The 72,089-nt window shown below is 42.9% G+C and overlaps 4 protein-coding genes and 1 pseudogene across 4 annotated transcripts in view; 1 reads left to right on the top strand and 4 right to left on the bottom strand.

Moving 5' to 3' along the window:
* The window catches only part of LOC139464843 (ADP-ribosylation factor 2-like), a 10,184-nt gene extending 3,824 nt beyond the window's left edge, over window positions 1–6,360 (bottom strand). Inside the window, exons 1-2 of the mRNA XM_071246375.1 lie at window positions 6,169–6,360; window positions 4,800–4,956 (exon numbers count right to left, since the gene is read on the bottom strand). Coding sequence (XP_071102476.1) covers window positions 4,800–4,944 — 145 coding nt within the window. The 5' untranslated portion in view covers window positions 4,945–4,956; window positions 6,169–6,360. The remainder of the gene's footprint in view (window positions 1–4,799; window positions 4,957–6,168) is intronic.
* An 8,256-nt stretch (window positions 6,361–14,616) lies between these two features.
* On the top strand, window positions 14,617–26,008 carry LOC139464249 (deoxyribonuclease-1-like). Its single transcript, XM_071245772.1, has 8 exons — window positions 14,617–14,790; window positions 15,833–15,921; window positions 16,938–17,021; window positions 19,395–19,501; window positions 21,545–21,657; window positions 22,849–23,006; window positions 24,335–24,425; window positions 25,653–26,008. Exons 1-8 carry the CDS (start codon window positions 14,644–14,646, stop codon window positions 25,713–25,715), a joined length of 852 nt encoding a protein of 283 aa, XP_071101873.1. The 5' UTR covers window positions 14,617–14,643; the 3' UTR covers window positions 25,716–26,008.
* A 2,056-nt stretch (window positions 26,009–28,064) lies between these two features.
* On the bottom strand, window positions 28,065–40,534 carry LOC139464248 (deoxyribonuclease-1-like; annotated as a pseudogene).
* A 1,428-nt stretch (window positions 40,535–41,962) lies between these two features.
* LOC139464247 (chymotrypsin-like serine proteinase) lies at window positions 41,963–51,622 on the bottom strand. The gene is made up of 6 exons (XM_071245771.1): window positions 51,592–51,622; window positions 50,407–50,584; window positions 49,148–49,238; window positions 46,125–46,296; window positions 44,812–44,963; window positions 41,963–42,171 (listed from the first exon to the last, which is right to left on the bottom strand). The coding sequence occupies exons 1-6, from the start codon at window positions 51,620–51,622 to the stop codon at window positions 42,034–42,036; spliced, it is 762 nt and encodes a 253-aa protein (XP_071101872.1). The 3' UTR covers window positions 41,963–42,033.
* Window positions 51,623–55,081: 3,459 nt separating this feature from the next.
* Window positions 55,082–64,323, bottom strand: LOC139464354 (chymotrypsin-like serine proteinase). Its single transcript, XM_071245883.1, has 6 exons — window positions 64,293–64,323; window positions 59,678–59,855; window positions 58,134–58,224; window positions 57,393–57,564; window positions 56,609–56,760; window positions 55,082–55,219 (listed from the first exon to the last, which is right to left on the bottom strand). Exons 1-6 carry the CDS (start codon window positions 64,321–64,323, stop codon window positions 55,082–55,084), a joined length of 762 nt encoding a protein of 253 aa, XP_071101984.1.
* Window positions 64,324–72,089: the final 7,766 nt, after the last annotated feature.

The following is a 72,089-nucleotide window of genomic DNA, read 5'->3' as shown; positions in this document are numbered from 1 at the left end:
ACATCAGGAATATAGCCATGATCGAATTGAATCCACACCAGCACTGAAACAACATATCCATGAACTTAGAAATTGACACCTAGTCTCCTGCGATGTCAGCACAATATGTTAACTCTTTAACAATGCTAACCATCAGGTCTTGATATAAGGAACTAAATAAGGGTAGCCACTAGGTTTCTCAGCAGGATAAAGCAAACTGATAAAAACGATATCCGTTGGGGTCATATGCGGATAGAGATGCAAATATCAAAGGTCAAGTAGGACTACTTTCACTGTTTATAAACAAACATGGCGTCGTCCTTGTCATTCGGCAATCGAGTCAGAATTAACCATCGGGAATCTGGATAAACCACAGGGATAACTGCTATCATTATCAAAAGAACAGTCTAATATACTGAAAATCAGTGTCTAACTGTGACGTAGCTAAGGCATTTTATAAGTTTTGGCAACTTTGGAGATATAAATGTCAAAATAATTTTGCGAGGGCACGAGGCCTAGCCAAGCAGGATCAGTAGCCATATCTTTGCTTGTAGACCTCTGCGGCTTGAAACCTTCTCCTCAAATTAATATAGTTGGATTTGGCCAAAATATGTTTGAATTGTTACCTTGTTTCGCTCTGTGTACATCTGAGTGTACTTGACGTTATGTCAGGACAGACCGACTGTCAACAACGTCTGAACGTGGCCGTGGCCGCTATTTTCAAGCACAGAATTAAAGAATAACATTATATGATAAAGAGGTTATCACGCTTGTGTGTTTGGGTATGGTAAATATCCTGTATTAGGAATAAACACTATGTATTTAGCTCGCCAAGGCTCGCTAAATACAATGTTTATTCCTAATGCAGGATATTTACCATCCCCAAACACACTCGCGTGATAACCTCTATTGATTTAACTTACAGCTACACCGGTCACATGTTGACATGAAAAGCTAGTTGACCAAATAGAATCAGGTTGCATCCATAAATTTATCGAAGTCTGCTGCCAATGTCACATAAATTGATGATGCTTTGTTTTGTTTCTTTTTTGTTTAACACCTCACTCAGCAATATTCCAGCTATATGAAGAGGTCTGTAAATAAACAAGTCTGGACCAGACAATCCAGTGATTGATATCATGAGCATCAATCCACACAATTGGGATACGATAACATGCATCAACAAAGTCAGTGAGCCTGACCACCTGATCTCATTAGGCGTCTTTTACGGCAAGCATGGGTTGCTGAAGACCTATTCTACCCCAGATCTTCACAGGTCAAATTGATGATGCATTGCTGTAATTTGTAAAACACAATAGGAACAAGTGCACATGATCTTGAAGTACCCACTATTTGATGACGTCAAAACTAACAGTGCAAGACAAATAACATGTGAAGAAGCGACTAGTGCTGTGGTATGGTAAATAAACTTTAGACTTAGAGGTATTGATTGTTTTCAATGATTGTGTGTGGACAAGCAAGGGTTAGACAGACAGAAATTTAAATGGTTTTTTTTACATACACTATGCATGCTATGTGCATGTAGACAATTTTTGCCATAATAGGTTACACATGTGCATGTTTTGTATAGCTAAATCAAGCCCTGGCCATGTTAACCACTGTCAACAGTATAACCATGACAACCGATGTCAAAGCACATACATGGAATGAAGGACCAACAATATCAACATACAACACACAATGAAAAATTGGTTCCTTGTTCACCATGGAAATCCTTCCTTTTTGATCATGTTGACAGTCACTGTTACTAACTCAAATAGTGTTGGCAATATTGATGATCGAACATGCCAAGCATCACATTCATGTATTGACATGGTTTTCAGAAACATATTTGGCCTAGCAGATGATAGCATATTTAATAACATTAATTGTGTAAACTTTGTGCTATTGGGAGCTACACTATAATACCAAGGAAGAAGGTTCTTTCGCTGGTCAGTGTAAAATTGCTGGTCAGTGTACGGAAGTCATATTCTGACTCAATAATTGGAACAACACAAAAATAGACATAATCTTTCATTACGGACTAAACCCATCTTTCTGCCTTCCTTAGTTAACACATTTTTATCACATCAACTGAACTTAGACAATGCAATATGATTAGCTGCCGCTGTAACCATGGTAACTATCATTAAATAATCTTATTTTTGAACTTTCTACTTTTGTACCGAAGTTAAATGAAATCAGGAATACAGTAAACTACGTTTATAACCAACATGCTCATAACAAACTGACCTATATAACGAACTTATTTCTTAGTCCCGGCCATTTGTTGTATATATACATGCTGTATATTTGCTTATAATGAACTACGGTTATTACGAACTAAAATTAGTGGTCCCTTTGACATGTTTGAGTTTGTTTAACCATAGTTTACTGTATTTACAAACCAAACTTGATTATCTACAGAAACTGAAAACTAATCAGAGTCCGAGATAACTGCCTGCCCACCTGCCCCTGGCTAGTAACTTTTCTGGCAGCTGTCAGCATGGTCAGAGTGTCTGGCAGGTGAAGTTAAGACTACCTATGTATTCAGTTTTATCCTCCTTGTAGATTCTCAAGCAATTGTTTACATTATTTCAACTGAATCAAGACGCGTTATGTCTCTTATTTTTTTTGCGATTTTTCAATATTTATGTCTGAATGTGGGCAGGTAACTTTGAAGATTGGCAGGCAACATATATGGTCACCTAGCTACTTAATAAGGTGTAGTTCTACCCAAGTGCAAACTTTCTTTCCAGAAATTGACATGAACATGTGACACAGCTGGTGACTGATCATAGTCCCTAACTTCAGTGCTAATGTATTATATATCACTGACATCAAATATCATGAATATGTGCTGTAAAATTTAGAACAGCAGATTTACAAAAATCATGCATAATGGGCTGAAAAATTCTGATAATCTCCAAAGCCTGATCAGAGAGAACTGTCTGAATAACATGCTGTAAAATTGAGCTTGAAACATTTATACACAACTTATATGTTGATACAACATCTTATCTGTCTCCATCAAAAAAAACCTTTTCCTATCTCCTACCTTGATAAATACCATTAGACTATTAGACTTCTCCACATTCATCTATTACAACATTCAGATATTCTTTCCAACCTCTTCTGCAAACCTACTACTATCAACTAACAGCACACCATCGGCAAATGTCATGGCTGGGGGGGTATTGTTATACACAGACTTCCTTCTAAATACTAACCTACACACTTCAATACCATAAATTCCTTCCAAATTTGAATTCTAAAACAAAAGGATACCTGTTTGTTATGTCGACAGCTACCTGTGTCTGTGGGTCAGCAACTGACAACAAGCTGAAAATGGCTTATACCAGCCTAGTAATGTTTGTCAACTTTGTTGGGAGAGGTGAGATGGGGTTTAGCATCGTGTTCGGGATTATTGCATTGATATGTGTATGCACATGTGTGTTTGTGTGTGGCTGCTTGTACTAGTCAACTAGTCAACTTTGTTTGGCCTTGTCTCTACAACATCCAAGACATTCCAAATATTCTGTCTATTAAGAGCCCGAAGTTCAGTTAGAATGAGTTGGTTGGGTTGTTTTGTCGTTAAACGCTGCACTCATTAATATTCCATATATCACGGCATGTCAGCTTAATGTGGGAGGAAACTCGAAAATGATGCAGGCCACAAACGTTTACCACTTGTGTGAAACCCACGAGCAAAGGGTACAATGTGGACAAACCTAGAAACACAATTGGGGCAAACTTGGTTTTGAACCCATGATTATAGAGTTCTGGTGTGCCCAAGAGACAAACTCTGCAAAGAACTGCAGCGACTTAGATAACTGAGCCACCGGTGCCCCCAGTCATGTCAGAGAGAAGCACCAGCTCAGTGCTGACATACCAGAGATCACAATCAGGGCGAGAAAAGGAGTCAAAGCCACAAAATGGTTACAACAGTACCACAAATATACAAACTAGCAATACAAAGAGCATAACCATGATAACCGGGTAAATCAGTCAAAAAACCAACACAGTCGTGACAAGCCAGTATAGTGAGCTAGTGATTTGGGAATAACATTGCTTGACAGTATTTCACTTTCCAGCCATATCATATTGGAACCCATTGATCATAGGATTCTGGCACACCAAAGTGACACAAACCCGCGACACTAAGATGACTGGGCACATCCATGCCCCCTGACACTATCATGACTGTCAGTCACATCTATGTTGCTAAAATAATCAAGTATGAGTTTTTAGGGTAAAAATATTATCTATACTTATTCTTACTCATTCTTATTGCTTATCTCTACTCATCTTTGAATGTGCTGAATTTGATGTTTGCTATTTGTTGTTTAACGCTACACTTGGCAATGTCCTAGCTGTAAGACAGCAGCCTATAAATAAGAAAAGACAAGACCAGACGATCCACTGATCTATATTTTCTGCCACAAGCCATTTAAACATGTTAAAGTAAACTAGATTCAAGTTTAGAACCGTAAGTTGTGGAGTCCATGTAGTGTTCAATCCTCAACATGATGTACTGCATCCTCCTTGAAACACATCCATACCCAACTCAGACACAGTATACGGACTCCTGCGCGGATGAACCCTTGCTTTATCCCCTTAATGCTGAGTACCAGGCACAACAACGACAAGTATCATCTTTTAACGTATTTTGGTATCACATGGTCTGGGATTGAACCACTGAAGCATAAACAATGCTCCCCTACATCACTGGAAATTGTGAAAATATCCAGGACAGTAACAGCAGGCTATTAGTTGGCTTTTCGACTGTTCATTATAAAAAAAATAGGACCAGTGTTTACCTATTGTTGGGATAGTTGTGACAATTTCTCCTAGTTTCAGCTTGTACAGGATTGTGGTCTTTCCAGCTGCATCAAGACCCACCATCAATATCCTCATCTCCTTCTTGCCAAACAGCTTTTGGAACATGGACTGAAATACACCCATCTTGAAGCTTTTCTGAAACAAAACAATAATGAGTGAGGTGAGATGAGTGAATGGTGAAGGCAATTTTCCAACCATATGATATATACAGCTAGTGCAGTGTTAGAATCTAAAAGTCATAAATCTGGTGAACTTAAAGTCAGAAGATTTACAGTTATCTACATCATGTACATGTTCGAATAATATTACAGCATACAAAAAGAACACATTTCAAATGACGGCGGTCGGTAAATAATCAAGTTGTGACCAGACAATCCAGTGGATGAAATCATGCACATCTATCAGCGCAATTGGGATACGATGACATGCATCAACTAAGTCAGCGAGCCTGACAACCGAATCCTGACAGTCTCCTCTCACGACAAGCGTAGTCGCCTTTTAATGTGACAAGTGACCTCCTTAACCACAAGGCTTCCCCACCACCCCTTATCATAACAGCATGGAGATATTACATATTTAATACACTGTAGAATCGGAATTGATGTTGCTTATTCCATGTTCCACTAAATATGCTAAAATTTGTAGCTTAACATACAAAATATCAACTTTTATTTTTGAAAATGCTTGAGCATGTTGAGGTTGCATCGAGTTTGGAATAAACATGAAATTACGATGTCATGCTAATCAGACCAGCAAAGCAGGGGCAATAGCAGGCACTCACCTACTTTTCAAAGCTACCTGCCCCATTCTTCCTAAAGGTAAAATTTTTCTAATTTTGAACCAGTTTTTTACGTTATCATCTGTATCATTATTTGGATGAGAGCTGAGAGTTGGAAAATTAATTTCTCTTCGGATGGACTTGTAACTGGCAGCAACATGATATATTCGTGTTCATGCATGTTCACTCATAATGCTAACAAGACACGTCTAAACTGTTTCCAAAAAAATGAAAAAGATCCGTGCCCGTAACCCAAATGTCACCGTCTTGTGAATCACTACTTTGGGCGTTGGTTATTTGGTATTGAGGGTGTGAAGCCCCCCCATTCAATTCCGCCATCATGCCACACCCACTTCATGACATACGAAGTTAGCAAGAAATCGTACTAAACAATTCATCACCGCCATTGCTATTAGTCAATTAAAATACACATCCAAGATAATGACAAACACAATGTAAACAGCTTCTGGATTCAAGGAGAAAGAAAAAAAGAACGCAGAAGGCAGAAATATGTGTCACGAATCCGTCTGTTGACTTCTTGTCAAGGATTGAGTTATTCGTTAGCTTACCTGTGGCACCTCGACCAAAGTTTCTCTCAACCCACTTCTGCAGGTAGTGTTTTCTAGCCTCTGTTACTTGCTAACGGTAAGATTGAAGGCTTATTAAAACTATATACTCGGTTAATGGGTCGCCAGCTTATCAATCTCCAGTGAGTTGGTGACATAAAATGGCGGACGTGGAGGAAACCACGTTAACTAGAGTTACCTCTCTTAGTTGGGTTGTACTAAAGGATTATTTTCATTAAAACGGACACGCATTATTTAAAACGGACACGGAACATGTTATTGTGGTGACCATGATGCGTGTTCAGTAATTATACCTCATATTTGAAATTTACTTCAATTATTTATATAAATTCTTATTCGAACCTTCACCTATAGTTACCTAAAAGGAACGGTGAAGATCCGGGTTAGAGTAGGTCTTCAGCAACCCATGCTTCCCGGTAAAAAGCGACCAGAGAGAGAGAGAGAGAGAGAGAGAGAGAGAGAGAGAGAGAGAGAGAGAGAGAGAGAGAGAGAGAGAGAGAGAGAGAGAGAGAGAGAGAGAGAGAGAGAGAGAGAGAGAGAGAGAGAGAGAGAGAGAGAGCAGTGTTAAACAACAAACAAACAAAACACTGGAGTGGACCTCTGTTATTTGGGAAGTTCGGGGTTGGTGCAACCTTTTTCGTTAACGCAGACATAACTACCACTTTTGAAAACCTCGTGACTACGACATTCGGTGATTCTCCCAGCAGTTAAAGTGACTTTGTACCACAAAAAGCTTGACTTCAACCAACACAGATTTTTCAAGCTCCTCTTCATCAATCTATGCGTCTGGTGCAAAGAGCCAATTTGGTACATTCCATCTATTCGTACGTATAATTTGTCCTTTTCCCATACAGCTATCAAAGAAACCGATACGGTAGCCAAACGTACAGGACAGTTAATGCTGTTTAAATCACCAGTGTTTACTTCGATCTACAGTCGCATTTCAAGTAGATTTATGACATTCTGATTGATATTCCCTTTTGCAGATCCCCAGTTTAATCAATAGTTATAATATTACAGGGGTTAAGCTCATTTCCACACCCGCGACCATTTCATCCAAATAATATCAATATATTATAATTAATTTCAATGGATCCTGCCATAATGGACGCCATGTCCTTATATAATCAATAGTTATAATATTAAATAGTACTGGAACTTGCATGACACCTGTGATTTGTAACAAAATGTGTCTTAATTGACTGTAGTTGTCCTATTTTCGTTTAAACTGTGAAAATCGTATAATGAATTGATATAAATAATCATATAAAGATTGTAGAAATTTGTTGTATGAATGCTTTTAGAATATGAAATCTGCTTCATTTAGGAAAGGATATTTTGCAGTTTTTGTTGTAAAATTTATAGTTGACTGAATCAGGGAGATCAGGGCAATCTGTCATTTAAAAAAAATAATATGTTTATCGAAATATCTTTTCCCGTGCAGAATATCTTTCCCTTGTTCGAACATTTACAATATAGTATCTAGGTTCCAGGTTCCCCGAGAGAGCATTTCGGAGGATGTATATTTGTTTCAAAGTTGTTGTTTTTATAAGTGATTTTAGAAATAATTGGAAGCTGTGTTTTATGAAATAGGTCAATGGTAAGGATGTTTTTTTTAATTACAATACGCCCTTTTGGCGATAGTTGCTTATTTTTACCTGTCTGTGCTTTTGCGTTTAAATGTCGGTTTTCGGGTTAAACTTCCTCTTAACAGTCGACCTGACATGTTTAAATTGTCAAATATTTGGTCAAGATCGTCAAATCCTTGAGACTGTACGTTAACCCTTTGGTTTCACATTGTAAGTTTGGAGTGAGTGAGTGAGTTGGGTTTAACGCCGCTTTTAACAGTATTCCAGTTGTATCGCGGCGTGTCAGCTTAATGTGGGAGAAAAGCCCGAAGTGATGCTCCCCGATTATGTTCATTTTCGAAAAACAGAAGTATGATTGGCTTCGCTCGACCATACCAAGAATGAAGCAACTTTGATGCTAATTGGCGGATTAGAAAATCCTAGGATCTTCACACAGAATACAAGATCTGAATGAGTGAGTAAGTGGGTTGAGTTTAACGCCGCTTTTAACAGTATTCCAGTTATATCGCGGCGTGTCAGCTTAATGTGGGAGGAAAGCCCGAAGTGATCCAGGTCTCAGACGTTTACCACTTCGGTGAAACCCACGAGCACGGGTATGGTGCTGACAAACCTAGAAACATAATCGGGGCGAACCGGAATTCGAACCCACAATCATAGGTTTCTGGAGTGCCCAAGGGACGCAACTCCGCATAGCGAATCCCGGCGCCTTAGACGACTGGGCCACCCGTGCCCCTGTAAGTTTGGACCATCTTCTATAGGTATTCTGCAATAAATAACTTTTTCCTGCTGCCTTTTTACCTTTATTTTTCCCGACCGACCATACTTCTCTGGGAAAAGCTTGGAGATGAGAAACACAAAAATATGGCAAGGACGCGCTGAAGGAACTTGTTCGGTTCAAGGTCAAAGGGAGACAACTCAATCAACGGTTTCCTACACCCATCTCTGTGTTTTGTGGTTAGCGAAATTTACGCCGAGTGGACACGGATGAAATTTCATATAGGCTGCGTGCCGACGATTTTCGATTCATTCTGGTCTTCACGCCATATTCCGTTACCTACATACTACATCGAAACGACTCATTGGATTTGAGGACCTCTGCATTTGGTGGTCAAAGGAATGTAACTGAAAATCCTGTTTAACATTTGCTAAACAGATTTAATATAATTTCCTCCCTTTGGACAAGGGACATAATTCTTGAGTTGTTGTCCTCGGTTAGCTCCCTTTGAGGAGCTACAGTCAAGCTCCTCACAGCGATAGTACGTTCCCGGAGCTCTCTATACTATGCTCCTCACAGCGATAGTACGTTCCCGGAGCTCTCTATACTATCGCTGCCACCAGTCAAAACTCCCCACTGTGAATAGGTGGCCACAACCATGCTTGGAGTTGAACTCGCAACCGAATGACCGTTATGTTTACAAACAAGTGACGACTGTCGTGACGCCGAATACACTTATCGCTGCTAAATTACTTTCTTCGTTTGTCAATTTGAATTTCTGTTTCATTAAAACTATCGTGTTATTGATATAGTAAGAATGTAAGGGAGAAGTTGGTTGATTTTCCGTTAGTCTGCAATCTCGAACCAATCCGATTATCAAAACAACAAAGTGAATTCATCTGGAAAACATGGTCAGTCGTAAACCTTTTCAAATTGAAATATGATGGCATTCCCAGAGACATAAACAAAAGTATAAACGTTACTACATATGGGGTTGGAGGGCAAATTTCAAGATTCTTGAAATGGCCGCGCCCACACTGGTGGCAGCGATGTTACCGAGAGTGTAACGAAGGTGTCACGCGCTGGGAAGGAGCTTGTACTGAGTTAAGGCAAGGGAGTTAACTCTTGTACAACACGATAACCTCCCTTTGACCACAAACACAATCACTCTCGACAAATCAAGCTGCTCCCCAGCGCATGACATATTCGTTACACTATCCCCGTCAGGAGCTTACCCGCCCAAAGTCACTTTTGCCCAATCCATTTTTTTTAGGAAGGTGAGGTGAAATGGGGTTTAACGTCGCGTACAAGATTATTGCACTTATATAGCGACGTGCATGCATGTACGTGTGTGTTTGTGTGGCTGCTTGTACTAGTCCGGACTGATGCCGATGTATAGTGCTAGCTCACTGAGGTACCATGCCGCAGTTTAGCATGAATACCCCACTCAGACACATTATACTGACTCTGAGCCTACCAGTCTTGTTTTAGCCCCTTAATGCCGAGCGCCAGACAGGGTAACAACAAGTACCATCTGTTAACGTCTTTTGTATGACCGCGGCCGGGGATCGAACCCCGGACCTTCCCGGGAAGGAAAAACTTTCACATATAACGGAGGAAGGATATTGAAACGCGCACCGGGGGATTTCATCACCTGTCACTAGACGAGAAAGAAATCTGGCTTCATCAGCAGTATAGCAATCCAGGAGGTCGCCGACAACTTTCAGCTCTCTGATGGGCGATCTTCGAGCTCTGAGGTCTCTAGGCACCCCATCTTGCAGATACCTTGAACATACCAAGATGCTCATGAATAATGGTTACAACAGTTCCAACTGATATTTGGAATTCCCTAGAAAGTTCAGGATACTTTCACTCGTCGGCCAGACAAAATTCTTCTTTCTATAGCAGCAATGGTTTTCCGGTTGGGTGGCACCTGAAGGCCTGCCGGACCTTGGTTCATCGTCCATGGACTCCCTAACCCTTTTAAACTGTAGAGACCAACGCCAAACTGTGGAATAGTTAGGAGCATCCTTACCCATCCACTTTACACATAGGATCATGGATTTCTTTTGCTTTGCATTCCTCCTCTGGTAAGGAACTTTATTACAACGCGCTGTTAATGTTTGAGAGATTCCATGATTGTGACCACCCTCGGGTGAATGAAGCCATCACATCTAACTTATTGTTTGTGTCTGGAACTTGTTATGACACGTGGTCAACCTGATTTTATGACTAATGTCACCACCTGCCACAAGTTGACATTGTTTGTGTAAAACCACAAATGCCCAAGTTGCAAAGCTTATTGAACGTCCCCTCGTAGATAAGCTTCAGTTCCTTCGGTGTAAACTGGATATATCGTGAATAAGGCCTAGAAGGGGTCACTTTCACTATCCAAGGTACGATGAAAACGTCTCTAACATAGCGTCAACATGTAGCATTTGTTTCAACCTGAAAGAGCAGATATCTATTTAAAAGATATTACGTTTCAAGATTCCAAGGCCTTGCGTTTCATATCCAATGTAACCACTTCATACCAACATCACATTTACTTTATAATGAAAATGAACTTATTGTACAATACTGGGGTCGAGAGAAGATACCGCTTGAGTTTGGTTGGTTGATCATCTGGGTTCATAAGGGACCGATCCGTGAAGATCCGGGGTAGAATAGGTCTTCAGCAACCCATGCTTGTCGTAAAAGGCGAGTATGCTTGTCGTGAAAGGCGACTAACGGGATCGGGTGGTCAGGTTCGCCGACTTGGTTGATGCATGTCATCGATCCCAAATGCGTGGATCGATGATCATGATATCAATCACTGGATTGTCTGGTCAAGACTCGATTATTTACAGACCGCCGTCATATAGCTGGAATAATTGCTGAGTGCGGCGTTAAATAACAAACAAACAAACAAACAAGATAACAACAAAGGTCAATGGATCAGTGTGCACTCGGTTTTCATTCTCCGACCCCTACAACCCAAGATGCAGGGTAGAATAGGTCTTCAGCAACAGGTCTTCAGCAACAGTAAAAGGCGACTATGCTTTGTCGTAAGAGGCGGCTAACGGGATCCGGTGGGCAGGCTCGCTGACTTGGGTTGATGCATGACATCGTATCCCAATTGCGTGGATCGATGCCCATGATATCAACCAATGGACACGATTATTTACTGACCGACGCCAAAAAGCTGAAATATTGCTGAGTGTGGCGGTTGAACAACAAACAACTAACCGAAATACTCACGCAAGCTCCCCCCCCCCCCCCCATCTCTCTCTCTCTCCTCTCTCTCCTCTCTCTCTCTCTCTCTCCTCCTCTCTCTCTCTCTCTCTCATAAAAAATAACACCAACCCACATGATGTTGGCCTTGAAACATTACGTCTTTCAGACAGTAGCATCTGGCCCATCTGTTTTGTCTATCGACGTGTCTCCACACATGAAGAAATGCATTGTTGTACAAACGTCTTGCAATGGAGAGGTCGCCCATCTGACACAGCTTGCACAGTAGACTAGACAAACTCCCCAGAGCACGCTGACATCGTTGGCTGTTTGGTATTATTGGAATTAAAAGTACATACCACCATTATTCTATACGATTTTTGTAAGAGACGATTTCCCTCAGGTCCTCTGAGATTCAGTAGCCTAGTTTGCTGATGTCAACATGTATTTCGATGGAGGTATTAACTCAGATTGAAGATGAAGAATATGACGAGTCCAAACTAAATAGTCGGTCAAATATAAGCAAATATAAATCATAATAGACGTATGTCGAGTGGACAGGCGAGGAGACAATGACGTTGTCCCGGAAATTAGGACTTATTGAAGTCATTATCAATACAGCCCAGGCGATAATTTATTTAGCCACATATATATGTCTAAATGTTAAGTAATGAAAGACTGTTTTGGACAATGGCACAGTTAACCGCTGTTGTATCACATGGTATCTTCAGTGTGTGTGTATCTGTACCATGCACATGGGTGAAGTCGTCAAGAAGAATATATACACGTTATCCAATCCGAGTGCTATTAACACTATCTACGTCGAAGACACAAATGGACACAATGTGTGAACTACTTCCTTGTGTCCCCGTCAACATCTTGCTGGAATAAAACCCACCTTACTCACTTTCCTACTCATGTACAGAGATTGTTCCTAGATGCTTGGGTCTTTTGTTCTTATTGATCAGGGAAGGCCGGTTTAAAACAACTGCTTCATGCCGTATCTGCGCATCTCCAGACATGTAGAGTGAGTAAGTGAGTTTGGTTTTACGCCGCTTTTAGCAATAACCCAGCAATATCACGGCGGGGGACACCAGAAATGGGCCTTCACACATTGTAGCCATGTCGGGAATCGAACCCGGGTCTTCGGCGTGACGAGCGAACGCTTTAACCACTAGGCTACCCGACCGCCCCCAGACATGTAGACATCGCCTGGGTGTGGGTCATACAGAGAGATGAGGGACAACTAGCATATACTGTCCCACATTCGAAACGTACAACTGAATAATCATCGTTGATGACAATGGTTCTTCTCTAATATTCTAAAACTGATTTCTTTATGTATGGGTTGAGCATTTATAGTGACGGATGCCAGCAGTGTTGCAATGTTGCAGGATATAAATGCTCACCATTTCGTGAAAACCTGGTCTTATCACTATTTGATAACGATTCGTGACCACATGATTAGAATTTGGTCGGAATCTTACAATGGACTCTGCTTTTGTTTAAATCCTTGGGAAAATATTTTCCTTCTCGTTTTACAAACAACTAAAAGGTTCAATGGACATTCAGGATGATCTGAAAACAAACATGTTGTGAGTCCTACAAATGTGTCTGCCTCATCCTTTCATAGAAAATAATTGTAGGTCTTGAAAGGACCGCCTCCGTGGTCTAGTCGTAGAGCGTCCGCCCAGAGATACCAAAGACGTTAAAAGATGGTACTTGTTGTTACCCTGTCTGGCGCTCGGCATAAAGGGACAAAACAAGGACTGGTCGCCTCGGAGTCAGTATACTGGGTCTGAGTGGGGCATTCATGTTAAACTGCGGCATGGTATCTCAGTGAGCTAGCACTATAAATCGGCATACGTCCGGACTAGTACAAGCAGCCACACAAACACACACACGTACATGCACGTCGCTATATAAGTGCAATAATCTTGGACGCGACGTTAAACCCCATTTCACCTCACCTCTTGAAAGGCTGACTAAAAAACAATATTGTGTCTCAAATGGTTTGTTTGTTTGTTTTCTGTTTAACGCCGCGCTAAGCAATATTTCAGCTATATGACGGCGGTTCTTGAATAAACCACATGAACTGTTTGAACCACGACCAGGTATCAGTATCGTGTCTGTTAGTGTTTTTGGGAAGCTGTTGACACAGTTTATGTATAATCTATTGATCCTCCGTCAACCGACCCCTGCTGTATCTGCAGTCTGTTTACCAGTGGCAGCAGGAGGATGCGGCTGTATCTATAGATGGTCACAGTCCTCTGGTCGCTTTGTGAACCTGGTGTAGAATGTGTCTCCACCATCCTATTGCGTGTCTGTCGTAAGAAGCGACTTAATTTTAAACCCGTGGGGTACCTTGTTAGAATTGGCCCCTAGCAACCTATAATGTTCGCTGGAGCGACTTAGTGGATCAGGTCGTCAGGTTCGGTGACTTGGTTCATTGCGTGTCAACGTACACCGACAGTGTGTATTGATGCTCAGTAATACCAATCACTGGAGTCAGACTCGGTTTCCTTCAGTGGCACGTCTGGGAAACGTATAACTGAAACCATTTAGCGTCTACGTCCGTGAAGTAGACACTGATTGGCCTGGTTACCTTAATTTACAAACACAGATGGCCATAGCCCATGGCCGCAATATGAAACATATAGTTCAGCAATCTACATATATTTGCCTTGCTATTTTGGTCATACCGGAATGATCACTTTGTAAAACAGGGCCCAGTCAGACAAGTTCCAGAGGGTTTTATTTGGTCAGCTTTGACATTGATCGTTTTCTATACAGCCCATGACTGCCACGCCCTCGTTTGGCCTGCACGCTACGTTGTATTGACGCAGCTGGTGGCAGAGGATGCAGGCCCTATATAAGTAGACTCAGGTCCCTAGCGTTCACTGCTGTGTCAGCTGAAGACAGGTGCCTAGGACTCTCACGATGTTGGTCACCATCAGTCTGCTGCTGGCATGTGTGCCCCTCATTTCCCCCTCCCCAGTCTCCACCCTCAAAGTAGGGGCGTTCAACATCCAGGTGTTCGGCAAGACGAAGGCAAGCAAACCTGACGTCATGGAAACTATCAGAAAGGTAATGATTTGTTAGTTAATTAACGCCGCACTGTCAATCACTGGGTTGTCTGGTCCCGACTCGATTATTTGTAGATCGCCGTCACAATGCTGCAATATTGCTGAGTGCGGCATCAAACAACAAACAAAGAAAAAACATATTTTGAAGTTATTTCAACACTGTTTCAGTTTTAGTTAAAAGAATTAATCTCAATCTGCTGCGCGGATTTACACAGTAAGCCCTCCATCTCTTATTTTATACCTCCACAACGTCAATTCTCAATTAATTTTCACACATATCTGATTTTGAACCTTCACCACGAGATCTGACTTGGTTGTGGTTCAGGGAAATCTGCAAATCGCAGCATGAATCACATTCTTCAACCTCACCTTCTTCCAATCGTTGACCGCCAGAGGGAGCTGTTTCAACAGGGCAACGCTCCACCGCACACAGCTCGTGCCATGATAGACCACCTTCATAATGCCAACATCAGCGCCCTGCCCTGGCCGAGATCTCCAGATCTCCAGATCTCCACCAAATCGAACAGCTCTTTGCTGAACTCGATCGACGTTTATGTCAACGTCAGAACACGCCGCAGACACTCCCACAACTGGCCAACGCGATACGAACAGAATGGCGAAGATTTCCGCAGGACAGAAGTCATACACTTGTTCAGTCAGTGCCGAGGAGATGCAGAGCCATGATTGCTGCCCGGGGCGGTCAGACGAGATACTGAATTCAGTGCAACCTTGTGGCCTTATATGACATGACAATGAACAGTTTTCAAGGCCTTTGTACAACGACAACATGTGACTATCGAGCTCCAAAATTTCATATTTGTACCTATGGTATTAAATTAAATATTTCGACTTTATTAGGTACAATACATTTACTAAAAAGCTACACGTGCCTTTCTTGCTTTGAAGAGTGCACATAAGGCCATGTTATATATGCTGGTCCGGTTTACACGGTTGCTGGTTTGGAGAGGTATCGGTTGAAGCGTGTCTCATGTACACATGTACATGGCTTTCTACGTAGATTTGGTTATACCTTTCTGTTACAGATAATAGCCTCTTATGACGTCATGCTCGTGCAGGAGATTCGTCAAAAGAGTGGAGACTGTATGGTCCAACTTCTCGACTTGCTCAACAAGTGAGTTCGTGCGAGCGCGTGCGTGCGTGCGTGCGTGCGTGCGTGCGTGCGTGTGTGTGTGTGTGTGTGTGTGTGTGTGTGTGTGTGTGTGTGTGTGTTCGAGTATATTGCGTTGTTGTCAAATATTTCTGGCACCATCGACCTGTTTGTGAAACGTCTTATATAATTGGATTATGGGGCATGTCATGCTTGTCTTATACACCAGTGATTGTGGAATAGCCTCGTGTTTAAGGTGTTTCGTCGCCACAACGAAGAATCGGGTTCAGTTCCCAAAAGCAATATATCAGGTAAAATTTACTAAGCGCAATTTCCGTATTTTTGCCCCAAGATCTGCTGGTCCTGACGGCAGCCACATATAAGTCCATGTTTGTGTTTCTCCTCTCCCGCCAGAACTGAAATACCGCCCACATCTGCTTGATCTGCCGAGGCTATAAGTCAAATATAGATGATTTATTTGCATAATATTTATTGAAATTAGATGTGTAAATCAGATTCGCAATTTTTTCCATAATACATATACCACCATGACTTAAAAGCGAACGTAAAAATTACAATATATGACAAATCAATCAAAGTAATAGTGACCAGGAAAAGTGACACATTTGGCAACAGCAGTCTCCATAGCACAGGTGGTAGCGTGCTGGCCTCCAAATGAAGAGGTTGCAGGTTCGAATCTCACCGAGGTTTAAACCTCTTTGTGTTTGTGTTATTGTTAGTATTTCTCTCATACAGGTTGACAGTGGAAGTATATCTACTTAATGTTGTGAAGTTAGTGACGATACTATTTACTAACTGACTAGTAAAGTGTACTAGCATGTTAGTGTCTGAGTGGACAGTGAAGTTCACTAAGTTTGTAAACTTTACAAACAATTTCTGTCATTGTATCCACTAGCCCACGAAGACGGTCGCATGAAGATGAGAAACTTGCAGCATCATAAGGATGGCCTAACATACTCATCTAACTGTTGTCATATCATAATTGCCAGGTAAAATTTGTTCTGTTTTACATTTTCCAGCAACGCCACTGAACAGTTTGCTTACATCGCCAGCCCCCGGCTCGGGCGCACTTCGTCAAAAGAACAGTATGCGTATTACTACAAGTGAGTAAACAGGGAGAACTACTTTTTCTTTAAATCTTTTGAATATTCAGACAGAATAATTTAGCTGCTAGTTTATATTTCTGCAATTTAGAAATAGGTCAACATCGTGAGTATACTCCCAGTATTGATACAGTATTAATACAGTATTGATGTAGTATTGACATTGACCAGCCAGTTTCCGCTATGACCCTTTCATTCGTCTAGTCTGGGTCACCGATAACACGCAAATACCACTGAAAAGGGCGTCATCCATTTTTCGGCTGTAATAGTATGTCAAACTAGACAGAACAAATAACCTATATAAGTAGACGCCAAGTGCCACTTCGGCCAAAACTTGAACTGTATTACACCCAACTTCATAACAACTTTGACTAGCGAACGCTGCAAGTGTTAGACAAGTATATTGTTGTAAACTGAATGAACGGTGAAAACAAATAGTTTCCACCGGATTAGTGGTTACCTTTGAAGTGACCCGTGTACTACACAGCCCTTCCTTTGAGGGGCGGTGGGGTAGCCTAGTGGTTAACACGTTCGCTCGTAAACGTAAACCCGGGTTCGATTCTCCACATGGATACAATGTGTAAAGCCCATTTCTGGTGTCCCCCGCCGTGGGGGAATATTGCTGGAATATTGCTAAAAGCGGCGTAAAACCAAACTCACTCACTCACCCTTCCTTTGATATTGGACTACGATTATTTTCTTAACAGGAGCGTAAACCAGTGACACTTTTTTTTATAAATAGGAACTCCAATTCTTAACTATCCATTATTTCTAATCTTAACAAGTGTGTTTGTTTGTTTGTTGTTGTTTAATCCCACATTCAGCACTATCCCAGCTGTATGACGAAAGAATGCGACCCGTGAAGGCCCGGGGTAGAATAGGTCCTCAGCAACCCGGGCTTACCGTAAAAGCCGACTATGTTTGTCGTGAGAGGCGACTAACGGGATCAGACTTTTTGACTTGGTTGATGCAAGTATCCCCATTGAGCGGATCGATGCTGATGATGTCAATCACTGGATTGTCTGGTCCAGACTCGAATATTTACAGATCGCCGCCACATAGCTTGAATATTGCTGAGTGCGGCGCTAAAGAACAAACACTACGAAAGAATGTAAATATTCCAGCCTGGCGATTAATATTATGAGCAACTATCCGTGCCCTATTACGTTCTTATGTTCACAAGTGAGCGTGAAAACGCCTTTGTTTGTCTGGACCAGACAAACTGGTGATTGATATTGTGACAACGTTCCATGCCGACGGCGTGCGATGACACGCAATTGATCAAGTCACCGATCCTGACCATCCAATCCATTTAGTGACTTCGAAGACAAATATGGGTTGATAAGCTGTTCTAACCCTCACTCCCTCCTAGGTTGTATGAGAGTGACCGAGTCAGTCTGTCAGTCTGTCAGTCAATTATTTGGGTTTAACGCCGCATTAAACAGTATTCCACTTTTATCACGGCGTGTCAGTTTAATTTGGGAGGAAAGCCCGAAATGATGCATGTCTTAGATGTTTACCACTTTTGTCAAACCCACAATCACGTGAACGGTCCTGACAAACCTAGAAACATAATCAGGGCGAACCGGGATTCGAACCCACAATCATAGGTTTCTTGTGTATCGAAGGGACGCAACTCTGCACAACGAATGCGGCGCCCTAGACGACTGAGCCTCGAGTGCGCCCTCTGGTGAGTGAGAAAGATATACAAGTTATTGCATGAATGTATGAATTATGCCACGTATTTCGTAAAATCAGTGCGAGTGTAATATAATTATATAATATAATCATGCTTTCTATTTGCCGAAATGACGTAAACAATGATAATAAATTAAATACATTTCAAAGCCACTAACATCACTTATCTGTAAACATTCAATGCTAGTCCACCATGCTATCCACTAAATAAATATAAAGCAACAACTGTTCTTACGTTTCGATAATATTATTAAGCACTGCCAATTTGAAAAGGTAAAAAATAGCAGGGCATGAGAATGTGAAACTTTTCACAAATTAATAATTATATAATCATACAAGTCACTTGCAACATTAGCGTTCTTAATTATAGTTCATAATAAAGTTCATTTTATATACTTTTAGATAAAGTTTCCAATGCAGTTGGTGCCAGGCCTTTTCTAATGAGGTTAACATGTGTCGTCTCTAGAGTGTATGAACAGGGACAAGATCAATATATGTTGTCCTGAAACTAGTATTTTCGAACATGATATGTAGGTGAATATGTCAATGCTCTCAACTAGTTTAAAGAGCGTGTAGTGCTTAAAAATACATAAATGCCGAAAATCAATTTGGCTCTCAATGTGTTGAACAGGGGTTTCAAGCTTTTCAGCGGATGTTTTCTTCTTGTGTCCACAGAACAGACAAGGTGCGCACCGTGGACACGAGACTGTACGATGACACAGCTGATCTGTTTGAGAGGGAGCCGTACAGTGTTTTGATAGAGGTACAGACAGGTGCAGGAGGTGAGTACAGGTTGAGATGTACAGTGTTCTCAATGAGGTACAGAGTATTGATTCACAGTGTTCTGGTAGAGTTACGTATGTGATCCCCGTGATGCGATCACAGCCTGGCAAATGTGTCTTGATGCCAAGGGAACATTTTTCCACTCTTCAGTAAGGGCATTGCCGAGTTCCTGCAAAGTTGCCAGAAGAACATGGCGTCGTGAGAGGACGGTCTGCAGTTTGTTCCACATGTGTTCGATAGGGTTGAGGCCTTGTGACCGGGCTGGCAACTCCATACGGATAATCGAGTCCTGCACTAGCCCTGAGTAGGCATAAACAGACAAGGCAAGACGAGGTCGTACGTTATAGTCCATGAGGATGAAGTTCGCTCCGATTGCAGAATGTCCAGAATGTCACCCCTTTTGCGCCCATCTGACCTCCTGCCCCGCTGTATGACTTGGAGAACGATTCTCTGGTCCCATCCCAAATCATGATTGTGCCCCATCCATATCGGCTCCTTGTCTACTCCATATCGGGCACGACTATCCGTGAAGTCTAAACCACATCTCGATCCATCGATGAAAGGTACTCAGGCTCAGACCTGGTCTGTCCGATCGACATTATTTAGCCCAATCCAAAACGTGCCTGTGCCAAAATGTGATGTCGGGTCAGTGGAATGCGAATGCATGCCCTCCGTAATTGGAGTAGAAAGTAAACGCCACTGGCGTTCCGCAGGTCATTTCAGAGTATGGTGGAAGTCACAAAGTGATGACGTCTTGCTGCAATTATAAGAAACCTGTCTTCTCGTTGTGTGGTGGAACGCTGTCGACCACCTGTTGTCGCTGAATAACGTCTGTCGTATGATATCTATTCCATGTTGTGTTGACCCAGTGTTAAGCATGTCTGTGCAGGTATCTATTCCATGTTGTGTTGACCCAGTGTTAAGCATGTCTATGCATTTATCTATTCCATGCTGTGTTGACCCAGTATTAAGCATGTCTATGCAGGTATCTATTCCATGCTGTGTTGACCCAGTATTAAGCATGTCTATGCAGGTATCTATTCCATGCTGAGTTGACCCAGTATTAAGCATGTCTATGCAGGTATCTATTCCATGTTGTGTTGACCCAGTGTTAGCATGTCTATGCAGTTATCTATTCCATGTTGTGTTGACCCAGTGTTAGCATGTCTATGCAGTTATCTATTCCATGTTGTGTTGACCCAGTGTTAAGCATGTCTATGCAGGTATCTATTCCATGTTGTGTTGACCCAGTGTTAGCATGTCTATGCAGGTATCTATTCCATGCTGTGTTGACCCAGTGTTAGCATGTCTATGCAGGTATCTATTCCATGCTGTGTTGACCCAGTGTTAAGCATGTCTATGCAGGTGTCTATTCCATGCTGTGTTGACCCAGTGTTAGCATGTCTATGCAGGTATCTATTCCATGTTGTGTTGACCCAGTGTTAGCATGTCTATGCAGGTGTCTATTCCATGTTGTGTTGACCCAATGTTGAGCATGTCTATGCAGGTGTCTATTCCATGCTGTGTTGACCCAGTGTTAAGCATGTCTATGCAGGTATCTATTCCATGTTGTGTTGACCCAATGTTAAGCATGTCTATGCATGCGTCTGCTTAACTCCTTAACGTCTTTGACCTCGAGGGGGCATAATTGCATTCAGTAGTTGCTATCCTCAGTAGCAAATGTTCTGCTCTCTGATAATAATGTGCAACTATTCTGTCACGTTACATCCAAACCCAAATTTTCAAGCACCTAGAGCACACCGTGCCCATGACAACCTGCCTCTGTCCGTTCATCATGAAATTGAGGTCCTATTTTTAGGCTTAAGTAAACAATTCATTCTATACCGTGATATTTATTTTTATTTGTTAGATGATTTTTTTATATCCTCAAAACTTGATCCTCAGAAAACTTTGAGTAGAACTTTCATAAGAACTTCCGTTGAAGTCGTCAAGCAATCACAATTCAGATAAGCTGTTTGTGGTAGTTATGTGTACATTGTTTTGATCCTTTAAAACTGCCTAATGACACCTTCAACCAACAGGTAGTCTGAGAATGGCTCTGACGGGCGTTCACATCAAACCTGACGATGCCGTGCACGAACTGCAAGTCATGGAGACCGTCTACAATGACACCAAGAACGCCTTCGGCACGGAGGTAAAGACTTATCTCTGATCCGTCGGATAGTTCGGATCGTCACGTTACTTCCGATAGTCACTCAAGACTAAGACACATATACAAGCAAATTGATTATGTTCTTCGTGTTCATTAACAGATCGAAGAGCATTTTTTAAGACGGTGCGTCTCCTTCTCCAATTAACAGACGAAGGGGCGTCCCACCAGTTAACTTTGACCTTTCGTCAATTGTGGTTTCTGTGTGGCATTTAGATAAGAACTCTCCCACAGGAGCAGGTAAACCATTTACTCGGTGGACTAGGTATTGCTGTTTGACAGATTGGACACTATTATTATTATATTATCCATGACTTTTAATTTGCGACCATGTCACGCGGATGTCTATAAGTAAAGGCTACAATCCTACTCAGAGGTCTCTGAGGTCCGCACCAAGTTCCCTCACACCTTTGAAACAGAGGGACCTTCTATAGAATATCGTTGAAACAGAGGGACCTACTATAGAATATCGCTGAAACAAAGGGACCTTCTATAGAATATCGCTGAAACAGAGGGACCTTCTATAGAATATCGCTGAAACAGAGGGACTTACTATAGAATATCGCTGAAACAGAGGGACCTTCTATAGAATATCGCTGAAACAGAGGGACTTACTATAGAATATCGCTGAAACAGAGGCACCTTCTATAGAATATCGCTGAAACAGAGGCACCTTCTATAGAATATCGCTGAAACAGAGGCACCTTCTATAGAAAATCGCTGAAACAGAGGCACCTTCTATATAATTTCGCTGAAACAGAGGGACCTTCTATAGAATATCACTGAAACAGAGGGACCTTCTATAGAATATCGCTGAAACAGAAGGACTTTCTATAGAATATCGCTGAAACAGAGGGACATTCTGTATAACATCCTCGGAACAGAGGGGTTATACTACCAAATGAAGGCCCCGTCATCACAATTGGATGACATCACGTGTGGTGTAGGCCAGGCCCCGCTTTACAAAGCCATTGAACATCGGCTTACCATAGCCGTGGCTCAAAGATCACTTTGTGAAACGGGTCCTATGTGTTAAACCAATCAACTTATTGTCAAGTGATTTGAATGCCGAGTTCAAACTGATTTATTTCCGTAGGACAACGCTCCAAATTTGCTCTTGATGGTTCTCAAAAATGGGCCACTACCATGTTTACACGATACACGTTGCTGTTCCAGAACATGCTCATCATGGGCGATATGAACGCCGACTGCAGATACGTCAAGAGCTCAGAGCTGTCAAGCATTAACCTCTTCTCAGACACCAAGACCTTTTGGACTCTCATCAGTGAGACTGAGGACACCACCACCTCTAACAGCAACTGTGCCTACGACAGGTACTTGAACATGTCGGTTGGTGTGGCCTAATAGCTTCACGTTATTAATACCAGGGAGTGATGCAACCCGAGTTGCGTCCCTTGGGCGTGTCAGTATCCGTTGGCTTCGAATCCCGGATTCGCTCTGATTATGATCCGTCCACGTTACACTGACACGTCGCGGTCTTTCTGAAATACTGTGCAAAGTTAAGTTAAAACCAACTCACCCCCTCACTCACTCACCATCAGTTACACTGTCTTTATGGGCCTTTCACACTTATTTATGACCCGTGAAGATCCGGGGTAGAATAGGTCTTCAGCAACCTATGCTTGCCGTAAAAGGCGACTATGCTTGGCAAAGAGGCGACCAACCGGATCGGGTGGTCAGGCTCGCTGACTTGGTTAATGCATGTCTTCGTTTCCCAGTTGTGTGGATCGATGCTCATGATGTCAATCACTGGATTGTCCAGACCCGTTTATTTACAGACCGCCGTCATGTACCTGTAATATTGCCGAGTGCGGCGTTAAACAACAAACAAACTTATTTATCCATTCTCAATAAATGACTGAATGATCATTTGGCACAGATCGATATTATTACAGTAATTATAAAAAAAGATCAGTTGATCTTTACATGTACAGTTTCAAAATTAAGTATGGACGTCATTGCCTTTCATAAATAAAGGCCTGCGGTAATAAGCTGCGTGTTAATATGATTTGAAACCTCATATTGTCCAACAGTCTCAAAAGTCATGACAGATGTGCATTACTTGTGTGATCACGTTTCATTGTCCATGCCACACCTGGCGAAGATGAGAGGCATTCGAAGCCGAAGTTGGTATTCTCCCGGTACTTTAATGGTAGATCGTTCTTCAGCTTGGTTGATGCATGTCATCACATGTCCATTATGGAGATCGATGCTCATGATGTTAGTTACTGTATTGTCTGGTCCAGACTTGATTGTCTTCAGACTACCGTCATATAGCTGGAATATAGTAGTGTTTCAAGTCTGAGTAAGGATAAAATATATAGATGAACAAACTCTTTTTTACAACTGGGAGCGACGTTTCGGTGTAGGTTCTAACCTCTCAAAGAAGTGTTTTAAGTCATACATGTACATTGAAAGAGATTACTGTTAATCCAGTAGATGCCCTTTTGAGCATATTTGTCTGGTTAGATGAAGCAGAAAAAATAGTTTCACGGTATCTCGGCTACAGGTGTAATCATTCTTATGAGTGCTAATATTGTACGAAGTTTTATTCTGGAATTGTTGTTGTCGCTTTCGCTTATGAATACTTGTCTCTATCAGTGAAAGGTTCATCATCTGGCTCATTCACCTTTTCCTCCAGGATCGTGGTAGCGGGTGCTGAGCTTGAAAGTCACGTGGTAGCGTACGACACAGAGTACTTCGGCACTGAGTTTGGGCTGACAGCGGAACAGGTAGGCTAGAGCCTCGGGGAGAACATCGAGAACATGACACAACACGACACGACAGGGTGACACGACAAGATAGAGAACAATATACGACACGACAAGATGACATGATACGAAAGGACAGAATGACAGGGTATGACACAAGATGACATGATACGACAGATGACAAGATACGACACAACAAGACTACATGATACAATACGACAAGATGACATGGTACAACACGACAAGATGACACGACACGACAGGATGACATGGTACGACACGACTGTTTGTCACGACACGACAGTATGGCACGACACGACACGACAGGATGACACGACACGACAGGATGACACGACACGACAGTTTGACACGAGATGACAGTTTGACACGACACGACAGGATGGCACGACACGACAGTTTGACACGACACGACAGTTTGACACGAGATGACAGGTTAACACGTCATGACAGGATGGCACGACACGACAGTTTGACACGACACGACAGGATGGCACGACACGACAGTTTGACACAACACGACATGATGACACGACACGATATGTTGACATGATACACACCACAGGATGGCACGACACGACAGTTTGACACGACACGACACTATCAACGACACGACATGATGACACGACACTATAGGTTGACATGATACACACCACAGAATGAGACGACACGATAGGACATGATACGACACGACACTATCAACGACACGACAGGATGACACGACACGATATGTTGACACGATACAGCACTACAGGATGACACGACACGACAGGATGACACGACACGGCAGTTTGACACGACACGACAGGTTGACACGACACTACACTATCAGCGACATGAAACGGGTCGACATAAGACACGACTCAACATAACGACACTGGTCGACATAACGACACGGCTCGACATAACGACACGACTCAACATAACGACACGGCTCGACACAGTGTTACCAGGGTGTGTTTTTGTTACGCGTGAACAAGTCTGTGAGGAGCGATACGAATATATCCTGAGACAGTGTTACTCTGGAAGCCCGACACATAACCAGGTACGTTGACTGGACCAGATACAAATCCAGGGGTCATTTCCACAAATTCGTTGAAGATTCGGACACTTCTTTCACTCTGAGCTCAACAACAAACATATATACAAAATCTTTTATGGAAAGTCACCATTAACATGGCAACACGATCATATAAGTTCTGTGGTTATTATGTGTTTCTTTTCTTTCAGGAAAAGGCAGTCAGCGACCACTTTCCTGTGTGGGTCACCTTTAACCTGGATGCTCGGAAGTAAACAGTCTAGCCTCGCTTTCAATGATGTATACATTTGAAAATACTGTTACTCAGACCTTGGAAATTTAAACGAACATTAGGAACAACGAGCCTGACATTACACCTAACACATACGTATGTTTGTTGTTTTCCCTTCCAAAATAACTACAGTGCAAGTGACTCCGCGGCATTGGATGCTAACCAAGCAGTAACTGGGCGGGGCTTGTGTTGTATTAATGCGCGGAACGATGTCACTTAATTCGAATTGTTTTCCACAGATGTATTTGTGAAATAAATAAACAGTCTGAGAAGTTATGATTGCTGACGATTTATTTATAAGAACTGATTTCTTGATATGTTTACGTTTGTAGAGATATAAACGTAAACTCGACGTGTACACTTTGCCTAAATTCGTGTTTAAATGATTAAGTTGAGTTTTACTCCGCTTTAAAAGCTTTTCAGTTAATTCCAAACTCGCCATCTTAATGTGAGAGCAAAATCCAAAGTGACGCAGACAAACCTGACGGGTATGGTACGGCTACAGCGTTATCATGATAACAGTAAATATGGGATTCAAACCAACGATCAGTGCATCGACAACCAGTGCCCTGTCTATATGTATGAAGAAAGATAAGCCAAGATTCTAAGGTACCAAAGGGCTATTATGCACTGGAACTTGCGCTTTTTTATATGTTCTGTATTCGTTATATTATTATTCTGTCATCCGTGGAAAGAAGATCCTCCATACTACAATATAATTAATTCCTCGCAATTACTAGGTAGAACGGAGAATTCAGAAGAGTGTGTGAGTGAGTATGGTTTTACGCCGCTTTTGGCAATATTCCAGCAATATCACGGCGGGGGACACTTGAAATGGGCTTCACACATTGTACCCATGTCGGGAATCGAACCCGGGTCTTCGGCGTGACGAGCGAACGCTTTAACCACTAGGCTACCCGACCGCCCGAATTCAGAAGAGTTGAAAGCGTACATATACCAGCATGCATGGTGACGCATGCTAGGGATGATGAGGAACACACCGTAAGCGTTGTGAGGATGGAGGAATCACAGCATTGCTCTCATATCAAACTAGGATGTTCGACCATTCAGTAGTTATTGATTTCAATGAGAGGTAGGTAGGTAGAACGCCTCCGCTACACTTATGTACTATTTAACGCGGGAGGCATGCTCAGAAGACCAGACCCTAGTTTATTGGAGATTCAGTTTACAGGTTCCGTCCAAATTCGTGGCATGTTGACTTCAGTCACTTCAGTAGCACGAGCTAGTAGTAACCTATCTTTGCGGTAACGTGTGCTAGGGGTAATATGTTCGTCGTAACCCTAAGTGAGTGAGTGAGTTAAATTTAAAGTCACATCGGTAATATTTCAGCCTTACCGTGACGACGTTACAATAAGTACTGGTATGTAAAGTGTAACGTGCGTGCTGGTATGTTGGAGGTAAGGTGCTGGTATGTATGAGGTAACGTACATGTATGTTTGAGGTAACGTACTGGTATCTTTGGGGTAACGTACTGGTATGTTTGAGGTAACGTACTGGTATGTTTGAGGTAACGTGCTGGTATGTTTGAGGTAGTGTGTTGCTATGTTTGAGGTAACGTACTGGTATATTTGAGGTAATGTGTTGGTATGTTTGAGGTAACGTACTGGTATGTTTGAGATAACGTGCTTGTATGTTTGAGGTAATTAGCTGGTTTGTTTGAGGTAACGTACTGGTATGTTTGAGGTAACGTGCTGGTATGTTTGAGGTAATGTGTTGGTATGTTTGAGGTAACGTACTGGTATGTTTGAGGTAACGTGCTGGTATGTTTGAGGTAACATGCTGGTATGTTTGAGGTAACTTACAGGTATGTTTGAGGTAACGTACTGGTATGTTTGAGGTAACGTACCGGTATGTTTGAGGTAACGTGCTGATATGTTTGAGGTAACGTACAGGTATGTTTGAGGTAACGTACTGGTATGTTTGAGGTAACGCACTGGTATGTTTGAGGTAACGTGCTTGTATGTTTGAGGTAACGTGCTGGTATGTTTGAGGTAAAATACTGGTATGTTTGAGGTAGTGAGTTGGTATGTTTGAGGTAACGTACTCGTGTTAATGTATATATTTTTTTATTTTGACCCCCATGTCTCTTTCGCTCGGCGCCGGCCTTATGTCGAGTGTACTATCGATATAGCAATTGTGTACGGACCTCGAAAAATGATCCCTTTCATTAGAATAATCATCATAAAGTTAACACCTGTCTTAGTTTCTTTTCATGGAGCTACTGAACAGGGAGATAAGTTATACATGTTTCCCGAGGGTTACAACTTATTTATTCAGTTGGTTTCTTAACATAAGAAGCGACTCATTGCTAAGACTTGCACAGAACTACGTCGGATCAGTTGCTGTCGGCGATGCTCAGCGTCACCCAGACAGGGTAGTGGTCGCTCACTGCCTTCACCTGAAAACAAAACATAATACTTGAAATTAAAGATAAAATAGAAATACATCATGTAATAAGTATAGAATTATGAAACGACTGAACAGTTCAGGGCACCGATCCACAAAGCGATCTTAGCGCTACGACTATCGTAAGCCAGTGTTAAAGTATGGGGTTTACGATCACCTTAGTGCTAAGATGGCTTTGTGGAACGGGGCCCTGGTATCAGACGAGCGAAAGGAATATTTACTATAAAATTGGTATTACACGGGAGCGAGTTTAGTATTTTTTTATTACTTGGCATTAATGACTTTTATATCATTTCACTGTAGTGTGTGAAAATAGGCAGACACCTACGCGACCCAACGCACACTCCAATAGAATAATACTTTAAACACGTCAAAAGGTGACACGTATAAATTTAATACCATACAATGGCCCTCCTTTAAAATTCAGGTGTCCGTTCCACAAAGCTATCGTACGCTAAAGTTAGTCAGGCAGACTTACGACTGTCGCTGCGCTACGATCGCATTGTGGGACGAAACCCTGCACCACAAAGTTTACAGTCACCTAATTTGTGAGAATTCTTTGCCGGCGAAACAATGCGATGTGACGTCAGCCTATCAATAGTGTTGCTGGGGTCATTGCGTTTTCATGATCTTCTCTGGTTGATCTCTACACGCAATGTCGTTGAATTAGACAAGGGATGTTGAGAAGTTTCAATATTTGCAAGTGAAACTTGTTCTCGCAGTACATAAGCACGCGCTTTGAAAATAAACACCGTGTAATACCAGCTTATTGTTATTAAACACTATGTAATACCAGCTTATTGTTTTAAACACTGTGTAATACCAGATTATTGTTATTAGACATTGTGTAATACCAGCGTATTGTAATACCAGCTTATTGTTATTATACACTGTGTAATGTCAGCTTATTGTTATTAAACACTGTGTAATACCAGCTTATTGTTATTAAACACTGTGTAATACCAGCTTATTGTTATTAAACACCGAGTAATGCCAGCTTATTGTTATTAAACACTGTGTAATACCAGCGTATTGTAATACCAGCTTATTGTTATTAAACACTGTGTAATGCCAGCTTATTGTTACTAAACACTGTGTAATACCAGCTTATTGTTATTAAACACTGAGTAATACCAGCTTATTGTTATTAAACACTGTGTAATGCCAGCTTATTGTTATTAAACACTGTGTAATACCAGCTTATTGTTATTAAACACTGTGTAATACCAGCTTATTGTTATTAAACACTGTGTAATGCCAGCTTTTTGTTTTTAAACACTGTGTAATACCAGCTTATTGTTTTTAAATGGGTGATTTCTTCACGGGCAAGTAATAAAAAGTGTTTATTTCCCATAGAGTTAGAAATATCAGGGTTCATAAAAATCGTATGTGCACCAGTGTATTGTCAACGTCATTCGGACGGCTTGCTGACGTCCTTCGACTCTTATTGTGACGTAAGGTCGAAATAACGTCATACTAGAAATGCCGTCATAGCTGAAGATTGTTGATGTCATTTGACAATTGTGGGTTGTTTTTCATTGTTCTAAAATTGACTCACAGGATCAAGAAATTACGGGTAATAAAGAAATTATTACACTCGTATGTGATGTTACGAAACTCATATACGGGAAATACAAGAATTCTGACACACGGTTCGTAAAATTAGTATGACACACAAGCTCATGTAATAATCGCTACTTAAGTAAGAATAAGAAAGGCTTCACGCTGTTGTCAGTGGTATTTCAGTTATAAAATAAAATAAAATATAAAAAATACAACTGTTTCAAATAAAATGCACTTCTATAGTGACCGTATTTTAATTTGAAGAGCATGTGAGAATATTTGAAGGGTCAGCGTCCCTAAATCGATAAAAGGTCTGCTTTAAAGGTTTTGCGGACAGACAGCGGTCTTACAGGCATCTTCAAAGTGATATGCTAAATAAGGTACCTGGAGTTTAGATAACCCGTAACAAGAACTAGCAACGGCATTTCCTGTCTGAAATACGTTTACATTACAATAATGGCGATACACATTTTTGTTGTTTTTATTAATGTAACTTTATTTTCCTATCTAAAGAGTCAGTGTCAGTCTTTCGCAGGAATTAATCAGCAATGTATCAGTCTTTTACCCTCTTACGGGTGAGGTGAAATAATGTTTTACGTCGCGATCAAGATTATAGCACTTATATAGCGACGCGTGCGTGCGTGCGTGCGTATGCTTGTACCAGTGCCAGCCCACTGTGAAATATAGCTCCACCTTGACACCTTTCAGGCGGAGACAGAAACCAATCAGTGATATTAATTGTAATATTTATTTATTTTCCAGATGATGCTGCATGTGACAATTCGTAACGAGAAGAAAGATCAAAAGAGGGCGTTTCTCTATTTTATGGCTCCTCTTTAACGGGCATTGTTTTCTTTGACCTCGAGCATACATACCTCCTCGGGGTTGAGACCGAACTCGGTTCCGAAGTGCTCGGTGTCAAAGGCAACCACGTGACTCTTTAACTCAGCTCCGGCAACTATGATTCTGAAATAGTGAGTGAGTGAGGGAGTTGGGTTTAACGCCGAAAATAATTTCAGTTCTATGAATACGATTGAGCTAAATGTGGCGCAGACAGACGGGTCTATTGTCAACAGACCAAGGTTCATAAACGGGGATGAATCGAAACTACAACATTCGGATCCTGTCATAACTAAGAGATCACTGAACTATCCTGCAAGTTTATTTCGCGCCCAGCCATATCCCAGCTACATATACATGTAACGACCGCCTGTAAATATGCAAACCTGGACCAGACAATCCAGTGATTGATATGATGATCAACGTCCCACGTGGTTGAAGTACCGTGACACGAAATCAACCAAATCATCGACTGTTACTGCCCGATCTATATTGTTGCCTATAACGGACATAGTTATACACTGCCGGACAAAAGAAAGTATTCACCCTTGTTTGGTGGCTGAAAATGAAACTAACAAGAAATGGCCATTCGATGATGATGAATTTGATACGAGTATCATAATTGTTGTTTGGTCCTTAATTTGCAGTGTTTCGGAGACATTTTCAGCCTAATAATTTTTTGACAACGTTTCTGATTTTTTGGTCAAATCCAATTTTCCTGTGTATATAGGGACCAATTCTAACCCAGAAGTCCTACTGGGTAAACCATTCCTATTGACCTGAAACTTATTCACCAAGGCTTGGATTGACGGATGAAGGAATTTTAACATCAATATTCACCTGCGTTTCCAACACTAAGCGTCCGCATATGCGGATTTCCAGATTAAAGAGATTCTCGCGTACCTGTCGTAGGTGCAGCTGCTGGCGGCCGTCGTGGTGTCCTCGCTGTCATTGATGAGGGACCAGAACGTTTCTGTATCTGTAAACAGCCGCAACTTCTTCCTCTCCGTCCCCGTCACGTAGCTGCAGTCGGCGTTCATGTCGCCCATGATGACGACGTTCTGTGAAACAGCGCATTATATAATTAGACAGAAAATCCCAGAAACCCTTTCTGTAATTATAAGAGCTATTAGCGAGAAGCAAACTCCACTGCACGATCCCGACTGTCACATGAGCAGGTGTTTGAGAATCACTATCATTGTGTTTATACCAAGTGTTCGCGAAAAGGTAACACCTGTCACAAACACATGCAGAGACAAGTCAAATATTCACCCGAAAAGACAAGGGAACATAATGGTACAAGTCAAACTAGGGAATATTTTTTTACCAAAAGCAATGTGTTTTGGGTGTAGTTACTGATCTGAAGTAGTAGTATCACCCAGTTTACTGCAGGAGTGTCACACACACAGATGTGCAGATATCTAGGACGTGATTAATTTCGAAGAACTCATACTTTTAATCAAACAGACGATAACAGCACTGAAAGGGTAAATGGTTCTTGAAAACTAACACTTTTTTAACTAAAGTGTGAGGTTGTTATATCATTACTGTTTTGAGACTGATGGTGCATGGGGTATTTTGAGTCGTCTGAGAATGACGGAATACGAAGCCTTTTATGGGGGTGGGGGTGTCTTGAAATTTCTTGAAGTTTCAAGATACTTAGTTGAAATTTCAACTTATTATGTTTCCAGAAATTTCAACATAGCATCTTGAAATTTCAACTAAGCATCATGAAATTTCAACTTAACATTTTCATGATAAGTTGAAATTTCAAGATCCTTAACTTGAAATTTCAACTTAGTATCTTAAAAAAAATTAATTAAAAAAACCAGAAACACAAATTGTCCTAAAAGGCTTATGCACTGAAAGGCTTCCCTACGAAAATTGCAGCTTAAAAGACTTAGGGTCAATTAAAATGCTAAAATCTTTGATACTGAGTATTGTAGCACAAATCCAAAATATTGGCTCCAAGACAGATTGTGTTTTTGATGGCAATTTACTGACTTATTCCATGTGTTGATCATGATGTTGCTTGCTACTTTTGTTTCTTTTGAACTGAAAGGATGCTGAAGACACGGGGACGGTGGGTAGTGATTTTACGTGCGCCTCATACCGGAGACGCTTTCTAGACAATCTATGAGTGAGTAAGTGAGTTGAGTTTAACGCCGCTTTGAACAGTCCAGTTATATCACGGCGTGTCATCTTGATATGGGGGGAAAGACCGAGGTGATGCTGGTCACAGACGTTTACCACTTCGATGAAACCCACGAGCACGGGAAAGGATAAAGACATGAGCGGCTATTTAGGCATCCTGAAATGTTTCTACTTGGCTACGCCACACTCAGGCACGACGATCTGTGAAGTCTACTCAGTATTTCGATTCATCAGTGAAAAGTACTGGAGGCCAGTCCTGGTCTGTCCAATTGACGTGATCTTCAGCCCAATCCAAAAGGTGATTCATTGCCTGTGATATCAGGTACGTGGGATGCGTAAGCCTGCCCTCCGTGACCAGCCTCACGGAGACGATTACACGCGGTCAGTAGAAACGTTAACGCCACTTGCGTTCCGCATGTCATTTCTGAGTGTGGTGGTAGTCACGAAGTGATGACGTCTTGCTGCAATCAGGAGAAACCTGTCTCCCTGCTGTGTTGAGGTACGCTGTCGACCGCCTGCGTGTCGTCGGGTAGCTGATCCAAATATCTGGTGTCGATCCCCACGCCCGGCTGATCACAATTTTGGCCGAGACCAAACGTTGTGTTGACCCAGCTTTCAGCATGCTTTTGCATCTGTTAAATTCTTCGGTTTGTCAAATGGTATTTCTGACGCTGAGGAGGCATATGTGCATTCAGTAGTTGCAATCATCTGCAGCAAATGTTGTTGTGCTCTCTGATAATGCACCCCGTGCACATCGTACAGGTACTGCATACCTCTGTCAGTTCATCATGAAATTAAGGTCCTATAGGGGTTACACTGTCATTGTTTATCGGGATATTTCAATCTTTATTTGTTATATGTAACATCAAATCTTGATCCTTGCCAAGGGGACGGCGGTGTAGTCTAGTGGTTAAAGCATTCGCTCTTCACTCCGAAGACCCAGGTTCGAATCCCCACATGGGTACAGTATGTGAAACCTATTTCTGGTGTCCCCCGCCGTGATATTGCTAGAATATTGCTGAAAGCGCCATAAAACCATACTCACGCACTCAATCAATCAATCAATGATACTTGGCAAACTTTGAGTAGTACACTTATGGTATATTTAGGAATCATATACAAACACATTGACAGTACCTCTGTATTGAAGAAAGCTTTGGCGTCGGTATACACTGCCGTCATGGCGTCCAGCTCCCCCACAGCGTCTGAGGGCTTGATGTGCACCCCAGTCAGAGCCATCCGCAGAGGTCCTGGACCAACAATAATACCACGTGGTACTGGACATGGCTGACTGTCGTTAAAATATTTTTACATATATTGTAACTGTACTCACCCCCGATGTTCTCGCCACCTCTGTCAAGTCAATGCGTCTCTAAATATACTCTCGCCACCTCTCTCAAGTCAATACATCTCTGAATATACTCTCGACACCTTTCTCAAGTCAATACATCTCTAAATACATTCGTGACCAACTCGTGTTATTCCGGGACAAGCCGAAAAGCGACTCGTGCCCCTCTCGTGGCCATTTTTGCAACCGGGTTCCGTCTTAGCGCAAACGGGCATACCTGAAACAATTGTCAACTCGTTGCGCCATGGTTCACATATATTTCCCCATATATCATTTATATTTCAGATGCAATTAAAAAGCACATCAGGACATGCGAAATTATACAGTATGATTGAACACATTTAACTGTGTCCTGGGTATATTTTTAGATGCAAGTCATCATACGCGCATTCTGATTGGTTTGTCGTATTTTCGCACATAACATTCATCGATAGGGGGACTAGTCTTCTTGCGGGTTACGGAAAGGGGCGAGTGGTGACGAATGCTCTAAATATACTCTCGCCCCCTCTCTCATGTCAATACATCTCTAAATATACTCTCGCCATCTCTCAAGTCAATACATATCTAAATATACCCTCGCCACCTTTCTCAAGTCAATACATCTCTAAATATACTCTCGCTACCTCTCTCAAGTCAATACATATCTAAATATACTCTCGCCACCTTTCTCAAGTCAATACATCTCTAAATATACTCTCGCTACCTCTCTCAAGTCAATACATATCTAAATATACTCTCGCCACCTTTCTCAAGTCAATACATCTTTAAATATACTCTCTCCACCTTTCCCAAGTCAATACATCTCTAAATATACCCTCTCTACCTCTCTCAAGTCAATACATATCTAAATATACTCTCTCTACCTCTCTCAAGTCAATACATCTCTAAATATACTCTCGCCACCTTTCTCAAGTCAATACATCTTTAAATATACTCTCTCCACCTTTCCCAAGTCAATACATCTCTAAATATACCCTCGCTACCTCTCTCAAGTCAATACATATCTAAATATACTCTCTCTACCTCTCTCAAGTCAATACATATCTAAATATACTCTCGCTACCTCTCTCAAGTCAATACATATCTAAATATACCCTCGCCACCTCTGCCAAGTCAATACATCTCTAAATATACTCTCGCCACCTCTCTCAAGTCAATACATCTCTGAATACACTCTATCTACCTCTCTCAAGTCAATACATCTCTAAATATACTCTATCCACCTCTCTCAAGTCAATACATCTCTAAATATACTCTCGCTACCTCTCTCAAGTCAATACATCTCTGAATACACTCTATCTACCTCTCTCAAGTCAATACATCTCTGAATATACTCTATCCACCTCTCTCAAGTCAATACATCTCTAAATATACTCTCTCCACCTCTCTCAACTCAATACATCTGTAAATATACTCTCGACACATCTGTAAAGTCAATACATCTGTAAATATACTCACCCCCAGTTGTTCTCGCCACCTCTATGAGGACACTGTAAGGTTCTCTTTCAAACAGATCGGAAGTATCGTTGTACAGTGCGGTGCGGATGAGCTTTACCTTGTCCGTTCTACAACGAGAAGGGCACCGTAGTTCCTCATCAGCGTGAACAAAGCCTTTAACACTTCATTCAATACAAAACAACTGGTCTCAACAATCGAAGCATCAAAGATAATCAAAGATTTTTTCTTGAAGGAAGAAGACAAGAGAATATATAATATCGACCGATTGCAACTCTGAAAAGCGCAATTTAAATACTTAGTCGTCCACCCTTTCAGGCATAAAGTTGTACAATGTAAATACATACTAGGCAGAGGAACATTATATTAAATAGTGAGTGAGTGAGTTGGGTTTAACGCCGCTTTTAACAGTATTCCAGTTATATCACGGCGTGTCAGCTTAATGTGGGAGGAAAGCCCGAAGTGATGCAGGTCTCAGACGTTTACCATTTCGGTGAAACCCACGAGCACGGGTATGGTGCTGACAAACCTAGAAACATAATCGGGGCAAACCGGGATTCGAACCCACAATCATAGGTTTCTGGAGTGCCCAAGGGACGCAACTCCGCACAGCGAATCACGGCGCCTTAGACGACTTGGCCACCCGTGCCCCCCATTAAGGCATGAAGTTGTACAATGTAAATACATACTAGAGGAACATTATATTCAATATATGAGACGAGGTGAGGTGAAACGCTCTACTCACTATAACACCTATAATGTCGGCTAAATTGGAAGAACACAGAGGAATGCAGCTTTCCCATATCATCTTTCTGTACAAGTGGAGTTCATATTTCACACGACCGCCTCCGTGGCCTAGTGGGTAGAGCGTATGCCCGGAGAGCGGTTTGTCGGTGGTTCGTTCCCCTGATCGCATTATAACAAAATACGTTGAAAGATTACGTTGTATACCCTGCCGGGCCCTCAGTATTAGGGGGATATAAAAAGGTCGTGTCCCCTCAGAGTCAGTATCATGTGAGTGAGTGAGTATGGTTTTAGGCCGCTTTTAGCAATATTCCAGCAATATCACGGCGGTTGACACCAGAAATGGGCTTCACACATTGTACCCATGTCGGGAATCGAACCCGGGTCTTCGGCGTGACGAGCCAACGCTTTAACCACTAGGCTACCCGACCGCCCCTCAGTATCATGTGTCTGTGTGGTGTATCCATGTTAAACTGCGACATGGTATTTGGGTGCCAGCGCACGCACACTCTCTCACACACGCACACACACACACGCGCGCGCACGCGCACACACACACACACACACACACACACACACACACACACACGCACGCACACACACACACACGCGCGCACACACGCACGCACACACACACACGCGCGCACACACACACACACACACAACATGGTATTCACACTCAAACACACAAAAACACACACAAAACACACACAAAAACACACACACACACACACGTCGCTAAATAAGCGTTATAATCTTGAACGCGACTTCAAACACATTTCTCACCTCATATTGTACACAGAAACCTACAGTGAAGTTAATACTTCATCAGTTAAAATATTGCTCTTACACATTTAAGAAAAGACTGGTTAAGTTGTCGCTATTCGCTGTGCAAACATGCTATCACTTCAACGTCCCAGGATCTCTTGGTCTGTTTCGAATCCAAAATTCAACCCATTGGTAATCCTTGGTTATCAAAACCAAAGTGCTCATAGGTTTCGTCCAAGTGGCAAGCGCCTTCGACCTGCGACACGTATGGATTGCCTCCCACATCAAGCAAACACTGTGATATGACAGAATGTTGTTCAAATCTACCTTAAAACTACCATCACACACAGATGAGCTTGTTGCTGTGCTGATTCGACGAGACGGTGTAGCGGAGATGAGTCAAGCCTCTGACAAAAGGCCCATGAAAGAGTGAGTGAGTGTATGACGCCGCTTTGAACAGCATCCCAGTCATATCACGGCGTGTCAGCTTAATGTGGGAGGAAAGCCCGAAGTGATGCAGGTCTCAGACGTTTACCACTTTGGTGAAACCCACGAGCATGGGTATGGTGCTGACAAACCTGCAAACATAATCGGGGTGATCCGGGATTCGAACCCACAATCATAGGTTTCTGGCGTTCCCATAAAAGAAGTTCCATAAAGACTGTTTACTTACTTGTAGTAATACACGTATTGTTCTTTCGACGACGTTCTCCCAAGTCTGGCACTGGCACTGAAGGTGAATTTCGAAGCCGAGTTGCTGCAACGATAATTCAGAATTACATCCCATTACAGCTACATCTGAGGTCGGTATTACCGCAATTGAACCGGTCAGACTTAATTACATATGATAAACGTCTGGACATTGCAGAATGACCAGCAACGACCAATTAATGCAGAACGCAATATGGCATGACAGTGGTGGCTTAGTGGTTTAGTTGCTTTCTCTTGGTCCATGAGTCCGTTGCGGTTGGGTTCGAGTCTCAGGTTTAATAATACCTGGGTCCATCGAGTGTCAATCGTAATTAGACAAAAATATTTGTTTACGATCGCTTGAAAATTAAGTATAACATCTCAAAATGTTCCAAGGGTATATGGGGCGGTCGGGTAGCCTAGCGGTTAAAGCATTCGCTCGTCACGCTGAAGACCCGGGTTCGATTCCCGACATGGGTACAATGTGTGAAGCCCATTTCTGGTGTCCCCCACCGTGATATTGCTGGGTTATTGCTAAATGCGGCGTAAAACCATACTCACTGGTTAGTAATAATCCAGCAATATCACGGCGGGTGAGACCAGAAATGGGCCTCACACACTCATTCACTCCAAGGGTATATTTAGGACACAGCTTCACTCACCTGTTGAGAAGGGTGAGCAGTTTCTGCATGCTTTTGCCGCTCTTGTCACGTACCTCCTGTATCAGGATGACGTCATAGGCCAGCATGATCTGATATACGTAATATCGCAATGTAGTATATCGAAAACACATTCTGAGGCGCCGCAATTCGCTGTGCAGAAGTCCATGAGCACGGCAGAAACCTGACGTTGTTGGTTCGAATCCAGGTTTCTTGGTTTGGCAGCACCATACCCGTGCTCGTGGGTTTCACCAAGGGCGTCTGAGACCTGCATCACTTCAGACTTTCCTCCCACATTAAGGTAACACGGCTTGATATAACTGGAATTCTGTTCATAGCAACACCCCACTCACTCAAAGAGACATTTATGGAAAACAGGTAATAGTTTGTTACTTTGTTTGTTTGTTTTTAACGCCGCACTCCAGCCATATGACGCCAGTCTGTAAATAATCGCGTCTGGACCAGACAATCCTGTGATTGACATCATGAGCATCGATCCATGCAACTGGGATACGATGACATGCAACAACCAAGTCAGCGAGCCTGACCACCGGATCCCGTTACTCGCCTCTTCCGACAAGCTCAGTAGCTCGGGATAGGGGTCGTAAACTAGGATTAATCGGCCATGTCACCCAGACGGCGCGGGTCGCTACACATGTATGTTTGTTGTTTAGCGCAAGCAATATTCCAGCTACATGACCTGTAAATAACCGAGTGTGGACCAGACAAACCAGTGATTAATATTATGAGCCATGTCCCACACCATCAACCGAAGCAAAGTGTGGATCCAATTCTTCTAGGACATCTACGGGGGGTGGCTTATGCTGTCATTCACCTCTGTTTCTGATAAAGATCCAGACTTGATTGTTTACATGAAGTACATTCGTTGTGTGTTGCCTGAGCATAATCTATTCACATAAAATATTTCATTGCAATATATCTCAAAACCATGCGAACGCAACATTCTTAATGAAAAAGAAGATCAATGAAAAATATATTTTTACAATCACCGGGTGCTGTAAACTGTATGTATTACTGATACTCGATCAATATGCAAGGCAGCGCCCGTACGATACAAAGGCCCACCACGAGACAATAATAGTAATACAATCATAGTGATTTATACTGCGCAATGTTCCTTGAAAAACTGAATACTATTATTAAGTAATTGCCTCGTAATCGATAACAATATGTCTATTGGCAATATACATAATCCACATTGCCGGCATGTATTGATATGAAATATCCCGGGTTATTCGCCTGCATGTATCTGCGAATCAACATCTCCAGATCTGGAGCAACATGGTATTCATATTTTTCAAAATGTATATTTTCTATGAAATATTTATGAATCAAAATAGAATTCTAATGGCAACCTACGTGTGTAACTTTATTGTCAAAGTTTTTCAAATGTTTTGAATTCAATATTGCAACACCGGATTCATCAAATATTCGTCTGCACAATTTGTCACATATTCACATCGACACAATACAATGCAATACAATTGTTGGATTACAGATAACATCATGATCTTGTGGTTTATTTTGAAAGGATTGTCTGAAATCCAAAGAATTAAGGTGTACATGCTTGTCTGAACTAAATGGAATAAAACCTTTCTTAATGTGAGAAGTATTCTTTACTCGTTAGTTTCGGCCCAGAGCGGTTTCAGAAGTCTAAATTCGTCATTTTCGATTTGCCCCCTTTGCCGTTCCAGGATACGCTGGTTTCCTATCAATTCGACTTGTATGTTTTGTTCCATGGGATGTGAGCATCAAACAACGTTTGATCAACCCAAATTTAGAAAGAGAATGCTCGATTGTACCACAGTAATTGTAGACACCAAAGGCTGACAGGCGCTGCTGGAATAGTGCTCGACAAGAAAGGAAAGTTGACTATGGGAAAGTTCAAGTCACTTAACTCAACTCTCTGACTCTTTCGACCTTCCGACAGTCTACCTTTTTGATGTTCTTCATCACCACCGTGTTCCCAGCCTTGGTCAAGCCAAACACCTGGATGTTGAAAGCCCCGACCACCAGCTAGTCCGCCCCACCCTCGGGAACAGTGACGGCACGGAGGGAGACGCGGGCAAGCAGGGCTAGGAGAAGGCCGCTCAGAAACATCGTCCTTGAGAGCGGTTCCTTGTCAACGTTGCGTCTGGGAATGTTGCACCTGTTGAGCCGAGTGACGCTCTGCCTCCGATTCACCAGCTTATATAGGCAGCTCAACTCCCAGATATGGTGACAACAGTTTAAGCACGCTGGCATTGAAATTAATGTGCACAACGAGATGAAAGCTTCACTGAAACGTTATTTGCAAAGATACCTCTCCATGAGGAAAGTGTTCCCTTTCCTTGTGGAAAGAGCGGGTGGTTGCAGGAGCGTCTGGTCCTCGCTAATGGAATCATTATATGAAGCTTCCAATTCGCATACACCCCCCCCCCCCCCCCCCCCCCCCCCCCCTTAGTTCAGCTGAAATAGTGCTAAAAGCTGAAGTGTAAACTCATTTAATAAGGGGATGTATACTAGCTTAATGATAAAATAATGTCTACCGTTTGGATTTGTAACAAATGCTTGTATTTGCCTACTAGACGAATATGAAAATGTATATATTGAGTCATGTTATGTTTACCCTGGCATGGAATGATCCAATGTATACTTTACAGTTCACTCCTCAATATTCCAGCTTTGTTACGTTGCCTGTAAATGAGCGAGTCAAACCAGTGATTAAAGACACGAGCAACGCTCCACGCCGTCGAGGTACCACGTCACACATACAAGTAGTGAGGGGAGGTGAAATGGGGTTCAACGTCGCGTCTAAGGTTATTGCACTTATATAGCAACGTGATTGCACGTGTATGTATGTGTGTGTGTGTGTGTGTGTGGCTGCTTGTACTAGTCCGGACTCATGCCGATTTATATTTTTTTTCATTTTTGGTAATATTTGGAATTATATACTGTGGTCCGCTTCCCCAAAGACCTATTGCATAATCAAATATATCGAATAGTCGACCCCAACGAACTGTTACGCAACACCAAGCTGATTTCCTCTTTGACATAGTTTCTGCTTAAGAATTGAGGTGAGGTGAGGTGAAATGGGGGTTAACATCGCGTCCAAGACTATTGCACTTATATAGCGACGTGCATGTGTGTGTGTCCGGACTGATGCCGATTTATAGTGCTAGCCCACTAAGATACCATGCCGGAGTTAAACATGAATACCCCACTCTGGCACAGTATACTGACTCCGAGTCAACCAGTCCTTGTTTTAGCCCCATAATGCCGAGCGCCAGACAGGGTAACATCGTTTAACGTCTTTTGATATGACGCGGTCGGGGATCGACGCTCTAGCATTAGACCACGGAGGCGGTCCACATACAAATAAGCCAGGTCACAATTACTAACCATTTACATTAGATATGCATGGGGTTCTCGTAAGCTATCTTCCACGGGATCCCCACGAGGTTGTTGCGAGTATATATAAATGTAATAATTCGTACTCAAGAAAACGCAAAAACAAATTTAAACTATTAATTCCTCAAAAAACATGGAAAAAAGACAAGAGGGTGAACGGCAGCAAAAAACTTTATATCTTGAAAAAGAAATGTATCGAAGAAACGACAAGTGTCTAGTCTGCTGCAGGCGTTCAGCGTCGCCTAGTGATTTATGATCCAGTGGTGGAAGAAAGGAACGCTGCTCATGACGGAGGGTAGCGTCCCCTGGCACGAGCTCTCCCCCCACGAGAATACACCCACCAGGACGCCGTTACACACCATCGGACCCCCGTTGTCGTACTGTGGATTAGAAAAGGCAACAAGTTCAACGACATTATAAAGTTCCAAAACATATAATATACCACAAGACGCAATACAAGACTCTGATAGTCCAGGCTTCAGCGTGTCAGAGTGTAATATTGTGCTAGGATATTAACACTTGAGTATCGGGTGGAGATTTCAATTGAATCTGGGGGTACGGACTGTCTGTCAATGATGCAGAGTTGCGGGGCTTTGGCGTGCCTGGATCCAGTGACCTTTATGATTCTTGGTTTAACCCTGAGGCACTTCGGGCTTTCCTCCAACATCAACCTGTCGCACCGTGATATAACTGAAATACTGTTCAAAACGGAATCACATCACATCACATCACATCAATCATCCATCACAATGTTAGTATCTTTGAAAGCGGACCAAGTGATTGAAAACATTATGTTTGGCTGTTCGGCGTCTTCCAAAGGATGCACAGAGTTGCCTCCCTTGCAACACAACTTGCTGTAAACATATTCTATTAAACGTGCTCTCACTTCAAGTTATGGTTTTAGCCGAGTGAGCTGTTATGTATCATCAGAGTGGGTCGTGGGAAGTATAGAATGACGAATATCCCCAGTGGTATATGTTTGGGATACAGTTAGAATGGACTGAACATCGCCATTTCGAGCAGTCATTCATCTGTGAGGGTGGCATCCAATTTACTTGTACCATCTGCGTAAACGATAGGATTCAAGAGTTCTTAAATAGGATGCCAAGACAAACGAAGAGATATGACGGATGCCAAGACAAAGGAAGAGGTGTCGGATGCCAAGACAAACGAGGAGGTATGCCGGATGCCAAGACAAACGAAGAGATATGCCGAATGCCAAGACAAACGAAGAGGTGCCGGATGCCAAGACAAACGAAGAGATATGCCGGATGCCAAGACAAACGAAGAGGTGCCGGATGCCAGGACAAACGAAGAGATATGCCGGATGCCAAGACAAACGAAGAGGTGCCGGATGCTAAGACAAACGAAGAGATATGCCGGATGCCAAGACAAACGAAGAGGTGCCGGATGCCAGGACCAACGAAGAGGTGCCGGATGCCAGGACCAACGAAGAGGTGCCGGATGCTAAATGTTGGGTGTTTGCTTCCTCATCAACGTCACGAAGTTTGCGTTTCGTTTAGAAAATCCCAAACTTACGCAGGTCGTATTGAGGTGGCCCGGAGAGCGGAAGGTCCGGGGTTCGATCCCCGGCCGCGTCATACCAAAAGATGTTAAAAGATGGTACTTGTTGTTACCCTGTCTGGCGCTCGGCATTAAGGGGCTAAACAAGGACGGGTCGGCTGAGTCAGTTTACTGTGTCTGAGTATTCATGTTAACTGCGGCATGGTATCTCAGTGAGCTAGCACTATAAATCGGCATCAGTCCGGACTAGTACAAGCAGCAACAAACACACACACATACACGTGCATGCACGTCGCTATATAAGTGCAATAATCTTAGACGCGACGTTAAACCCAATTTCACCTCACTGTATTGAGGTGGACCACGTTGATTAAACCCACGAAACAAGGCGTGCTTGACAAACCTGATGTCATTACCTGAGAGGCGGTGAGTTAACCCAGTGGTTAACATGTTGGCTCGTCACGCCGAAGACCCGGGTTCGATTCCCCACGTGGGCACAATGTGTGAAGCCCATTTCTGGTGTCCCCCGCCGGGATATTGCTGGAATATTGCTAAAAGCGGCGTAAAACCATACCCACTCACTCACTTCACTATCGTAACATACAGCCGTAAAGTACCATTGGACTGCTAGCACGTATAAAGGTACCGACATTTCAGAAAATCTTAAATGTTATCGGCAGACAGCTTTATTAGGACTCACAGCCAGGGCCCCGTTCCACAAAGCGATCGTAGGGCTACGACTGTCGTAAGCCTATGCTAAAGAATGGGAGTTACGATCATCTTAGCGCTACGTTCGCGTTGAGGAACGGGGCCCAGAACATTGAACCAACACATTGAACACAACACACTGAATCACACCACTGAAGACTCAACATTAACTAGAAACATCCCAATCCTGTTTCAACTGTTCTGAAACAAGGAATAAGAATATTCAATTAAAAACTCCTACAATAACTACAATATAACAGTGGAAATATACAGGATATTTGTCTTTTGTTGTCAAATAACAAGTGTCTCTCACCGAATGACCTGACACAGTTGATATCATTATTGGTGGCATAGAAAGAGAGGAAAAATATTCTTTTCATTATGTATTTTCTTTCTGTCCATCACGACCTCGGATAGATGGACTTCGATATCAATATCTATTTTTACAGATATAAACAGTATATCTCATTAATAAATTAATACATATATTAATACATTGATAAATATAACCTCGAGTTATCCTGGGTTCGACACTACCAAAATTGATGAATAAAGAACTCAAGGTATACACAGGGACCAAGCTTTTACTCGAGAAGCGTAAGGTCGACACATCATAGTTCGACACAAGGTTGTTTGACTGTACCATGTAATGGAAAATATATCGAGTTATCCGAAGTTCCAAAATAGGTGGAGTGCCGATATTAGATACTGTCAGTATGATTTCTGTCAAGGAACCTCATATCAATTAAAATATATTAAATAATATATCGACTTTATTTGGAACTCACGTGACACGCGGCTTCCACTGCGGTGCCGAGCATGCAGACGTGGCTGGGGTAGATTAGGGTGTTTGGGACGGCAGCCCACAGACCAACACAGGCGGCGTGTGAGATGGCGGTGAACGTGGCCTTGGACGGGGTATCCTTCAACTCCACCGACCCTGCAACGGCAGCAGCACTTTGTGTTTGATTACAACATATTCATGGGGGTGTGCAGGGGTGGGGGTGGGGATGGGGGTGGGGGTGGGGTTGGGGGTGGGGGTTGGGGTTCGTTATGTTCCTGTTGGCTTATTTCTCCTTTGGAAACTAAGAGGGCAATATTACTCTCACTTGTACTAGCTACCAGACATAACTAACAAACAGCTGAGCTACCCCAACTAGAGAGTATACAACTCGCCAGTTGAGCTACCCCAACTAGAGATGGTACAACTCACCAGTTGAGCTACCCCAACTAGAGAGTATACAACTCACCAGCTGAGCTACCCCAACTAGACATGGTACAACTCCCCAGCTGAGCTACCCCAACTAGAGATGGTACAACTCACCAGCTAAGCTACCCCAACCAGAGATGGTACAACTCACCAGCTAAGCTACCCCAACCAGAGAGTATACAACTCACCAGCTAAGCTACCCCAACCAGAGAGTATACAACTCACCAGCTAAGCTACCCCAACCAGAGAGTATACAACTCCCCAGCAGAGCTACCCAAACTAGACATGGTACAACTCACCAGCTGAGCTACCCCAACCAAAGATGGTACAACTCACCAGCAGAGCTACCCCAACTAGAGAGTATACAACTCACCTGCTTAGCTACCCCAACCAGAGAGTATACAACTCCCCAGCAGAGCTACCCCAACTAGAGATGGTACAACTCCCCAGCTGAGCTACCCCAACCAGAGATGGTACAACTCACCAGCAGAGCTACCCCAACCAGACATGGTACAACTCACCAACTGAGCTACCCCAACTAGAGATGGTACAACTCCCCAGCAGAGCTACCCCAACTAGAGAGTATACAACTCCCCAGTTGAGCTACCCCAACTAGAGATGGTACAACTCCCCAGTTGAGCTACCCCAACTAGAGATGGTACAACTCCCCAGTTGAGCTACCCCAACTAGAGATGGTACAACTCACCAGCTGAGCTACCCCAACTAGAGATGGTACAACTCACCAGCTGAGCTACCCCAACCAGAGATGGTACAACTCACCAGTTGAGCTACCCCAACTAGAGATGGTACAACTCACCAGTTGAGCTACCCCAACTAGAGATGGTACAACTCACCAGCTGAGCTACCCCAACTAGAGATGGTACAACTTACCAGTTGAGCTACCCCAACCAGATATGGTGCAATCGACTCCGGTGAAGTCGGCCCCGTGGTCAGCCAGGGGTATGATGGAGATAGCGCTGCTGTTGGTGTCGGCGTGTTCAGACAAATGAATGATGGCGATATCGTTTGGGAATCCGACAGCGTTACCGTTGTAGTCGGGATACTAAAACAGAAATAGGAGACATTAATTTTCAATTGGTCTACCACTGTGATCCCGAGTCCAAACGTCAATCCCTTGAATAGCATTACTCCACATCTCCGGCACCAAAGTAACAGTACTTCAAGATAAGTGGAGAAAGTTATGGGCACCGTATTCTGGGATGCAAAGGGTGTCATCCTTGTTGATTACTTAGAAAGTCAAAAGACAATTACAGGTGCCTACTATACTGATTTGCTTCACCGCCTGACATATTCTATCAAAGAAAAGCGGGACGAGTGCTGACTGCTGGAGTTCTACTATTTCATGACAATGCCTCTTCTCACACCTCTCGACTTGCAAAGGCTGGGAAAATGTGGGTTCGAAGTGCTTCCTCACCCTCCACACTCGCCAGACTGAAAGAACACCTTCGTGGTAAGCGCTATAATGACAACGATGACCTCAAAGCTGCCGTGAATAGGCTTTTCAGGGTAGATTCAGAAAACATCTTCCTGACTGGAAATTAAAATCTTCGCTTTCGATATGAGAAGCGTTTTGAAAAGCAGGGAGATAACGTTGAAAAAAGAAAAAATACTTTCACAATTGTTTTTGACCAGGCCTCGTATCAAAATCCTGTAGCTATCAGTACTCAATATTCTGTGGCCATGAGTACTCAACATTCTGTAGCCATGAGTACTCAATATCTCACGACACCATACCTTAGGTGGTAAACTGTAGCTCAGCGTTCTGCACCTGACGAGGTAAACCGCTGCTCGGCGTTCTGTACGTGACGAGGTTAGCTGTAGCTCAGCGTTCTGTACGTGACGAGGTTAACTGCTGCTCAGCGTTCTGTACCTGACTAGGTTAACTGCTGCTCAGCGTTCTGTACCTGACGAGGTTAACTGCTGCTCAGCGTTCTGTACCTGACGAGGTTAACTGCTGCTCAGCGTTCTGTACCTGACGAGGTTAACTGCTGCTCGGCGTTCTGTACTTGACGAGGTTAACTGCTGCTCAGCGTTCTGTACCTGACGAGGTTAACTGCTGCTCGGCGTTCTGTACCTGACGAGGTTAACTGCTGCTCGGTGTTCTGTACCTGACGAGGTTAACTGTAGCTCAGGGTTCTGTACTTGACGAGGTTAACTGTAGCTCAGGGTTCTGTACCTGACGAGGTTAACTGCTGCTCGGTGTTCTGTACCTGACGAGGTTAACTGTAGCTCAGGGTTCTGTACCTGACGAGGTTAACTGCTGCTCGGTGTTCTGTACCTGACGAGGTTAACTGTAGCTCAGGGTTCTGTACCTGACGAGGTTAACTGCTGCTCAGCGTTCTGTACCTGACGAGGTTAACTGTAGCTCAGGGTTCTGTACTTGACGAGGTTAACTGTATCTCGGCGTTCTGTACCTGACGAAGTTAACTGCTCTTCGTTGTTCTGTACTGTACCTGACGAGGTTAACCGCTGCGTGGTGTTCTGTACTGTACCTGACGAGGATAACTGTTGCTCGGTGTTCTGTACTGTACCTGACGAGGATAACCGCTGCGCGGTGTTCTGTACTGTACCTGACGAGGATAACTGCTGCTCGGTGTTCTGTACTGTACCTGACGAGGATAACTGTTGCTCGGTGTTCTGTACTGTACCTGACGAGGATAACTGCTGCGCGGTGTTCTGTACTGTTCCTGACGAGGATAATTGTTGCTCAGTGTTCTGTACTGTACCTGACGAGGATAACTGCTGCGCGGTGTTCTGTACTGTACCTGACGAGGATAACCGCTGCGCGGTGTTCTGTACTGTACCTGACGAGGATAACTGCTGCGCGGTGTTCTGTACTGTTCCTGACGAGGATAACTGTTGCTCGGTGTTCTGTACTGTACCTGACGAGGATAACTGCTGCGCGGTGTTCTGTACTGTACCTGACGAGGATAACCGCTGCGCGGTGTTCTGTACTGTACCGGACGAGGATAACTGCTGCGCGGTGTTCTGTACTGTACCTGACGAGGATAACTGTTGCTCGGTGTTCTGTACTGTACCTGACGAGGATAACTGCTGCGCGGTGTTCTGTACTGTACCTGACGAGGATAACCGCTGCGCGGTGTTCTGTACTGTACCTGACGAGGATAACTGCTGCGCGGTGTTCTGTACTGTACCTGACGAGGATAACCGCTGCGCGGTGTTCTGTACTGTACCTGACGAGGATAACCGCTGCGCGGTGTTCTGTACTGTACCTGACGAGGATAACTGCTGCGCGGTGTTCTGTACTGTACCTGACGAGGATAACTGCTGCGCGGTGTTCTGTACTGCACCTGACGAGGATAACTGTTGCTCGGTGTTCTGTACTGTACCTGACGAGGATAACTGCTGCGCGGTGTTCTGTACTGTACCTGACGAGGATAACTGCTGCTCGGCGTTCTGTACTGTACCTGACGAGGTTAACTGCTGCTCGGCGTTCTGTACTGTACCTGACGAGGATAACCGCTGCGCGGTGTTCTGTACTGTACCTGACGAGGATAACTGCTGCGCGGTGTTCTGTACTGTACCTGACGAGGATAACTGCTGCGCGGTGTTCTGTACTGTACCTGACGAGGATAACTGCTGCGCGGTGTTCTGTACTGTACCTGACAAGGATAACTGTTGCTCGGTGTTCTGTACTGTACCTGACGAGGATAACTGCTGCGCGGTGTTCTGTACTGTACCTGACGAGGATAACTGTTGCTCGGTGTTCTGTACTGTACCTGACGAGGATAACTGCTGCGCGGTGTTCTGTACTGTACCCACTGACAGTTCTCAAGCTATACCCAGTTCATATCCACAGTTGCCGTGCTTATTGACTAAGGCTATGGACTATTTTGTAGCTGTGACTACTGGCTATAGCGTTATATACTCACTACAATGTAATTCAGGACTCGAATAAACTGTTCAGTTCCATCGACCAAACTAAGGCTGTGTTCCCCAAGTACCACACGGTAGTCTGCCGCTCTGAAACCAGTTTGCAAACATCAGACGGTGGCAGTAAACATACTGGTTTAAACGTGAGCAAAGTTACCTGAAGACTCAACCATGCAAACTGACTTTGGAACCGAGCGTGAACGAAGCCCATTCACCTTGAAAGCACCCCTGTACCTCGCTAGTTACATGAGTAACCCTGACCCCAAACCTTCTGTTCCCTTGTCAGTCATACGACCGTATTGTTAAAATAGCTATCATCAAGACCTCGCCTCATAATGAGGTATAGTGAGGGCCATTATTGTTCACATGGTTGACAACTAGCTCGTTTTTCCTTCTTACCGCAAGTTTTGACCCTCTGGCAAAATCAGGTACGTGAGGATGTCTAAAGTGGAGCGGAAAAGGTCACTTTTGTCAAGTTCTTAAGAAAAGAAAATATAAGCATGTCTTTAAGCCAAGATGATTTTTTTAACAAATGGATTGACTGTATTTATCTATATGTTCTATGAAACCTAGTTTGGGTCACAGTGAGTGAATGAGTTAAACGCCGCTTTTAACATAATTCCAGTTATATCACGGCGTGTCAGCTTAATGTGGGAGGAAAGCCCGAAGTGATGCAGGTCTCAGACGTTTACCACTTCGGTGAAACCCACGAGCACGGGTATGGTGCTGACAAACCTAGAAACATAATCGGAACGAACCGGGATTCGAACCCACAAACATAGGTTTCTGGCGAGTCCAATGGACGCAACTTTGCACAGCGAATCGCGGCGCCTTAGACGACCGGGCCTACCCTGCCCCTTTTACTTGAAACGAATATAATGCTTATCCTCTGTAGAAATATGATGTGTTTTATGTTCATATTCTTTCCACATGTTTTAAATCTTGCTAATGGCAGTGGACCCATTGACCCCTTCATCACAGCCTCCCCTTTGTAAACCCTCCCCATAATAAACCCTACCCTTTGTAAACCCTACCCTTTGTAAATCCTATCCTTTGTAAACCCTACCCTCTGTAAACCCTACCCTTTGTAAACCCTATCCACCCTACCCTTTGGAAACCCTACCCTTTGTTTTACCCTATCCTTTGAAAACCCTTCCATTTGTAAACCCTATTCTTTGAAAACCCTACCATTTGTAAACCGTACCCTTTGTAAACCCTACCCTTGGCAAACCACATCGTTTGTACGTGAACGACCTACATCCCCGAGATGCAGTGAGCTGCAGTGAGGACTCTGGTTTCGCTGATGAGGGCGCCTCCACACAGGTGGTACCAGGCGTTGAGGCTGTGGAGCTGCACGGAGGCGAGGTAAGGCAGCTCCCCGGGGGTCAGCGGAGTCCCCCCAGCAATCCGGGAGCCTGGCCGGGCCGACACACAGCCTGGAGTGGGAGGAAAGGCAGGGAATCAACAAACTCGATCCTAACCCTGTGTATTCAGTCCAGACATACAACCCTGAAGTCATGGGACCCATTCCACAAAGCGATCTTAGCGGTGTGACTATCGTAGGTCTGAGTTAAAGGATGGGATCACGATCACCTTAGCGCTTGGATTGCTTCATACATAGAATGGGGCCATGGCTTGCAACTTACACTGATAAAAATGGTTCTGAGCCTAGACTTCGGAGAGCCTTTATGACGTGCGAGGTGAATTCAAAACACTTAGTTTGTTTGCTTGTTTTTTTGTGATGTTGAACGCCACACTCAGCAATATTCAAGCTATATGACGGCGGTCGGTAAATAATCGGCCTGGACCCCACAATCCAGTGATTGACATCATGAGTTTCGATCCATGCAATTGAGGTACGATGATATGCATCAACCAAGTCGTCGAGCCTGACCACTCAATCCTGTTAGTCGCCTCTTGCGACAAGCATAGCCGCCTTTTACGACAAGTATGGGTTGCTGAAGACCTATTCTTTCCCAGATCTTCACAGGTCTCAAAACGTTAGGGAATAATCATGTACTGTAAATACTGAACCGTAACTGGACGAGGCCTCGTCCGAACTTAATTCACGCACTCGCCTATTCCTGCTGCCACTTGGATCTTGAAGGACAAATAATTAATTTGATTCCGATAACAAAAACTAACTGTATTCAAGTAACATTTCATTTCTTGCACAATTCAGAAATTCAAATTTACTGCGTTTTAAAACAGATTTCCTTCCGTCCATATCTCAACGTGCTGGGTTTTACTTTTGTAATCGTCTAAAACATTCACTTGTCTTACCTCCCAGGTCCAGCTGACGCCGTGATTATAACTTAAATACTGTTAAAATCGGCGTTACACCAACCCTACTCACTTATAAATGAACAATCTGTTTCCTCTGATATACTGTTAACTTAAAGATGATTATACAACTGTGTGCAATTCTTACGTGTGTACTTACCAATGATCAGGAGAAGCGCTAGGAACAGCATGGCGAAACGTTATGGAAAAGCGGTATTGTATATCTCGCAGCTTAGGACGTGAATTAGCGAGAACTACATGATGGTAGATTACAGTATCCCCTCTCTTGTCCATCTGTCGGGTCTCCCACCATCACCTGCCTCATTCAGATACAGTCCCGTGTCAGCCGAGGTTGTATATGACTCGTGTTTGTATATAAAAATAATGCACACTGCAGAAACACACTGCACTGCATAGCAACATGTTGGGAGCTGAATGTGTTTCTTTTTCATATTACTTATCATAGCGGCTTGACATTAACAAGCAGCTATCATGTTGACAGCGGTTTACTTATGGAGAAGTTATTAGTGCGTCAAGATGGGAAAGGGACAGATGTATAAACTATGTGTGTCAATAACATTTCATAACAGCTGAAATGTGTGAGTGAGTGAGTGAAAATAGTTATATGTCACGTTCAGCTATATTTCAGCCAATAATGTTGGCTTTGCTCATAATACTTGTATGCGGAATCGAACTTTAATATTTGGCTTTTATACATAGGTTACCCCGCCCCCAACCCCCATGCAATGGCAATGACTGATTTGTGTACTGGCGCATTGTTCTGATAGAATTCCACACTTTTTCTCAGCTTCCCACGTCTGTTTTAGTCTCTTACAATAAGCTACTGACAAGAGTTACACAAATTGTATCTTGTTTTTATTCAAACTTCATCTCACTTTGATTTCAAAGTATGTTTGTTTGACTCATATTATTCTTGAAACTTTTTATGTGAGATCTCTTCTAACCCTTTCACATTAGGGTCCTGGGCACTGGTGCCACGAAACTAGGCCATTAGATAGTTCGGTCCCGCTACAGAAAAGATTTTCGACAATGCAATCTATTAGAATATTGAGAAACAGTCGATAAACGTGTCAAAACCTTTCACATTAATTATGTCACATTTTGAAACAGCTAAGGAGTCATGTCTGACACGGCGACCGAACATTTCATATTCTGGGAGAAGGCATCTTTCCGAGGCAAGGGAGGCAAGGGAGGTAACATTGGATTTATCAAAAGGGACAAAATCGGGTTTGTTGGCCTGGATACGTCTGAGGCTGTATACGGGCCTATTCCAAAGAATTTTGTGTTTATCATTTTCCATGACGCCCTCTACATATTCAAGGTCGTACCATGGATGGACCTCTGTAACAAAACCTCAAGCATGGCGAAGACGGTAATATAATGATCGGGCCACACTATCATATCGCCCGGACATCCACTGACAATGTGTTGGACAGTCTCATTACATTCATTACATAATCTACATTTCATATTAACATTTTGATGCAAAATCACACATTGACGGTTTCGAGTGGGAAGTGACTGGTCCTGAGCAGCAAACAGAAAGCCTTCTGTTCCACTTTTCAGGCCAGCCGACCTCATCCAAGCGAAGAACTCTGCATGGTTGCTGACCTTCTCAACACACTGCACATTTACTTGATGAAGTGGTCGTTCAGATAACCTCTCCTTGAAAAACTGAGCCTGGGACGATTTCATATGGCTCTTCGCTTGGTTGACACTCATTTCTGTACCGTCCAGCAGTACAGAGCCATCAACAAAATCAACACTGACATTGAGATTATGTCCAACATCTATTATTATTACTATGTTGTTGTTGTTGTTGTTGTTGTAGTTGTAGTCGTTGCTTCTGCTGTTAGTTTGTTAAATGTATGTGTATGGTGATGGTTGACACTAGTAGTTAAAGTAAATTGTAGTATATTAGTCAAGAACACAACATGAAAGCACATTACAGAGGGAATATATATATATATATATATATATATATATATATATATATATATATATATATATATATATATATATATATATATATATATATATATATATATATATATATATATATTTATATTATTTTATTTTATCTTGAATTGAAAGAAGAAGAAAATGCTTTTTGTCGGGAATAGGTAGAACTGTATGTTGTCAGCGACGCCTAGTTAGCCTCTATCCAGTTGCGGAAGTACGGAATACTGGCCATGACGGCAGGTAGCGCCCCCTCGCATGAGCTGTCCCCCCAAGAGATGAGGCCGACGAGGACGCCGTTACATACCATCGGACCCCCGTTGTCATACTGCACGAGAAGGAAGAACAGGTTACCTGACTGTATTATTGCAAAAACGTGGAACTATCATGTCACTTCGCATTTTCGCCCTTTGGAAGAAAAACGTGTGACATATTGAGATTTTATAATATATATATGTGAAATTAGGACCCAAAACGAATTGGAACTCACAGCTGGTCAATTTGATAATTTAATGTGTGCTAGGTTATGGGGGTGGGGGCGCCCGGTTTCTTAGACTTTTACCACTTTGGTGAAACCCACGAACACGGGTATGGTGCTGAGGAACCTGGAAATATAATCAGGGCGAACCGGGATTCGAACCCACGACCATATGTTTCTGACCTGACAACTCTTCACGGCCATATTCAAACCCTAGAAGGGGCGGTCGGGTAGCCTAGTGGTTAAAGCGTTCGCTCGTCACGCCAGAGACCCGGGTTCGAATCCCGACATGGGTACAATGTGTGAAGCCCATTTCTGATGTCCCCCGCCGTGATATTGCTGGAATATTGCTAAAAGCGGCGTAAAACCAAACTCACTCAATCACTCACTCAAACCCTAGAATCCCTACGTCTAAGAGAAACGTTTAAATAAAATTAAGTTTCAACTTCTTTTTATATTCCGACCAATCATATTTAGCGACATGTATACCAAGTAATGAAACTGGTCCGCAGGCACATCTGAGTTAATTGCGATCGCTGCCGACAGGGGTCAGGGAGGACAATAGTTCCATCAAGAGCAACTCAAGCAGGAACATGTCCTCGCAATTCATGGCTGAATGCCTACATCAACTATATATATCACAATATTCACGGTTGGAAAGTTCTCTTTTTCAGATTGTATTGACACTAATAAATGATAAAGGTATACAGGTTGTAAACACTCTATTTACAAATCCTGTTGGGAAGGCGACAGAAACAAAGTTTCTTCAAAGGTAGCAGGGGCGGTAGGGTAGCCTAGTGGTTAAAGCGTTCTGGGACGATTTGATATGGCTCTTCGCTTGGTTGACACTCATTTCTGTACCGTCCAGCAGTACAGAGCCATCAACAAAATCAACACTGACATTGAGATTATGTCCAACATCTATTATTATTACTATGTTGTTGTTGTAGTTGTAGTTGTTGCTTCTGCTGTAATTTTGTTAAATGTATGTGTATGGTGATGGTTGACACTAGAAGTTAAAGTAAATTGTAGTATAATAGTCAAGAACACAACATGAAAGCACATTACAGAGGGAATATATATATATATTATTTTATTTTATCTTGAATTGAAAGAAGAAGAAAATGCTTTTTGTCGGGAATAGGTAGAACTGTGTGTTGTCAGGATAGTTGCTGTAGGCGTCCAGCGAAGCCTAGTTAGCCTCTATCCAGTTGCGGAAGTACGGAATACTGGCCATGACGGCAGGTAGCGTCCCCTCGCACGAGCTGTCCCCCCAAGAGATGAGGCCGACGAGGACGCCGTTACATACCATCGGACCCCCGTTGTCATACTGCACGAGAAGGAAGAACAGGTTACCTGACTGTATTATTGCAAAAACGTGGAACTATCATGGCATTTCGCATTTTCGCCCTTTGGAAGAAAAACGTGTGACATATTGAGATTTCATAATATTAAAATGTGAAATTAGGACCCAAAACGAATTGGAACTCACAACTGGTCAGTTTGATAATATAATGTGTGCGGGGTGATGGGGGTGGGGGCGCCCGGTTTCTCAGACTTTTACCACTTTGGTGAAACCCACGAACACGGGTATGGTGCTGAGGAACCTGGAAATATAATCAGGGCGAACCGGGATTCGAACCCACGACCATATGTTTCTGACCTGACAACTCTTCACGGCCATATTCAAACCCTAGAAGGGGCGGTCGGGTAGCCTAGTGGTTAAAGCGTTCGCTCGTCACGCCAGAGACCCGGGTTCGAATCCCGACATGGGTACAATGTGTGAAGCCCATTTCTGGTGTCCCCCGCCGTGATATTGCTGGAATATTGCTAAAAGCGGCGTAAAACCAAACTCACTCATTCACTCAAACCCTAGAATCCCTACGTCTAAGAGGAACGTTTAAATAAAATTAAGTTTCAACTTCTTTTTATATTCCGACCAATCATATTTAGCGACATGTATACCAAGTAATGAAACTGGTCCGCAGGCACATCTGAGTTAATTGCGATCGCTGCCGTCAGGGGTCAGGGAGGACAATAGTTCCATCAAGAGCAGCTCAAGCAGGAACATGTTCTCGCAATTCATGGCTGAATGCCTACATCAACTATATATATCACAATATTCACGGTTGGAAAGTTCTCTCTTCCAGATTGTATTGACACTAATAAATGATAAAGGTATACAGGTTGTAAACACTCTATTTACAAATCCTGTTGGGAAGGCGACAGAAACAAAGTTTCTTCAAAGGTAGCAGGGGCGGTGGGGTAGCCTAGTGGTTAAAGTGTTCGCTAGTCACGCCCGGGTTCGATTCCCCACATGGATACAAAATGTAAAGGCCACTCATGGCGTCCCCCGCCGTGATATTGCTGCAATATTGCTAAAAGCCGCGTAAAAACAAACTCACTTACTCAAAAGTAGCGGTTCCACTTAGACCAGAATTAGACGAGCTAATCTCGAAAGAGTGTGTGAATGAGGTTTTATGCCACTTTTGCAAATGTTCTGTAAATATCACGGGCGAGGACACACCCAGGTGTGGGATCGAACACGATGGCTACGCCACAGCCCGTAATACAACCGTACTATGAAGGGCGGTGTGTGTGTGTGCGGGGGGGGGGGGGGGGCGAGGGAGAGGGGTGGTGGTCCAACTATCTTATCTTAGGTCATTATTGTGCGATGATTTAAAGCAGCAGAGTTGGAGCTCTGAGACGGAGGACTCACATGACACGCGGCTTCCTCCGCGGTGCCGACCATGCAGACGTGGCTGGGGAGGATGATGGTGTTGGAGACGGGGGCCCACAGGCTGGCGCAGGCGGCGTTAGAGATGGCGGGGAACGTGGCATTGGACGGCGTGTCCTGAAGTGCCACTGACCCTGTAACGACAGCGAGTGTGTGTGATATAGCAAGTAATGAGAAGTCATCTGATCAAAGTTTGAACTATTTCCCACAGCCTGTAAGCAAGGACCAGATTACCCAGCCTTGGTGATAAACCGGCAAAGTCAGATATGGTTCAAGAGAGCAGTAAGCCACACACGGCAAATACGCTACAACTCCCCAGTAAAGCTTCACATACAAGAGAGTGTAGTCTGTCATACATACCCTGATACAAATATATCCAATACAGCCCATGCAAGTCTATTATGTTTGGCAAGTCTAGATCACTGAAGTATCTGAAAATGAAGAGTCTCTAGGCTCTTTTTATAACATTTTTTATTAAGATAATTTAACAACTGTATTCTTCACAACCAGTAAAGCTTTTCCATCCGGAGAGTATACAACTCACCAGTAAAGCTATCCCATCCGGAGAGTATACAACTCACCAGTAAAGCTTTTCCATCAGGAGATTATTCAACTCACCAGTAAAGCTATCCCATCCGGAGAGTATACAACTCACCAGTAAAGCTTTTCCATCAGGAGATTATTCAACTCACCAGTAAAGCTATCCCATCCGGAGAGTATACAACTCACCAGTAAAGCTATTCCATCAGGAGAGTATACAACTCACCAGCTAAACTACCCCAACCAGAGATGGTACAATCGACTCCGGTGAAGTCGCCTCCGGCATCAGCGAGGGGTATGATGCCAATTGCGCTGTTGTTGGTATCGGCGTTGTTTGCCAAAGTAACAATGGCGATGTCGTTGGGGAAGCCAGCAGCGTTGCCGTTGTAGTCGGGATGCTAAAATAGAAAACGCAACCTCTTTATCGCCGACAAAACATACTGAGAGGGAAGGATATGACAAAAGCTCTTAAATCATACATCAACCGTAATTCAGAACCTTTGATCTGTATAGTATACTGACTCCGAACCGACCAGTCCTTGTTTAAGCCCCTTAATGCCGAGTGACAACAAGTACCATCTTTTAACGTCTTTTGGTATGACGCGGCCGGGGATCGCACCACCGACCTTCCGCTCTCCGGGAAGACGCGCTAACACTAGACCACGAGGCGGACTTTTTCGAAGTAACATTTGAACCCCGATGAACCGCATAAATACCTTCGCATTAATGAAACATACCCCACACCCGAAGTTAAAGGCAGCCATAAAAAAGCGATACCCAAGGATGGAGACCTACAATGTCACGTGATTTAAACACGTCATAGTTGAATTCCCCTTCTGCACACGACCCGATTGTTACAACTACCAATCAGGGCGTTCCAAATACCACGATGATGTAAGGCTCGTTTTGGAACTAAGCAGCGATCGGAATGATCAGTCGATGACTACCTTTAAGAACAATCACTTACTGTGACGTAGCTTGCAATAGAGGCGTACTCCTCCGTTCCGTCGACTTGACTCAGGCTGTGTTCCCCCAGTACGATTCTGTAGTCTGTTGCCCTATAAACGTATAACGTCAAATGAAAATATTCACTGTCGATGATCTGCCGAAACAAATTCCATTTGGCGAAGAACACAAAAAAGCGATTGATATAAATGAGTTGATCACTTTTTAAAACCACTTATGACGCCAGGTGTTCGCGAAAGTGTAAAGCATGTCCCACCCTACTGATAGCACAGGCATACACTCAATGTGCATAAAAAAGTAAGAAAGTGTTTGTTGCCGGACGCCGAACATAAGTAGTCCTGTCCTACAGCGGGCTGCAAACAGTAGAGTCTTCACCAAAAATCATTTTTTAAGGGACCGCCTCCGTGGCCTAGTGGAAGAGCGCCCGCCTGGAGAGCGGAAGGTCGTGGGTTCTATCCCCGGCCGAGTCATACCAAAAGACGTTTAAACATAGTACTTGTTGTTACCCTATCTGGCGCTCGGCATTAAGGGGCTTAAACAAGTACAAGGACTGGTTGACTCGGAGTCAGTAGGCTGTGTCTGAGTGGAGTGTTCATATTAAACTGCGGCATGGTATCTGAGTGGGCTAGCACTATAAATCGGCATTAGTCCGGACACACGTGCATGCACGTCGCTATATACGTAAGTGCAATAATCTTGGACGCCTCACTCAATAATTTCACCTCACCTCATCTCACCTCAATTCTTAAGCAGAAAATGTGTTTTTATTGTCAAAGAGGAAATCAGCTTGGTGTTGCGTGACAGTCAGTTCTTTGGGGTCGACCATTCGATATATTTAATTATGCAATACGTCTTAGGGGAAGGGGACCAAAATATATAATTCCAAATCTTACCAAAAATGAAAATTGTTTCTGGGACATACTGGAACAAAATGTGTTGGTTTCTACATTTGTCCGGCTCCTGTTTCAGTGAGTGAGTGAGTGAGTGAGTGAGTGAGTGAGTGAGTGAGTGAGCTTTTAGCAATATCCCATTAATATCAAGGCGGGGGATACCAGAAACGGGCTTCACACATCGTACCCATTTTGGGAATCGAACCCGGGTCTTCGGTGTGAAGAGCGAACGCTTTAACCACTAGGCTTCCCGCCCGCCCCTTGTGTCTTGAAGCACTGACTGAAAAACGTTTCTATCACAAACAAACATCAACACACCTTTCCACACCAACCCCGCCCCAACGATGTATAAACGTACAGGTGAAGTTTCAAGATGCAATGTTGAAATTTAATTATTAGTGTTGGAGGGGAGAGACCTTTCCAACCGTACATATATATAAATTATATTCAAGATACATACTAAGTTGACATTTCAATATAATGATTTTGAAAAGTTGAAATGTAAAGAATATAACTTGAAATCTTAACGTATGTATCTTGAAATTTCAACTTAGCATCTTGAAATTTAAACTTACTATCTTGAAATTTCAAGAAGAAAAGAAAAGAACAAGTGGCCCTAAAAGGCTTCCGTAGTTACGTTTCTCTGTCAACTTACGCGCCAGAGATGCAGTGAGCTGCGGTGAGGACTCTGGTCTCGCTGATGAGGGCGCCTCCACACAGGTGGTACCAGGCGTTGGAGCTGTGGAGCTGCACGGAGGCGAGGTAAGGCAGCTCCCCGGGGGTCAGCGGAGTCCCCCCAGCAATCCGGGAGCCTGGCCGGGCCGACACACAGCCTGGAGTGGGAGGAGAAGCGCCGGTAAAGATGGCGTGAATCAGTTGAGTTGTACGCCGAATGAAGAATTATTAATGATTTCAGTCATACCATGATGGTTGCTAATCTGAGAGGGATGAATGTATGTATGAAGGAACGAACGAACGAAAATACATTTAGGTTTAAGCTGCAGCCATATTCCAACTATAAACAGAAAACTTGTGGTTGTCCACGACATCCTGACACGAAAGCAAACACACAGCCAGGTCATGCTTCTCGATAGGCGGCTCAAAGGACAACATGGTTACAATGGGGGCCTGATTTCCCAGGTATATGTCGGGTGCAACATGGGAGCAGTGGGAAGTATACCGCCTCTGAAAACCCTCGAGGACATGTGTGGAGAAACGGAGGATCACAATCGGGCGATCTGGACTTAGAACCCCCAGCCAGCTGAGCAGATACAAGTCCCATGCCCTCCGTCACTTTAGGGCGCACAGCGGACAAACGTGACGTCAGCATGAGGTACGATGCACGCCATAATGCTACTAACGTACATTTGGACAGGTCACGGATTTTATGTTCAAAGGCATTCCACATATTTACGTATACGTCATGACATCACCACCGGATCCGCTTCCTGAAGACAAACAAGAGACTCCTGGGCCCACTTGCACAAAGCGATCATAGTGCTAAGATGATCTAACTCCCATACTTTAACAAAGGCTTACAATAGTCGTAGCACTTAGATCGCTTTGTGCAAGTGGGCCCTGGTGTCTAAACGTTTGTGGCAGTTGGATGTTTTGTAGTTGTTTAACGCCGCACTCAGCACTTTTCCGGCTTTAAGACGGCGTTCTGTAAATATTCGAGTGTGGGCGAGACAATCCAGTGACTGACATCATGAGCATCGATCTACTAAATTGGGATACAATAACATGCATCAATCAAGTCAGCGAGCCCGACCACCCGATCCAGTTAGTCGCATCTTACGAAAATGTCTTCGGATACTTCTGTTCCCGCAACTTCCCGGTATTCCACGGTAATTCTCGGTATTTCCCGGTACCACCCGGTATATCAGACAACAATGGAACAGCCGATGGGTGTTATTAATAGACATAGTTGACTGCAGCACGCACACATGTGACACAAAATTGAATGTCATTGTTTACGATGCAAATAGAGTCGACAATGGCAGAACGATCTAAGACAACATTATTAGATAGTAAAAGGTAATGAACGTTAACGGTCTTTGGGATGTTACATGAAACAATTGTTTCAGACAATGCGTCAACAAAATAGTTATGCTGCAGACCGTTGAAAAAAAGATTGTATGCCATAAACAAAATTTGCAAGAAATTTGTTATTTTGTATATATAGGCTCGTAGGTTTAAGGAACAAAAAACACCTGTCTCCATACAAAACCCCAGGACCACCACACACTCACACACACACACACACTCACACACACACACTCACTCACTCACTCACACACTCACTCACACACTCACTCACTCACTCACTCACACACACACACTCACTCACACACTCACACACACATTCACACACACACACTCACACACACACTCACTCACTCACTCACACACTCACTCACTCACTCACTCACACACAGAGCCAGAGCAGGACTTAGAGACACTGCACCACACACGTGGCCAAAGACTGTACAGAGCATGGTCAAATGTAGAACAACAGGAATCACGGTCGGTCAAGGCCGAGAAACACATTGTAACGGTACCTTGGACACAGCTGTCTCACACCTTTCACTCGTACCCTTACACATGCTGTCACGTGGAGTACAAGTGTTCAGAGTCGGCAAAGCAGATACAAAATCGATATCTGTTTTCTCATGACTCAACCGCCCCTAAAAACTCCTCGTGCACTTTTTATATTTTCATTAAATAATGATTATTCCACCTGAAATTACGTTCTTGCGTTTTGCACACGCTACGCCATTCATAGTGAGTGACATTGGCAAAGGTCACCATGACCTCAAAATCTCATTAAAACCAGACCTTAGTGATCGCAACCGTTAAACATGCAAGATCTGATTATAAGAGATCGACATCATGCCATCAGCCCGTCTCTTCATACGTCAAGTTGGGTGCGTGACCCAAATGGGTCACGCGGTTATTGAGAATCAATTTTACTCGTATAGCGAGTAACCAACTAAAATATATTTATTTAATTTATTCACAAGGAAAACGCATAGGCACAAGCTTCCCAACATAGGTAGCCCTCTTGCAAAATGTTTACAAGGTTAGTGTCATATGATAATACAATTGAGAAATGTACAAATGTTTTTCATTTATTTAAATATATTAGTGCTGTTGGACTGAGTGAAACACGTGTACATTTTTGTTGTAGCTGTGACAGGAGATCCCATTTAACAATACTTACATATCAAAAAGTGCATAAGCAGTGATAAACGTTTTCACATGGAGAACTATAGAGCTATGAAAAACCAATTGTAAATTAGTCAACTGCACGAGTAGCGTAATTTTGTAAGCTATATATTGTACTTCCTTAAACCACAGGTAAATAAGAAGGATCATTTAGTTTGTATTTTGATTTAAAAAGAAATTAGAGTTTGGACTCTCTGATTAATAGGTGCACATCTCCCCTTAATTTAAGAGCAGATGAAAAAAATGACTATCAAAACAATTGTGTTCTTGTGATGGTGTTGATATATTTCATGCATTTGTTAACTTGTACACAGATATTGCATCAACAATGTTTGGTTACCAAATGGGAGGAGGTTACATCGTTAATTTTATTCCGATATATTCCTCTTTCTGCAAGTGTATTCCAACCAGTTTCAAGATAAAGGGCAGCACGGGAGCATATTTCGGTTACCCGGTAACTACACGCGATGCTCTAACTTGAGATTGTCAAGTTTTTCTTTTAATTTTAATGAGCAACCATCCCACACCTCACAAGCATATTCAGAGCAGGATGTATGAAAATGGTATATTTAAAGTTCACAGACTTTTTATTAAACATACACAGTTTCACATGGAATTAATCATTTTTGCAGTAGGCTTTTATGAAAATTGTAATCTTTAAGACCACTAATTCTTACCACCCAAAGAGAATGTTATACCAAGTTGTCTTTAGAATCAAATTATAAGCATATGTACGGCATATATACAGCACCTGGACAGGACCAAGAAATAATTCGTTATATCCGTCAGTTCGTTATGAGCGTGTTCGTTATAAACGTTGTTGACTGTATTATAAATACAAGGCCCGAGGACCGAGCCTTCTGGCACTCACAGTGGTAAAAAAATAAGGATTTGGCAAAGGCTATTTTAAAAATACATTTTGATATCTATGGCTTAAATAACGTCTAGACAGTTTAACACGTTACCTTCTGTACCTGTCCTTTAATTTTGCACAAATCCTTTGTGAATACACGATCGATGGCCTTTGACACGTCAAAAAATATCATACAATAATCCTCACTCTTATCTAAAGCATTACATACATTATGATAGAGTTTTATGAGTTGATGAACAGTGGAATGACCAGGTTGGAAGTCTGACTGATATTTATACAATAGCTTCTTATCAAGAAATAACTAGACATATACTTTAAAACCCCTCTTTCAATATCTTTCCAGCACAACTATTAGCGATACTGGACGACAGTTGGACGAAACATTCTGTTTCGTGTGAAGCCTCAAGACATGTGCCTCTTTCCCTGAACTAGATACAAACTTTATTTATTTATTTATTTATTTATTTATTTATTTATTTATTTATTTATTTATTTATTTATTTAACTAGATACAAACTTTATTTATTTATTTATTTATTTATTTATTTATTTATTTATTTATTTATTTATTTATTTATTTATTTATTTATTTATTTATTTATTTATTTTATTATTTATTTATTTGACAAAATAGTTTGCTAATTGAATCAGCGAAATATTTTAATAATTTGTGGCTTATACTGTGTCCAACATGCTTTGTTTACAGGGAGACTCCGATATCTCTGTTTCCATAACACTAATTGTATGAGTAGCTGACCACGTGGTTCAAGGTAACGTAGCCACAATAATTGTGTTTAGGCAGTTTAAATTTCGTTTTATATAGGATACGGCCCAATGTCTGTCAGCACCATACCCGTGTTCGTGGTTTCACTGAGTTGGAAACATGTTTGCATGTACAGCTTGTATCAACACTTCGGGCTTTTCACGCACAAGAAGTCGAGCCTGACTGGGGCACAGAGTCATACTCTCTTCAGTGGCGGGGCACGGCTGGCCCAGTCGTCTAAGGCGAGACCTGCATCACTTAGGGCTTTCCTCCCACCTTAAGCTGACACGCCGCGATCTATCTGGAATACTGTTAAAAGCGGCGTTAAACCCAACTCACTCACTCTTCAGTAGCGTCAAACCCTAAACCCATTCGCATGTTCTCAGACCTAACTTGACTACTCACCAATGATCGCTAGTAGCACAAGGTACAGCATGGCGAAAAAAGACAGCAGTATTGTAAATCTCGCAGGTAAGGTCAGTAAATAGCGTGAACTACAAGCTGGTAGATTAATATATACCATCTCTTGTCCATCTGTCGGGTCTCTCACCTTCATCACCTGCTACATACTCAAGGTAGCCACGTGGATGTCGGGTAACGTGGTGGTAAGGATGACGACGGCACGACGTGGGACCAGCATGTCCTCTAGAGGTGTACCCTTCGTCATTTTGTGAGATATAGCTGAGAGTGTCCAAACATCGCGCAACAAGCATAGCTGCTTTGTTTTAAACAATATGGGTTTGTTATGTTCCTCTCTTAATTTCAACAACCACGTTTTCTTGTTGTCCAGAATTGCCTCCCTTATCCGTGACTGGATCCGTTACTTCTCTTTATGTATCCCAGAGTTCCCCGATGCCCATCCGTGTTTTGTTCGCTCGTGCTAAGTGGTTTTACCTGGGATATATAAATTTTCCTCCAAAAATACACTGACTATATGATGGTGGTTTCGAATCCTATTTCACCTCATTTCTGTTTCTAGGTTTGTCTGCACCTTACCCTTGCTGGTGGGTTTCACTAAGGTGGTGAGCATCTAAGATCAGCATTAAGCTCACACGCCGTAAAATGACTGAAATACTGTTCAAAGCGGCGTAAAACATATCTCACTCTAATATTCCCAGTGTGATGTCCACCTTCTACGCACGTTAAAATCTGTCAATGTATTGTTTTCTTCTGCCATGTAAAGAGAGGTGAGCAGGCCGGTGTCTTGTGACAAAACTGTTTGTTTGTTTGTTGTTCAACTCCACACTCAGCAATATTCCAGCTATATGACGGCGGTCTGTAAATAATCGAGTCTGGACCAGACAATCCAGTGATTGACATCATGAGCATCTATCCACGCATTTGGGATCGATGACCTGCATCAATCAAGTCAGCGAGCCTGACCACCCGATCCAGGTAGTCGCCTTTTACGGCAAGCATGGGCTGCTGAAGACTTATTCTACCCCGGAGCTTCATGGGTATGACAAAACTGACAAGAGCCTGTGACCTTATCTGAGAGCAGAGCACTCTCATATTATAATATAACATTAGGAAAGCGACCCGTGAATATCCGGCGTAGAAAAAGTCTTCAACAGGAGGCGACTATGCCTGAAAGAGGCGACTAACAGGATCGGGTGGCAAAGCTCGCTGACTGCATGTCATCATATCCCAATTGCGGAGATCGATTCTGATGATGTCAATCACTGGATTGTTAGTTCCAGACCAATAATGGTCAATGTTATGTAATCTGCTTTGGCAACTACGCGAGTATATCAAAGTTAAGTTTCGAGGAAAGCTCACTGAAGATGTTTTGTTCTACCTGTGTTGTATCTGTGTACAAGTGTGCTGTTGCTATGGCTGCAATACATGACTGTGGCTTTGAACTCATTTAGCATCCTCCAAAGCTTGAGTTGAGGTGAAATGGGGTTTAACGTCGCGTCCAAGATTATTGCACTTAAATAGCGACGTGCATGCACGTGTGTGTGTGTGGCTGCTTGTACTAGTCCGGACTGATGCCGATTTATAGTCCTAGCTCACTGAGATACCATGCCGAAGTTCAACAGGAATACCCCACTCAGACACGGTATACTGACTCCGAGCCGACCAGTCCTTGTTTTAGCCCCTTAATGCCGAGCGCCAGACAGGGTAACAACAAGTACCATCTTTTAACGTCTTTTGGTATGACGCGGTCGGGGATCGAACCCCGGACCTTCTGCTCTCCGGGCGGACGCTCTACCACTAGACCACGGAGGCCGTCTTCCAAAGCTTGAAGAAAACACTGTCTGGAAGGCGTTATGCAAATCATGATGACGTCCATTCTGCGGTGGAGGACAAATTTACGGATTAACGAATCATTTCATTTCAATAATATAATCCTTTCTCACGGTAATCACCATCTGAATATCAAGGTTAGAACTGGTCTTCAGCAATACATGCTTGTTGTAAGTGGCGACTAACGGGATCGAGTGGTCAGACTCGCTGATTTGGTTGAAACACGTCATCGTATCCCATATGCTATTATCGATGCTCATGATGTCAGTCACTGGACTTTGTGGTCCCGGTTAAGTTAATAACAGACCGCCGCCATACAGCAGGGAATGTCCTGAGTGTCGTTAGGCAACAAACAAACAAACAAACTGCACTTTTATCGTCCGAGTGACGTTTACTGATTAACGGGGTGTACTGTAAAGGAAATACTGTTTAAAACGGCGTCAAATCACTCACTCGCTCACTCGCTCACTCACTCACTTGACATAACACTTTGAACTCACATAACGTCTATCTATGTGATGTACAGGACACTGCTTATACTGGTTTCCATGGTGATGAAGTTGGTTAGAGAGGTGACGTGTGGGTAACGAGGCCTCAAGGACGTGTGGACGAAATGAAGAAAGAATTGTGAATACGTCGAAACACTTCAAATAATATAATATATTTCAGATTAACTGTATATCATAATTCTTTTGGGGCGGTCGGGTAGCCTACTGGTTTAAGCGTTCGCTCGTCACGTCGAAGACCCGGGTTCGATTCCCGACATGGGTACAATGAGTGAAGCCCATTTCTGGTGTCCCCCGCAGTGATATTGCTGGAATATAGCTAAAAGAGGCGTAAAACAATACTCACCCACTCACACTCATAATTCTTTTGGAACGATACAATGTACGCTTTACTACTGCACGGGTAGAGATGTGTTAAACTTTACATATGGCAGCCTCGCTTAGATGGAAGATTCCGTTTTTCACTGCCTTGCCCTGAAATAGGCTTGTCAAATTTGCCAGGTGAATATATATAACAAAAACATTATTATATACTATTCTATTTAGAAATAGAACAAAGGTCTACGGATGTAAAATTATTTTGTGAATAGACACTGTGCTGACACTGTGAAAGAACTCGTGTACTACAAGTAATCATGTTCTAGGTCGTTGAAAGGGGTCTTGAATAGAATGCTTTTGTGCATTGCAACACGTCTGTGAGAGACAACCACGATGTATGTCATCGTGCCCTAAGGGGTAGATCGAAACACTTGAATTGCTGTTCAAAGATCGATTTCTCTGTAACAGTAATATTCACTCATGCTAGACCTGTTGTCGCTGAAGTTGTGTCGGACGGAGATTGACGTTCAGAGTAACCCAGCACTACAATGAGATTTCAATCTGTGACAGCACAGCTACAACGCTTGACAACAGCGCGTTGCTGGTTCAGGTGTATAGTAATGTGTTTGTCTTGTAATTTGTTTTTACTTTTTTTATCATTTAAGCTTATTATTGTTTGTTTTAGGACATCTTATCGTTATTGGAATCATGCTAGGTAAACAAGAATTATACAAGTTCTTTTTTTTGGCTTATCTTTGTCATTTAAAATATTTTTTAAACAATTGTTTAGAGAAATCTATTTTTGTTATGGGGAGCATTTAATATATAAGAATTGCACATGGCTGCGTAGCGACAACGTTCCTTGACAGCGTATTATCAGTTAAGGATTATGTCAAGAGAAACATGAGTGGGGTGGGTTTAACGCCGCTTTGAACAGTATTCCATTTATATCATATCAGCTTAATGTGGGAGGAAAGCCAGAAGTGATGCAGATCTTAGACCAGGAGACACATTAACATTTTATACGGTATGTGAAAACAAACGATGTCCGTCACATTCGCGCTTGTATTCTACACGTCGAACAAACAGAAATTAATTTGTCCACGAGGACAAGGTATAAATCTCCACATGGCCGCTCATCGTGTATTTCAGGTGGCACGGGTGGCCCAGTCGTCTAAGGCGCCGCGATTCGCTGTGCAGAGTTGCGTTCCTTGGGCACGCCAGAAACCTAGGATTAGGGGCTCGAATCCCGGTTCGCCACGATTATGTTTCTAGGTTTGTCAGCACCATACCCGTTTCACCGAAGTGGTAAACGTCTAAGACCTGCATCACTTCGGGCTTTCCTCCCACATTAAGCTGACACGCCGCGATCTAACTGGAATAATGTTAAAAGCGGCGTTAAACCCAACTCACTCACTCCTCGTGTATTTCAACCAGCACACATGCTGTTGCTGTTGTGGTTTGCATAGAATACTGTGAGGGACATTCTCCCGATTTCGCATTCTCGTGTTTTGGCATATTTAGCTCGTTTCCAAAGGTCGAGATCGCGAGAATGTCCCTTACGTCATTCCATAGGTATGTGTTACATATTGCTACATATTACGTCCCTTACGTTATTCCATAGGTATGTTTTACATATTGCTACATATTACGTATGTAGTTGTAGGCATTGAAGCCTTAACCATTGAAAAAGTATAAATACCACAGGCATAAATACCTCGTTAACACCTCCCCGGGCGCCCGTTAAGCCTGGCGGCACAATACCCCAGTGAATGTAAGAACTTGTTAAGCTGCTTCGTTCAGACGGGTTTTGTCTGTCTGACAAGGGAATAACGTCAAATGTGCGGGTTGGGGGTCACGGCTTGTAATCCCGGCTGGTTATGAAGCGTAAGGGAATTAAACATATCATGTTGTCAATAACAAATGTAATCGTCGTCAAATCAGACTGAGCTGAAAATAAGGATGAGCGGGTATTCAAAGCCTGAAACATATAACGGTAATTGTATAGGAGAGCATGTCAGTAAGTGTGTATATTACATACATATATATCGATTGTGAATGCGAACGTTGTAGTGTGGTGAGTAGAAATGGGGTTTAACGTCGCGTGCACTTATACAGCGAAGTGTATGGGGGGTGCTTGTACCAGTCCTGACGAATGCTGATTTTATAGTGCTAGCTCACTGAGATACCATGCTGCAGTTTAACATGAATACCCCTCTCAGACACTGTATACTGACCCCGAGAGGACCAGTCCTTGTTTTGCCCCCTTAATGCCGAGATCCAGGCAGGGTAACAACAAGTACCATCTTTACTTAATTTATGTTATTAATAAATCGGTTGACGAGGTGGGGATCGATTCAAAGAACTACCGCTCCCCGGGCAGACGCTCTACCGCGGTGACACATAGTGACTGACACTCAGACATGTTTTGTGTATGTATTTAACCATGGCTCCTATATTTTTGGACCGCCTCCGTGGTCTAGAGGTAGAGCGTCCGCCCGGAGAGCGGAAGGTCCGGGGTTCGTTACCCGGCCGCGTCATACCAAAAGACGTTAAAAGATGGTACTTGTTGTTACCCTGTCTGGCGCTCGGCATTAAGGGGCTAAAACAAGGACTGGTCGGCTCGGAGTCAGTATACTGTGTCTGAGTGGGGTATTCCTGTTGAACTTCGGCATGGTATCTCAGTGGGCTATAAATCGGCATCAGTCCGGACTAGTACAAGCAGCCACACACACACGTGCATGCACGTCGCTATATAAGTGCAATAATCTTGGACGCGACGTTAAACCCCATTTAACCTCAACTCACCTTTATTTTTGACCGTGTATTACAAATAACTGAATGTTTAGTTAAACACGACTTGGCAATGACGGAACATCGTCTTCCCCTATCTCGGCTATGTTTGCTCATAACAGGACCATCAACGTAGGCAAATAATGAACTTGTATGGGTTTTGGTTTTGTTGGCCATGGTTTAAGTAGGTTAGAGCTCTCGAAACCTAATCGTTTAAATGTTAGGGCACTATGCATAGAGGACTGTTATTCGCTTGGCATATCATTCTTATGGTGAGGTGTGTCGTTTGATAATGTGGAAATACCTCCACATTTTATTTTTATTGATTGAGTCTATTTCAAGACATTAAAAATTACAAATATTGATTATTTGTCAATAATTATTTTGGACAGCAAATGTTAGTTTAACAGCAATGTAAGACTGATTTGTGGACGTCATACAAATAGAGTCTGATGTGTATCCAACTCGGATAATTAAACAAAGTTTTGATACTGAATAGAATCGTGTATTGTAATCCACAGGTGTATCGGCGAATCGTCCTCGTGGTATTAAACCAAGGAGTCATTATATTCTCATAGTATCAGTGTTTGGATATTTTTTGTTGACGTCGGCCTTTAAATAGAGTCTGGACCAGTCAATCCAGTGATTGAAATTTTGAACAACGATCCACGCCGTCGGGGTACGAGGAAAACCAATCCCCCAAGTCACAATGCCTGGTCCGATCTACTAAGACGCCCCCGAGGACCGGCATATGTGGTTTGTGACTTGTCCGAACCCGAAATCCCCACCGGGGTAGGCAGAATTAGTTCTACTTGCACAAAACACCTATCTATTGATTTCTTGAGTGCTTAAGTCTGCAACTCGTGTCGCGTTATGCGTGATAACATTAATGTTAACCGCCTAAGTGTTATCAAGATGGCGTAAACACACTGGCTTGAAGAGTGCCAGATCTGATCTGGAATCCCCCGGTGCCATACTGCCTTAACTCTTGAACCGAATTCATTTCTGTCGATGCTCTGAAGGTTCTGCTTTGATATCACGACTACACACGAATCAGGTTTATAACCGGCGGCTCCGGGATCCGAACCAAGGACAAGGTTGTCCAGGCAACTAAGGGACATAACTCTTTACAGCGAGCTGTTTGATAAGTTGATAATCATGTGATTAGATTGTGACCACATGCTGGAAACCACAGTTAACGGTTCATTAACAGTTCAAAGACGCATACAAGTAGATGATAACTTTAGTGGGATTCGACGCTGCCTTTTTAGAACTTGTGAAAGTTTAATGACAATAAAGTACATTTACGTGTACGCATTTACAAGAAACATTTTTGTTTGTTTGTTGTTTAACGCCGATCTCAGCATTATTCCAGATATATGACGGCGGTCTGTAAATAATCGAATTTGGACCAGACAATCCAGAGATTGACATCTTGAGCATCGATCCATGCAATTGGGATACGATGACATGCATCAACCAAGTCAGCGAGCCTGACCACCCGATCCCGTCCCGCCTTTTACGGCAAGGATGGGTTTCAGAAGAAACTACATCCGAAAGTTCCGTAGGTGTTTCAAAGAAAAGACAAACTCTAAACACCATAAATGTCTTTTCATCAATAAGGAATTATAACTTTATTTGATTACTATTTTGAAGAGGAAAGGCAGTTATACAAAAAACTGCAACCGTCATCTCCTCACCATTGACAGAATGAATCCGTCAAACAAATCATCACCTTGTTATGGCCATGTGTGTGTAAAAGAGTTAAACATGACCATTAAAACACTTTGGTTGAGATGTACCGACTTCCTGGTTCAGTGTTAGTGTAGTGGTGTTTTAGTGCTATGGATAGAGACGCACTCAAAGTCCGATATGAGGGTCGGCACGTAGGACGGTAAATCCCTTCACGTCGTTAATTCTGACAAGGGGGACACGATAGCCAAGTCGTCTGAGACGCCGTAATTCGCTGTGCGGAGTTGCGTCCCTTGGGCACGCCAGAAACCTATGATTGTGGGTTCGAATCCCGGTTCGCGCCGATTATGTTTCTAGGTTTGTCAGCACTATACACCTACTCGTGGGTTTCACCGAAGGGGTAAACGTCTGAGGACCTGTATTACTTCGGGCATTCCCCCCACATTAAGCTGACACGCCGTGATATAACTGGAATACTGTTAAAAGCGGCGTTAAACACAACTCACTCACTCACTTACATACAGGTGCTGGCCGATAGGCTTCGCACCCAGTTCAGAAATGAATCTAATCGTTGTATTTGTCGTTACATAAACTGCCAGGTTAAAAAAATATACACTTTAGAGTATCCGCCCATGCTACCCGT

Source organism: Haliotis cracherodii, unplaced genomic scaffold (assembly GCF_022045235.1).
Source record: "Haliotis cracherodii isolate W230 unplaced genomic scaffold, xgHalCrac1.p SCAF_17, whole genome shotgun sequence".
Lineage (NCBI taxonomy): Eukaryota > Metazoa > Mollusca > Gastropoda > Lepetellida > Haliotidae > Haliotis > Haliotis cracherodii.
Note: the sequence above shows the minus strand (reverse complement) of the source record. Positions and strands in the feature narration are given on the sequence as shown.

Excerpts from the sequence above, each read along its gene's own strand:
- LOC139464249 (XM_071245772.1), top strand. The coding sequence starts at position 14,644 with ATGTTGGTCACCATCAGTCTGCTGCTGGCATGTGTGCCCCTCATTTCC. Across the intron at positions 15,922-16,937 it reads CTTCTCGACTTGCTCAACAA|CAACGCCACTGAACAGTTTG; the intron begins GTGAGTTCGTGC and ends TACATTTTCCAG. Across the intron at positions 17,022-19,394 it reads CAGTATGCGTATTACTACAA|AACAGACAAGGTGCGCACCG; the intron begins GTGAGTAAACAG and ends TTGTGTCCACAG.
- LOC139464247 (XM_071245771.1), bottom strand. The coding sequence starts at position 51,622 with ATGCTGTTCCTAGCGCTTCTCCTGATCATTG. Across the intron at positions 50,585-51,591 it reads AGCGCTTCTCCTGATCATTG|GCTGTGTGTCGGCCCGGCCA; the intron begins GTAAGTACACAC and ends CTCCCACTCCAG. Across the intron at positions 46,297-49,147 it reads GAGTCCTGAATTACATTGTA|TATCCCGACTACAACGGTAA; the intron begins GTGAGTATATAA and ends TTTCTGTTTTAG.
- LOC139464354 (XM_071245883.1), bottom strand. The coding sequence starts at position 64,323 with ATGCTGTACCTTGTGCTACTAGCGATCATTG. Across the intron at positions 59,856-64,292 it reads TGTGCTACTAGCGATCATTG|GCTGTGTGTCGGCCCGGCCA; the intron begins GTGAGTAGTCAA and ends CTCCCACTCCAG. Across the intron at positions 56,761-57,392 it reads TGGTTGGGGTAGTTTAGCTG|GGTCAGTGGCACTTCAGGAC; the intron begins GTGAGTTGTATA and ends CTGTCGTTACAG.